General features: G+C 37.5%; 2 protein-coding genes across 2 annotated transcripts; one reads left to right on the forward strand and one right to left on the reverse strand.

The window, feature by feature from the left end:
* The first annotated feature begins 16,320 nt into the window (after positions 1 to 16,320).
* Positions 16,321 to 18,726, forward strand: cldn11a (claudin 11a). Its single transcript, XM_073848233.1, has 3 exons — positions 16,321 to 16,732; positions 17,064 to 17,228; positions 17,963 to 18,726. Exons 1-3 carry the CDS (start codon positions 16,507 to 16,509, stop codon positions 18,217 to 18,219), a joined length of 648 nt encoding a protein of 215 aa, XP_073704334.1. The 5' UTR covers positions 16,321 to 16,506; the 3' UTR covers positions 18,220 to 18,726.
* Positions 18,727 to 18,835: 109 nt separating this feature from the next.
* On the reverse strand, positions 18,836 to 57,389 carry slc7a14a (solute carrier family 7 member 14a). The gene is made up of 8 exons (XM_073848232.1): positions 57,129 to 57,389; positions 42,588 to 43,089; positions 40,739 to 40,975; positions 35,976 to 36,193; positions 35,705 to 35,851; positions 32,803 to 33,011; positions 30,783 to 31,660; positions 18,836 to 27,684 (listed from the first exon to the last, which is right to left on the reverse strand). Exons 2-8 carry the CDS (start codon positions 42,889 to 42,891, stop codon positions 27,305 to 27,307), a joined length of 2,373 nt encoding a protein of 790 aa, XP_073704333.1. The 5' UTR covers positions 42,892 to 43,089; positions 57,129 to 57,389; the 3' UTR covers positions 18,836 to 27,304.
* Between the last annotated feature and the right edge of the window lie 14,700 nt (positions 57,390 to 72,089).

Genomic DNA, 72,089 nt, shown 5'->3' on the forward strand with positions numbered 1-72,089 from the left:
TGCAGATTCTGAAAGGAGGATGTAAACTTTTGACCTCAACTGTATTATTGTATATATTTTTATGTTCAAATGGATACCTGTTTAAAATAATAATACCAATATAATTTATAATATAGTGTAAATGATATTACATAAGACCATATTTAAAATGATACATGAATATAAATATAAACTATGTCATTTCAAATTATATTAATGTGTCTTTAAATTTTTGTGAAACTGAATGGACTGCTCCACAATATTTCCTTTACAAACTATGAATCAAACATTGCCATCTCATCCTTTTAGGTCAGCAAATTTAATAAACTTGGACTGCTACAGCTGATTACATTTCTTATTAATGATGATCAAGCGCCGGATGCATCACAAGGCTGGTATATCTCCCTCTGTAACGCTCTATCTTGACCCCCCCCCCCCCCCCAACCCCCCCACAACACACTAATGCTTTCTGAAATCAAATTAGGAACAACCTGATTAATCTCACCCATTATTTCTGTTTCATAATTTCATGGGGGAAAAAACTGGAGTTGTTCCAAGACAACTGCTTTATTAATGAAAGTACAAAAATATAAAAATAGTTTTGGTAAGAGCCTGAAGAATTAAAAGAGTAAAATGTGGTCACAGAGCCAAGGCGAATGAATGAATGCTTTATTTCAACCTGGACCTCTGCCAAAAATGTTCCAAATGAACAGATTTACCAAATTACCAAAGTAATTTTAATAATGGATTCTGATCCAAAAATAGGAATCAATCGTGCACTTTGCCGCATCTGCTTTTTATAATGCCACTAGACTGGAAGTAGGGCTCATAGATTGTGTTTGATCTGCGTTGAGTCATTTTTTAACACATAAACATCTTGAGAGCCTATCACTCCTCTTTCGCTATGCCCAGACACCAGAGCAAGAACTTTGCAGACAGCGTTTGGCTGTTTTTTTTTCGCCGCTCTGCTCCCCAAAGTCTAAGTTCAAGTAGCACATTAAACAAGTCCTTTGAATTTTCACGAGTCAAAAGTTTCTGGAGATTTCACTTCCCCAAGATGTTCAATTTGTCCCTCACATCCTTAAATATCATCACTAGCTGCACTGGATCACTAAATCATCTGAACTGCCTACTCATCCAAAAGGAAATTCAAATGACTTGAATCAGGCCGGCGAATCACTTCTCCAGAGAGAGCAGTCATGGCCAACTCTGACATCATAGCCAAGCTTAACTGATGGCATGGAATCAGACACAGCATAAACCTGGCAAAAAATGATCTGGCCTCTGTGACCTTGCAGGGTAAAGTCATCCTGACCTTTCAGAAGAAAGATCAACAGAACAGAAATGTGTTCGAAAGAGATGGATTCTGCTTCACCACCGTGTATTAAAAGAACAGCTCACAGATAAATCATTTTGTCATCATTTTTTTTCACTCTCATATGGTTCTAAACCTTTTTGATCTTCAATTACAGTAATTTTCAATTACAGTAAATGGGTATTGGGTTCAAAAAAGATACGAGATACAAAACCACCCCATTAATCGTACATTATTTGCATGGAAAGAGCAACCAGAACGTTCTCCAAAATGATTTAAAGGGGTCCTATTAAGCTCTTTATTTTGTTTTGGGGGTACACTAGAACATGCTCTCATGCTTGGTGCATTTTTCACATAATTTACATTATTACAATAGCTTTCTCCCCAGGCTGGCACAAATAGCTCAATTAGTTCCTGATTTAATGAAGGTCCGCCTTTCGAAAAACGAAATGTGTTGTGATTGGTTAGCAGTCCCACTGTGTTGTGATTGGCGCACAGCTTAGACGGCGTTTCAGTACTGCCACACCCCTTCCCAAAGCAGCAAGTTCTGTGTACAACTGTGCAAGCTAGATTAAAGTGATTCTTATGTTTAAATATGGATATTTTTCTTACAAAAACACATCGCATCGCGATTTTAAATATAACTCCAAATGCATTTGTCTGAAAGAAGAAAAGTCATATACACCTAGGATGCATGGAGGGTGATTAAATAATATGCTACAGTAGTGTTGGTTCTATCGTCAGCCTGCGAGATTGCCGATACAAACATGATATTATCATTATTGTGCTAATTTATTTCATTATTTACATGCCCGAAACCAGCTCCAGCATAAGGCAAGTGAACCTATCTACACTGTATGATGAATAAATCTCTTACCACACACTGCACACGTCTACAGCATGGCTCCGATGCGGCAACCGATGATCGTCACTCTAGCCAATGCTTGTGTTTACATCAGCCGCGTCTCCGCATGTGTCTCGACCCTCTATACCGCACACGTCGCTGCTCCGACACTTAAACCAGAGCAGTTCGCATACACTTTAGTCAATGCTTGTGTTTATACGAGCCGTCCTGCGGCTCTCTGAAGCATCCCAGAAGCGGCTGTCCATGCTGCATCGCTAAAGTTAGGCGAATCCCCCTCGTCCCTCCCCACCCGCCAACGATTCAAATTTCCATAGGCGGGATTTATTTGAATGATATTCTAAAGGAGCCGTTTGTTGTAGCTCTTGAAAAGGGATTTTTAACACCAAATATCTCCCATTGAAGTGGACTTTGAGATTTGTGACTTTGCAGATGTTTTTTATACCCAAACATACACACCACACACTGGCTAAAGTTCAAAAAGTGAAAAAGCATAATAGGACCCCTTTAATTGAAATCAAAAATATTAATACTGTCAAAAATACACTACTGTTCACAAATTCAGGGTGGGTCAGTAGGTTTTTCAAAGTCTGATAACCAAGGCTACATTTACAACTTTAAATATACTCCAGAAATAAATTTCCTGATGTCATCCAAGATGTTCATGTCTTTCTTTCTTCAGTCAAAAAGAAATTGAGGTTTTTAAGACAAATATTTTAGGATTTTTTCCCCACTTCAATGGGGATTAGCAGGTTGAAGGTCCAAATTGCATTTTTAATCACAAATGCTCATCTTGCACTAGCTCAACCTCAACCTCACGCATTACATAATCACGTTGGAAAGGTCACATGATGTAGGCATAAGTACTGACCCAGAGTTTACAAAGCGAACATCCAAAAGGAGTCAATCGCCCTTTACAAAAAACATAAAACAATAATGTCAGACGATTTTGAAGTTGGAGGAGAAAATTTATTGAGTTTTCTACCCTACCCTACCTTTTTAATAAGAAGTACAAAGACAAAGAACTAACTGCATGTGACTTTTCCAACGTGATTATGTAATGCGTCAAGTCACAGATGCGCATTGCAAAGCTAGTGCAAGACGACCATTTGTGGGTAAAAATCTATTCATTTTTATTATTATTTATTATTATTATTATTTTTTTTTTTGAAAATGGAAGACCCTTGTTCCTCAGCTGAGATTGTGCAGAGCCCTTTGAGGCTGCACTGAAACTGCTATTCGGACATTCAACCCATTGACCACCATTTAAGTCCACTATATGGAGAAAAACTCTGGAATGTTTTTCTAAAAAACCTTAATTTCATTGCAGCTGAAAATAGATTCTGTAATCTTATTTCTGTAATCACAGAATTTTTGGTTTTGTAGAAATGACAAGTATTCCTGTAATGAAAGACTCTACTGTAGAGAAAGTAAGACAGTAGAGGAAATTTCATGGAACAGGATTTACATGCAATATGCTAGCTAAACAAGTTCACAGGTTACAAGCATGCACACACTTCCTAAGATAAGCACCTTAAAGTATATGAATAAATTTTCAATGTTCCCTTTGATGTCACTCTATCTTTGGGGTAAAAACGTTGTTTGCATACCTCAGCAGGTTTGTTTCGATAAGGGGTTCTTAACATGCAGCTGATTTTTTTTTTTTTTCCCAAGCAGCGTGTTTGTTATGCTTGGCATTGCCCACACCACGCCACAGTCTCCCAATCCTTTGGTGATTAGCCAGTTGATATCAGCTGCTTAATGACTTCCTGTGATTGTTTGGGACCTGAGAGGTGTAGATTTAAGCTCCTGACAGTGCTGAGGGATGGATGAAGAGATCAAGAAGAGCAATTCCTCAGCAACATGCTGCGTCAGGGGATTGCACTGCCAAGGACGGTCAAATGCTCACTAACAATCCCAAGGCCTTGATTTATAATGTCAAACTTACAATGTAAATCCAGAGGTTTGGTAACCCTTTTAATGGGTTTAGCTCATTAATGTCTTTACAAAGACAATTCACTTTATAGAAAATGAATCTCAAGAGATAAATAAAAATACTTTATGGACCCAGAGGAGAAACGCAATTAAACTTTTTCTAGAGTGATAAACCACTACAACGCACATAGCAATCCTACTCATATAGCCATCCCACTCCAAAAACATTTATAACCCCAAAATTTTTAACAATATAAATATGTGTGTGTGTGTACAGTAGTCAAAAGTTTACATACACGTTGCAAAATGTTAATTATTTGACCAAAATAAGAGGGATCGTACAAAATGCATGTTATTTTTCATTTAGTACTGACCTGAATAAGATATTCCACATAAAAAATACATTTACATTTAGTCCACAAGAGAAAATAATAGTAAATTTATAAAAATGACTGTGTTCAAAAGTTTACATACACTTGATTCTTAATACTGTGTTCTTACCTGAATGATCCACAGCTGTGTGTGTGTGTTTGTTTGTTTGTTTAGTGCACTGCACACTGTTCTTCAGAAAAATTCTTAAGGTACCACAAATTCTGTTTTTTTTTCAGCATTTTTGTGCATTTAAACTCTTTTCAACAATGACTGTATGATTTTGATCCATTTTTTCACACTGAGTACAACTGAGGGACTTTTAGTACTGCCCTTCAGAAGCTACAAAGGATACTTTGTAAAAAATAAGAAAATATAAGATAAATTTACCCTGATCTTTAAATTCTAGAATTATTTTATGACATATGCTTAAAAACTGCCTTTCTGCTCAGGTTAATAATCTATTTAATGCATCTTTACTAAATTAAATAATTAAAGGAGTAGTTCACTTTCAGAAAAAAAATGTACAGATAATGTACTCACCCCCTTGTCATCCAAGATGTTCATGTCTTTCTTTCTTCAGTCGTAAGGAAATTATGCTTTTTCAGGAAAACATTTCAGGATTTCTCTCCATATAATGGACTTCTATAGTGCCCCCGAGTTTGAACTTTGAACTGAAGTATATAAATTGTAAATGTTTTTAGAAAATAACCGATTGAGTACATTATCTGTACATTTTTGTTTTAAAAGTGAACTACTCCTTTAATGTGTATACACAGTATTTTAATACTTTTTAAATAATTTTATTACATTTTTAATACCTGTTCCTTTAGCATTCTGAGTGACCCCAAACAGTAAAAAAGACAGAAAACATATTTCTAATTATTTTATATTTTCTGAAAGTGTGTATTTAAGCATTGTGTTTTTAACAATGTATAGTTATCTCAGTGCATTCCCAATGAACTGTATGCAGTAGAAAATAGACTGTGCCATTTTAATGTGCATTTGGAATTGTTTTTCATTTCAAGAACATATTGTGTCCTTTTGTGTACTTATTACAATATTTACTTGCATTACAAGTGAAACAATTGTTATCAGCAGAGAAAAATGTACACATGTTGGTTGAGTTTTCAGGCAACACGAGTTAATTAATAATACAGAGCAGCAGCGGAAGGAGGCAGGCAGTGTAATTTGAGTTTAATCTCTAATGTGAGGAAGTGACATTCAGAGTTATTCTTACCTCACTGTTTCCATCCGCCTTCGACAGGAAACTCAGAACTTACTGATACTAAGTCTTTTTTAAATGACTTAGAGCCTTGCGTTATATTTATTAAATATTGATGGATCATATATTAAAATAAGAATATAGCTAAAATAATACATTTCTTAACAACCCTTTGGTTACAGGAAGCCAGGAGAGGAACTCCTTAAGAGCAAAACAGACGTCGGAGTGGCATGAAAGATTTTAAAGACGGTTATGCTTGAGGAGAGATGTAACTTTTTTTTTCTTTGATCCGAGAATAACTTTAGTGTTGACAAGCGGGTAATGGTTTTAGGTTTGACTATGACAAAATGAAGTCACATCATGCTTTCATATTGTGCCAGAGGCTTTGGTTTTTCCTTCAGCTTAGTACAAGTTACCAAAGCAAGGATTACTGTCTCAGTTGCTGACAGTAAAATATTTCAACCAGACTTACTGTATTGTCTACTACCGATACAAACCTGATACTATGAAGCTATCGCTGAAAACCTGGTGCAATTGTTTTGCGCCTGTCAGAGTGAACAGACAACCCAACCTGCGCTGTAAATGCCTCGTAGGATCTTCTCAGATTACTATGTCACAGCACAAGATGAAAGAACAATGAATTGCAAATAAAACATTTCCCACAAATAAAAAATGGTGACAATTTGCTTATCCACTCCCTGCTGGCAGAGATGTATAAACAGGCATGTGGATGTTAAGCAGTAGAGGATATAGACCCGGGAATAACTGTTTAGTTATCCATGGCATATCCACAGCGGTTTGTTGTCTCGTGTGCTGAGCGAAACAAATCGCTGCATAATATGCAGCGGAGGCTGGCAGCGGTAAATCTGAGGCTTTGAGAGAATGATGAACACACAGATGAATGAGCACAAACTCAACGGAGGAAGTGCATCCTGCGGTCTGTCTCTAAACGCCCACTGTGCCCCCCATTAGCAATGAATTGTAGTTAGTGTTCATTAGGGCACAGATGCCTCTCTGCGGGTTGGTGGGAGCCACTAGTGTAGCACATTGATCACAATGTGTTTGGGAGCTGCTACCCCCAGTCCTGCCCTCTACCCACTGTGAGCTGTAAATGTGATTCTGGGAAAATCAATCGTCTGAATTATATTTTTGTAATCTTGAGACGGTTTCAAAGTAAAGGAAACAAAAAGGTGATATGTAGATGGTAAAAGGTAACATTTGAATGTGTTTTGTTTGACTGAAGCGAAGCGGAAATATTTGCAAAAGATTGCAGTTGAGAAATTTGCAAATGGACTGTGTAGAATACATAGAGGGTTTGCACTTAAGTCATGATTTGTTCAGTTATATGGAAACGCAGCCACTACTGAACTACTGAACTGAAGTACAACTGAATATGTTGTTCTGCTAATTGATGCTATCTAAACCACAGAAAAAAATATGTGAAAGCTGCTAAATCATAAAGACTTAGTAAGCAGGAAAGGGCGCAATATTTTGACAAACTAATTGGTGGTAAAGGTACATACGAGCAGTATTAATCAAAATATTAGCCTAATATTTCACCTACCTGACCAGAAATGATAAAAGCAAACACAAATGTTGTCAAGATTCTTGCCCTAGAAATCCAGGGGGCTGTTTCATAAAAGACGCTAATAAAAGCAGGGATTAAAGTCCAAAACCTGACTTGAAATAACCTATCAAATCAATCAGGACTAAAACGATTTCATAAATGGCAATTTTAGTTCACGCAATATCACTAATTTGATCCAGGTTTAGTAAATCAAGATAATTTGAGCCCTTAAAGGAACACTCCACTTTTTTTTGGAAATAGGCTCATTCTCCAACTCCCCCCGATTTAATAAGTTGATTTTTACCGTTTTGAAATCCATTTTACCGTTTTGAAATCCTGTTCTGGCGAGATCACTTTTAGCATAGCTTAGCATAGATCATTGAATCCTATGAAACCAATAGCATCACGTTAAAAAATGACCAGCGAGTTTCGATATTTGTCCTATTTAAAAACTTGACTCTTCTGTAGTTATATCGTGTACTAATGGCAACCGTGCCTAGTGTGAGTACACCCTAAATCTTGGGCACAATATTTTTTATTTATTTATTTAAGTTGCATTGTCTGTATACCTTTATTTTTGGACTTATAATGAAGTCAAATAATTGTATGTGAGAGAGTCAGTGGTAATATCAATGCGTTCCTATTGGTCAGTGTTAGAGGAACTATATTTAGCCTGACAGTTAGCCTGCTCCGGACCAGGTTAGTTCCCCAGCATAAGTTGCCAGAGTAACTGAGTTTGAACTTTTGTAAATTTGATTTATGAAACAGAATCCACCAACAATAAGTCTGACTAATGAAACTTATGAAACAGCCCCCTGGTTCAGTTTGACCAACCACAAACACCTTTTGTTCCTCTGACAGTTTTTTGCACTCTTCCCCTTGATTTGTTGTAACTTTTGGCAGTCTAGTATACTCCAAATGTTTTTCCCGGTCTGACCGATTAGTTAAGCCCAAATCATGACACTAATTGACCATTTTCAACAGCAATAATCAGCAAAATATGCGACTTTTGTTTGGTTCAGTGGCATTGTTCACGTTCAGTGGCGCCAATATGGTAACTGATGATGCGTCTTGAAAACACTCTATACAAATTCTACCTCAAAAACCCAACTGTAGGAGTTCAGTTAGCTAGCTAGTGGCAACAAGCTACTTTACATAACTTGCTTACCTATAGCTAGAGATACAAAATATGAACATATTGTGTGCATTTCATACATTGAGCTAAATAGTTCACAGATTTAAGTCACAAATTTGACATGAAACTTTTACTTACAATAAAAAAATTGCAGTAGTAACTTACTTTTCACACCATCAGTTAAATCCTCTCCACGCTTTGAAGATATTCCTGTTTTTGCTCATTTTGAGGTAGACATGACAAATTCATTGACGTTCGCAGTTGTTGAAACACGTACTGCTGCAAACGGAGCTAACTTTGGTACAATAAATGCATCGTTCAGTGCGATTTGTGAACCGATTCAGATTCACTGAAAAAAAATCTAGTCAAACAGAATGATTCGTTCACGAATCGTACACAGCTATCGCGTTTCTCCAGCTCCTGTCTGTTTCTTCAGCAGTGGAGTAAAACTAAAGCCTTTGGTAGCAAGGACAAAAAAAATGTCTTATAGACCTGCTCCTGCGACAAGATTCTGTCGGCGATGACTTGAAAACAGCAGCATTTATCAGGCAATTCGACTGAATCATTGAGAGGGATTTGTGAACTGGTTAAATAAATCTGCTCAAATGTATAATACGTATATATAGTTTGTGCATTTAGAATAAACTAACACTTATGAAAGACCTGCGAAAACATTATCGATTCACTGGGTCGGTGGTGACTCGAAAAGTGCAATTGGATCAGTTCAATTCGCGAATGAATCGCGAACCGATTTAGCCGGTTCGCCGCAATAAATCTGCTCAAAGAATTAATCGTTCACGAATCAAACTTTGCCATTCATTCATGTCTCTTCATAGCTCTTAATTTTTCATCTTCGAAATAAAGTTAAAATATTAGTAGTAGCAGCAGGCATTTAAATATTGTGATTTATATGCTTTGGAATGTAGTGAGGTAAAAGTTTCCAAAATGAAAAAAAAAAAAATCTAACTGAAACATATAAGAACATAAAAAACACAATAAATAAACACATTTATGCCCAGCACTGTTGCTTATAATAACCTATATAATGTGTGTGGCAAACACATTTTGTGTTAGATAACCTTCAGCTAGAAAAGAAGAGGTCAGACACAAAAAGCAAATGCTAGTGTCCCATCACGAGAGAATATATTTGAATATAATGAGAGACAGTGCATGAAATTACACATTTATTTATAGGAGGACTCCCAGTATCTAAATGCCATTTCATTTGAATAGAGCCTAAACTAATGTGTTCTATCCATAACATAAGATAAATTGCCAGCAGCGTAAAATAGATCACCGTTATGTGCAATGCTGATTGTTTAATAAATCTCCTCGATGACTGGTCACGCTGCTTTTGATATTGAGACTTCAGAGTTTACTTTTTCTAGTGCACTCAAAATCACGCTTAGATACTCCTGATGAATACGGTGAACTCTATCAATGAACACCGCATCAGCGGTAAAAACCACATCAGTGTCAAGTCAATAACAGCAGTTTTGATGGTCCCAAAATCAATCACTGCAGTACCACTGAAGACTGGTGTCTGTATCTGCCTGAGGAATATTCACAAGCTGTTACTGATGTCTCTCATCTGCTCGCAGCAGTGCTGGCCATATATAAGGATTGATACGATGGACTTAATTCAGTGATAGAGATAAAAGCCTCAATGATTTGATCACATGTCTCCTCCTCAGGTGATATAAAGATGTTCGGGTCCACCCAGCAAGATGCTTACACAGCACAACTCAGTTATGCAATATATTTGGATCATCTTGCACTGTCAGGCCGATGTCAGGCCCCATTTCATTAGCTTAATTTTCATATTCCAATGCTGCCATGTTCCTGAAGCAAATGATGAATTGCCTGAGATCTTTGTGAGGTGATTTCTATACAGCCCCTCGAGGATCAACAGAATGACTGATATAAAGGAACAAGGGTGTTTCTGACAGCTTATTACATCCACAAGCAGGGGTCTAATAAGGTAAACAAAAGGAGACCTGCATATTCAGTGAACATCCATGAATGCAGGAAATACCAGATGTTATCCACTTAATTCATTCCTGATTAGACAAAGAGTTAAAATTAATTTTAAACTGCTATTGTTATTCAGGTTATGGAACGTCTCCACAACAATGAGGCTGAACGGCAAGGAGTGAAGCATACACTAAAGATTAGATTAGAACAAGCTCCGAATATTTGGAGGAGATTAACATAAACAAACAGAGGTCAAGGTCTGACTGTCATTCAAGCATGTCTATCTTCTATATAGATATATACAACACACACACACACACACACACACACACACATATATATATATATATATACACGCACACACACCAGTCAAAAGTTTTTGAACAGTAAGATTTTAAATGTTTTTTTAAGTCTGTTCTGCTCACCAAGCCTACATTTATTTCCAAAGTACAGCAGAAACAGTAAAATTGTGAAATAATATTACTATTTAAAATAACCATTTTCTATTTGAATATATTTTAAACTGTAATTTATTCCTGTGATTTCAAAGCTGAATTTTTAGCATCATTACTCCAGTCTCATGATCCTCCAGAAATAATTCTAATATTCTGATTTGCTGCTCAAAAAATATTATTATTATGTTGAAAACAGCTGAGTAGCATTTTTTCAGGTTTCTTTGATGAATAGAAAGTTCAGAAGAACAGCATTTATCTGAAATAGAAATCTTTATAACATTAGAAATGTCTGACTCCAATCTTTTGACTGGTATAGTGTATAATGTTACAAAAGCTTTTTTATTTCAGATAAATGCTGATCTTTGGATCCTTCTATTCATCAAAGAATCCTGAAAGAACAATGTACTCAACTGTTTTAAATACTTATAATAACAATAATAATAATAATAATAAATGTTTCTCAAACAGCAAATCAGCATATTAGAATGATGTATAAAGGATCATGTGACACTGAAGACATGGAGTAATGATGCTGAAAATGTAGCTTTGATCTCAGGAATAAATTACATTTTAAAATAAATTCAAACAGAAAGCGGTTATTTTAAATGGTAAAAATATTTCACAATATTACTGCTATATTTTGCTGTATTTTGGATCAAATAAATGCTTGGTGAGCATTAGAGTATTATTAAAAAAAAACAAAAAAAAAACTTTTGACTGGTAGTAATTTCTACATATACTATATTTTCCACAACTCAAAACATTGTTCATATATTTTATTTCAAGATGTTTGTCAGGTTTTTGTCCATAAAAACTCTTATGCATAGAACTTCTTAAGCATCTTATCCCAAACCTTCATTGCTAATTCCAAAATGCAATTTTAGAGCTTGTATGGGAGGCTTGAGACATTGATATGCTTCTGAAAAAATTGAAATAGTTTGTCTTTTTGCCTATTGGGTGTTGTACGGTATATTTGCTTTGTCTGTGTCTGAGCTTTGGTTCTGTTGCTGCAGTAGGCTTTAAGAACCTTTGCAATAATTTGGCGAACTAATATAAACCTATAATGCAGTCGAGACCTTCCTGAAACTTTAGAAAAATAATTAACGCCTTGTAACTTTTCAACCAATCAGAATCAAGCTTTCAGCCCTATAGATGTTTTCTGTTGTACTGTGCTTCTATTTCTTTCTTTTTCTTTTTTTTTTTTTACTTTTAATTTACAATTAACTAGCCAACATATGAAACGTCAATAAGATGAATAGAAATAGCTTCCAGGTATTATAGACATCCTTGCTGTTGGAAGTCAAACGAGTCCCCCTGGTGGATGAACGAAGGACACATAATAATTTCTCACTTAAAGCAGGGCATGGTAAATATTTTTTGACGTTTGATTATTGTTATGTCGACTTTGTAATTGATTACCAAGCCGTGTCACATTCTTTACAAAGAAGGCAACCCAAGAGAATGTACTGCACATCACCAAATGCCACACATGAAAGATTCAAGAAACAATTTGTCCAGCAACCCTAGTGTGGAAACATATTTAGAAACAGATACAGATCAAACAGACACTTCAAAGACCTGCCTCATGTCTCTTTTCTTTAACAAAAGCCCTTAGGCTTCAGAAAAACAAATTAAATCTAGGGTGGCTCTACAAAGGGGAAACAACTCTCTCTGCTGCAACCAAACCACTGAGGTCATACATAACACAGCATCATAACTCTCTTCTGGATTTATCTGCAGCTTTCAACGCTGTCAACATTCACACTGGCAGCGATATCTAAGTCGGCTCTTTGTTTTGTAGTCTTGGAAAACAGGTCCGACCAAGTCAGCTTGATAACTCACCCTTGACCACCTGCATCCTTAAACACAGGTATACAGTACTTCAGGGATCAGTCCTTTGACCCCCGCCCCCCCACACACCACCCCACTTTTTTTTTTTTTTTAAGCTATCTACACTAGACAAAAAACTCATTCATTTTCCAATGGAATGCCGATATCTATATCCAGTGCCCCCTCTGTTTCTTCATCTGCAATCTCAGACAGGATCGCTGCATGCCTCTGATATACCAGCCTAGATGATTAACTCAAGACTGATTCCCTCTAGTCTACAGGATGTCCTTTATATCCTTCAGAGGTCATACAGTTATTGACCACGTTACAACAACTGCCGGGTTCTGTGACTTTATAGATGAGATTTATATCTCAAGTCTACGAGTGTGACATTGCGTTTATACAACAGTTCGACGGCACCAGTGTGTAAATACATAAACAAAATAACAACGGGGTGTCTTTAAAAGCCCTCTTTTGTGCGAACTATTCCTTCCGCCAGAAATTCAAATATGTTTGACGGTTGGTCAGCTGAGCATAAGCTTCTCGTTACTAATTCCAAGACATCACTTTAGAACTAGTAACGAAGGAATGTTGCTTCATTGAAAGCCTATTGTATTACTCTGCATCAAAACCTCACTGTATCATATTTGAGTATTATCACAGAGAGATAGACTGAGCGAGTGATTAACGTACCTGCATCTGATAGAGCATTCATTATTCATATTCACAATGATATGATATTAGTTTGAATGTTTACTGAAGAAAGCGTTAATATCCGTTCATCTGTTATGGGGGATTTTGCTGCTCAGTGCATTTATTCGCTGTGGCAAACTGTTGTTGAAGCTAAAAATAAGGAGCTGAAAACGGAGTCGTCAAGTCGGACACGTTGGGGATCTGGTTGCTTCCTCAAACATGGCAGATCACGTGGCGTTTGCCTACTTTAATGCAGCTGAATACTATAAGTGGTCTGTATGAAAAAAAAAAATACAATAATAAACTTATGCACAAATCCTATATAAAGAATTTAAGGGAAAAAAAAGATCAGTCAAAAGATCGTAAACTATTTACGAAATGGCATGCAAATTGATTTGTTATGCAATTATATGGATTGAAGCACGAAACGCGTGATCATCGTCATGTGGTGAATGTGGCTAATCATGAGAAGCTGTGACGTCATCACAGCCTGGTGCAGTCCACTGATCTATAATAGAGAACATCACAAGTCAATCAGCGCCATAGGTTTAAATACAGCTGACTCACCTCAATTCACTCGATGGTTTATCAGTAAACCTCCACCACTCCATCTTATCACTCCGAGTTCTCGCTACTCCTATTGGGGGGTAACGTACTCTGGGTTCGGGCCACTCCCGAGCTCGGAGCCCTTTACCGGACAGCACGCCAAACATGCACTACTATCCTCCTCCTAATTATATGTAAGCTTGAACTCGTGAACTGATAGATTAAACTCTTGCCGTATCCAGTTGGCAAAACAGCAAAAATGTCCTTCTTGCAAAGGAACGATTTGAGTTTTCAGTTTTCTGTTCCTCTTTTATATGGAAAGCCAAGTCTAACTCGTTCATTGTAGTGGCCAAACCCGTTTCAAACAACTTGTTGTTCATCTGTAGCGACAGCGATCTTTCAAAGTTTACTAATGAGTCCGGACGTCGCAGCACTGTCATCATCAGCTTAGCTCGCCTCTGGCCTGCCTACATCAGATACACCGATTTGATTGGTTCCCACAATTGCTTACGTATTGCAGTAACCTGCATCATTGCTCGATGCCAGAGTGTCTTGCAGAGACAATTCAAATTGTGCTCTCGCAAGACCTCTGGATTTCCAGGGTAACATGAACTATCTTCTTCTCTGGAACAAATAATAGATTAATGAGATCAAAGACTGCCCGTTAGATTACGAATTACATATCATGTGTAACCACTAGAGACATCAGAGCCAGCAGTAAATTCCTGAAGATCTGGCCGTGGTGAGAGCGCTCTCGAGCGGATTGATGAGTGCAGAACGCCCCCTGACGATATGGGGTCTCCCACGTCCGAAAACGACGAAGCAAATTTTCAAACAGACGTTATCTTTATTAACAAACTGCATATTTGAACTATAAACAAGTACATCCTCGACTGAAAACCTCTTAAAACTATATTCCGTGACACAAAAAGAGTAATATTTATAAAATGAAACAGGATTTGGACGTCCGCCATGACACTCAGAAAAATGGTCCCGGCTAGAACACGCGGAGTGATACAAAACTGTGAAAGGGCATTCCTGTAGCGATACCAGTAGAATATCTCACGGTTCTCAACCAATCAGATTTGAGAACCAGAACGAAATGTTGTATAATTTGTAATATATATTAGAGGTGGGCCGTTTTCAGCGTTAACACGTGAGATTCTTATCGGGCAATAAAAAAAAATATCGCCGTTAATCTATTCTCAAAGTTGGGTTGGGAGCTGGGTCTATACTACGCAAGCTATGATGACTATGATGACAAACACAATGCATTAAGAGCCGGGGTGAACATTTTTGAACAGAATGAAGATGTGCACATTTGTCTTATTTTGCCAAAATATCACCTCTTTTTTAATTTATTAATGCCCTTCAGAAGCAACAGAAGATACTTACATGTTTCCCAGAAGACAAATAAGTTACATTTACTCTGACCTTCAAATTCAAAAAGTTTTCACCCCATAATTTTTTGCATATTTTTTCCTTCTGGAGCATCAGTGAGCATTTGAACCTTCTGTAATAGTGGATCATTCAGCGTGTAAACTTTTGAACAGGGTCATTTTTACAAATTCAAGTATAATTTCTCTTGTGGACTATATGCAAACATCTGTTATGTGAAATATGTTATTCAGGGCAGTACTAAATAAAAATGACAAAAACGTTCATTTTGTATTATAACTCCTGTTTTGGTAAATATTTAGCAGATTCTGCAAACTTTTGACCTCAACTGTATAAACGTGGACTCCAAACTACTGTATATCAGTGTATCCACCTTTAGAAGTAGCTACTGTACATTTTATATATACTGTAAAGTGTGCCAGAAAAACAGTAATAATAGAGAAAACAATATCTAATTTCATTGAAATTTTATTGTTGAAATTTTTTATTTATTTTGGATAAAATTAACATATTATGATTTTAAATGCTATTTTTTATCATTTTAAAAACTATAATAGCCTAATATCTGACTGAATATTCTCAAGTGTTATATTTATCCGATTTTTGCACTTTATTATCGTCACTCTGGCTAAAAAAACGTCTGCTAAAATATTTTAGATTTGTTTTCAAATAAATAAATGATCCAAACATCTGAAAACAAATCAGCCACCAGAGGGCAGCATATATCACAAATCCAGCCATGACATGATAAAGTCATGATGCTGTACTGTTATCAAAGTCACTTGAGCAAATATAACTCTTTAGTTACAGTACTTATCTTATTGAGGAGTAATTTGTGAAAAGTAATTCGTCAGTTTCACACAATCTATACCCTGCTTGTCCTTTAGTATTACATTACAGACTATAAACATGACAGGAAAAGAGTAGAGTGAAAAATAAGAGATAAGGTGTAACCTTGGGAAGTGTCTCTACTCATGTGATTGGCTGATGGTTTTTTGTCTCTGTAGTTCCACTATAAAAGCTCTGCTAGCGATACTCCCATGTTGTATTACCTTGGACTACTGCGCACCAGAAGGATCTACAACTCATGATTTTTACGCAATGGATTAACATACCTGGATATTGATACCTATAACCTGTCTGGCTTTAGATTATTTGATTTTCAACTACTTCAAGAGAACTTATTTCAACTTTTGGACACATTTTTGCGCGCACTGAACACCATGGCAAACACCTGCGTACAGTTCACGGGTTTTGTGATGAGTTTTCTCGGTTGGATCGGACTCATCATCGCCACAGCTACAAATGAATGGGTAGTCACTTGTAAATACAACATGAACACCTGTAAGAAGATGGATGAACTGGAGGCCAAAGGTCTGTGGGCAGACTGTGTGATCTCAACTGCGCTGTATCACTGCATCACACTCACGCAGATTCTCGAGCTGCCAGGTACAGTACGTGTAAAGTTATACATGAATAATAAACCTATTTTTTTTTCGGAGTAAAGATAAAAAAAACATTACAATGCATTCTCGTTATTTAATACATGAGCAGAAAAATAAAATGACATAAAATAGCTTATTAAATAAAATACGTAAAATTTGAACATATTATTTTTTTTAAATATATAATTTATATAGTATGTTATACAAAAAGTTTTACTTAATACGAAAACATTGTGTTATATACGCAGATATATCACTTATCTGAATATTTTATAGTTCTGTAGTATTATTATATTATGAAATAGAGAATAAAATAATTCTGTTCTTTTTTAAAGCATACATCCAGACGTCTAGAGCGCTGATGGTCACAGCATCGATTCTCGGATTGCCTGCTGTCGCGCTCGTCCTCATGTCCATGTCCTGTATTAACCTCGGAAGTGAACCGGAAAGCGCCAAGAACAAACGTTCAGTCCTCGGAGGAACCATAGTACTGCTGACTGGTAAGTCTGTATTTGTATTGGTTAAATTAAGCCTATTTTACGCTCAGAAAAATAACACTGAACACACTGAAGATATGCGCCAAACATACAGATATAAGCCTAATGTTCACATTATAGAAAATGTATAATTTAAGTAATAACAAAAGGAGGACTGGACCTATTTTATCAGCATTAAACTCTTAAGTAGCCTTAGATATGTTCATCTAATAGCCAAGATTTCTTTTGGAGGAGTCTGGATAGTTGTTTAATTCTTTGAGTCTTATTGAGAGGTTATGATGCAACATATGTGACCCAGGACCACAAACCAGTCATAAGGGTCAATTTTATTAAATTTAAATTAATAAATCACCCAAAAAGCTGAATAAATAAGCTTTCCATTGGACAGTATTTCGGTGAGATACAACTATTTGAAAATCTGGAATCTGAGGGTGCAAAAAAAAAATAATTGGGATCACCTTTAAAGTTGTCCAAATCAAGTTCTTAGTAATGCATATTGCTAATCGAAAATGAAGTTTTGATATATTTGTGGTAGGAAAATTAACCTATTTCCATGGAACATGATCTTTACTTAATATCTGAATAGGCATACAAGAAAAATGATAATTTTGACCCATACAATGTATTTTTGGCTATTGCTACAAATATACCCATCCTGCTTAAGACTGGTTTTATGGTTCAGGGTCGCATATGACAAAAAGGCTATTTTTTTAAGTTAAGTGTGTCTTTTCCTTCAGCTTTTTGCGGCGTCGTCTCCACCGTGTGGTTTCCCATCGGGGCCCATCATGAGAGGGGCTTGATGTCCTTTGGCTTCTCCCTGTATTCGGGCTGGGTGGGCACTGCACTTTGTTTGCTGGGAGGCTGTATGATCACCTGCTGTTCAGTGGACAGCCCTGCTACATACACTGACAACAACCGATTCTACTACTCCAAACAAGGACCAGCTCATTCAGGCCCTGCCTCCACTAACCACGCCAAAAGTGCTCACGTGTGAGCTTCGGGATTCCTGCTCAGATCTGATTTCTACTCTGTTTTTGCTCTCTCTGTCTCTCCACTGTTTTTGTATCTACAGTGGCAACTCTTTGGATAGTTATAGTACAGCTGAACTCTGACCTTTTGACACGACAGCAGGGTTAGTCACCCAGATGTTACATAACAAGGGACATTCGCTGGTGAAGAACCTGCAATGAAGGATTCAGTGTTTAAAGGGTCTTCTACTGATTCTGCTCAAGTGCCATTTTAAGTCCTATTTTTGTAGTGAGAAATGTTTTTGCATTTTCATATGAATACTAACAGTATTGCCAATGTTGTTTTTATTGTGAATATTTCAATTCAGTCTGTGTACAGCTATATTTTCATTTTGAATAAAATAGCCACTGAATCAAAATTACAGCAAAATTGGACCAAAGCAGTAATTATTTAGCAATATTATTTATTGTAATACTTGTATGCAGTTTTTATTATGTTTGTTGTAATAAACAATGTGAAAATGCCTGTGAAACTGTGGTTTTTGATTATAGGTAATATGTCATTTTTATAAATAAACCCCTCTGTGCTGGGAAACTGAGCTGAATTGCTCTCGGCAGGACTGTGTACTGTTGAGAACGTGGGGTCTGCTGCTGTCAGATGCCCGGGCAGGTGTAGTGCATCATCATTAAACCTCTCATTCATTCTTACTAAAAGCACTCGAGACGCACATACAATTCAGGCACCCAAGACATGTATACCTATCGATTTCTTTTACTCCAATGAGAAACTCGTCCCATTACGACTAATGGCCAACTCAATGACTGGCAGACAGTGCTGATTAAAGGTTAACGGTCACATTCGCCCATAAAGGAAGATTTATAGTCTGGTTGCGAAGAGTCTCCGTCTTTGTTCTCTATTTGGGGTCCTTGCACTGAATGTTTCCTGTTATAAAAGTTTCAATGGGCGTACAGTCAAAAATGGCTGGATACTGAGGATATAAGCAAGTTTTTGTATATTGTGTGAAATACAAAATAGCAAATTTAACCACTACAGTATGATTTATCCTGTGTAGGATGATGTTTAAATGTCAATTATTGCTTTTCTTAGACGTTCAGTCTTTGGTTAGAGGTAGCTTTGGGGTGAAGTAAATTGAGTTCAAGGAAAAATTGTATTGGAATCTTAAGTATTTTTCTTTTCCAAATATGGCTGCAAATAACAACCTTAAAACAGAAGAAGAGACAGACAAAGCAGAGATTGACCTGAACTAGAAGGAATCAGGAAGTTAAAAAGTTATTGGTAATGCAGGTTTCATTCCTGTACATGTTTATAGCTTGGAGAGAAGTTGCACTTTCTTTTGAAAGGGTCATGAAACACAGTAACATTTTTGAGAGGTTAACAAATAAAAAGATAGATCATTTAAGATATTTTTGGTCTATTTAATATTCTGGTGTCATGAACAAATCAGTCTCCTAGCTAATTGCGTTCGCCTTTTAAAGGGTTAGTTCACCCAAAAATGAAAATTAGCCCATGATTAACTCACCCTTTAGGCATCGTAGATGTATATAACTTTCTTCTTTCAGACGAATCAAATCAGAAATAAATTAAAAATTATCCTGCACTTCCCAGCTTTACAGTGGCATAGGTGGGTGTTTCTCTTCGTCAGTCCAAAACAAGTCCAATAAAGTGCATCCATCCTCCTGTAGTAAATCAATGCATTTTGGTAAGTAAAATATCCAGATTTAAAACATAAGAATCACTTTAATCTAGCTTGCGCCAACTGGTTGTACCTAGAAGCAACTCCAGAAGCGGATTACGTCGAATGTCGCGGGTTGCGCATGCACTTGTGAGTCTCGTGAAAACCGTTTGTTTACAGGAGCAAAGGAAGCAAAGTTTACTTACTTTAGCAAAGGAAAACCAGTCTCCTTTTGGTTTTGAAGTCCTCCGACATTTCCTTACAAATCTTCGTTTTGAACTTCTAATTTGTGACCTTTGTTTTGTTTTGATGTCTCCATGTCTAGTTTGAGTTCTTACTTCTGTTCATGCGCAACACCAACGTATTATGTCATCCACCTGAAGCTGCTTCTAGGTATGACCAGTTAGCTGAAGCTAGATTAAAGTGATTATTGCATTTTAAATATGGATATTTTTCTTAGAAAAATGCATCAATTCACTACAGGGGGCCTTTTTGTTATGGATGGATGCACTTTATTGGATTTGTTGTGGACTCGTGAAGTGAAACACCCACCTATGCCATTTTAAAGCTTGGAAGCTTGAATAAAATCATTATTTTTGTTTTCTTTATGCACAAAAAGTATTCTCGTAACGTCATAAAATTATGATTGAACCTCTGATGTCACATGGACTATTTTAACAATGTGCGTTGCTGTTTATGCAGGGTCAGAAAGCTCTCATAAAAAATATCTTAATTTGTGTTCCAAAGATAAATTAAGGCCTTACAGGTTTGGAACGACATGAATATGAGTAATTAATGGCAGAATTTTCATTTTTGGGTGAACTATACCTTTAAATCTATCATCTTGAATCATTTAAGAACATGCAAATAATAAAATTTGACACAATAAAATATTTACTTTAATATAAATGGAAAAAAAGAACCTGTTGTACAATACAGCAGGCTACAAAAGTGCAAATGCACTGTAACACTAATAGAACTAAATACACTATAAAAGACTATTCCCAAAATGTGAACACATTCGTAAAGGGGAACCCAACTGTTCATGACACCAGAACTGAGTCAGAATCAACAGGATGTAAAATGTATGTCAGATGTCTTTTCTACATCCGCTTCTGCACAACTTATAAAATTGATGAAAACTGATTCATGGTGAGTTCCATGACCCTTTAATGTTCTTTGCATAATTTGAGTAAGAGTATATCTGCATTTATACAAACATACAACTTCATTCACTATTCAAAGTGCTGCAGGGGTCAGTTCCTTGCAAAAGAATAATCATATTATGTGGAAATACAGCAACCATGACTCACTAATTTTAGCTGGAATGCGTTTTCCTGGAAAAACTGATAGTACTAAGCTAAAAAAATCACAAAATTGTGTATTGGTACCTAATACTCCAGTAAAAAAAAGTTTTTGATTCAAATCTCACAGTATGAGACTAACCTTGAACTGACCAGAAAAATATGCAGTTTCCAGAATGTTCTGAAAACACCAAAAGGCTTTTTACAGGAAATGGCTGATACTTTGAGCAGCGAGTCAATATCACTTTTTGCATAAGGATTTTTGATAAGAATCTTTAAAGGGTTAGTTAACCCAAAAAAATGAAAATTTGCCCATTATTTACTCACCCTCAATCCATCCTAGGTATATATGACTTCCTTCTTTCAGACGAATCCAATTGGAGTTATATTAAAAAATGTCCTGGCTCTTTCAAGCAGTGGTGTAAAGTATTTGAGTAAATGGACTTCGTTACTGTACTTAAGTATTTTTTTGGCTACTTTGTACTTGTACTGAGTATCAAAAGTATAAGCAACTGTATGTACTCTTTACTCCACTACATTTGAACGGACACTTACCATTACTCATTACAATGTGATTGTGCGCAACAAGTCGGCATCTTTATCTGCCATGGATAATTTCTTGGGTGGAAGATGCGATATCGCCATCTGCAGGGTGCTTAAGATACTGGATGCTATTTACTTATATTTGCTAAATGAGCTACTCCATGTGAACGTGAATTAGCAGAATGCCAGGTCTTTCACTTTAATTAGCGAAATGTCTGATGAAGCCGAAGCCAGCATATCAAGCAGTGCCAGCACTGATGACCATTCATTGCCTTTTTTTTTTTTTGAAAGAAATGTTTTCATTTGGCGGTATACAGAATGACTCTTGCAGGATGTTTACCAGAGGTTTACCACAAAAATAAGTGCTTTTAAGAATTCATCAAATTTGAGGAAACACATTGAGGTGATTTATGCTCTATTTAATGGTAATTTAATGTGAATTTAATCCAATTAAACTATACAGATCATGTCCTTACAAGGGTATTGTAAGCATAATGTTACCAAAAGTTAATACAGTTACTGATATGGCAAAAACCACTGCGACATGACTATATTTTAGTTTAAAATTTTTAGTGCAATGTAAATAAGAGTATCACTGAAATTATAAATTTTGCATCAGGTGTATTTAGCTGTAAGTTTGTGTGATGTATTTTTCATTCAAATTATATAGCTTACTAAGCTGATAAATAACACTGCTCGTCTTTGTTTAATCTTAATACAGAGAAAACATCCTAACCAATTGAAAAACTACTCGGACATGACCTCTATCGCTCAGAAGAGGCAGAATGTGAGCTTTTTTGAACATATGAGTTTGACAGAGACCGACTTGTTTGATCTATTTTGTTCTGCCATTTTGAAATATTGAGGTGTTCAATTTCATTTCTATATTAGGAAATAAATCTGGTTTCTTGTTTTTCACATTTCTTGGTGTCCTTTGAGCCTACATTCAGTATGAGAAAAAAAAAACTTACGTTTTTCTTTTCTCATTGGATACTTTAAGACTTTTAATCAAGTCTTATTTGAATTGGTGACTTGTAACTTGTAATGGAGTCATTTTTACAGTAAGGTATCTGTACTTTTACTCAAGTATGGTTTTCAGGTACTCTTTACACCTCTGTTTTCAAGCTTTTTTTTTATTATGCCAATAGGCAGGTGTTCAACAGGTCAAAACAAGTCTAATAAAGTGCATCCATCCAAAATAAAAAGTGCCTCACATGGCTCCAGGGGTGAATAAAGGCCTCCTGTAGTAAATCAGTGTGTTTTTGTAAGAAAATATCTATATTTAAAATGCAATAATCACTTTAATTTAGCTTGCGCTAACAGTTGCTCATGAAAGCAGCTCCAGGTGGACCAACATTTTTCTTTTTCTTTACAAATCCTCATTTTGTACTTCTAATTCATGACCGTCGTTTTGATTTGATTTCTCCACTGCACGTCCGAGTTCGATACTTCATGCGTCATCCACCCGGAGCTGCTTCCGTGTACAACTGTTAGCGCAAGCTAGAGAAAAGTGATTATTACGGGTTAAATATGGATATTTTTCTTACAAAAACACATCGATTCACTACAGGAGGCCTTTATTTATCCCAGGAGCCATTCAAGGCACTTTTTATTATGGATGGATGCACTTTATTGGACTTGTTTTGGACTGATGAAAAGAAACACCCGCCCATGGTATTATAAAACTTGAAAACCCCATTTTTAAATATAACTCTGAATGGATTAATCTGAAAGAAGGAAGTCATATACACCTAGGAAGGCTTGAGGGTGAGTAAATAATAAGCTAATTTAAATTTTTGGGTAAACTCACCCTTTAAAGCAACTAATATCTTTGCATAAGCATAAAAGTGCATCATATTTACATGTTCTTAAGCATATAGGAAAAAATATAACCATCTACCACACACCAGCAAAGCATTTAGCGTCATCCTCACATCCAGGATTAGCACCAGGATATTTTGCATCAGGAAAAAGGGGAGGCTTCCCCCCTAAACAGATGACGTAGGACATCACATTTAAACCAGATTCAGGCTGATGATAGATGACACAAATGATGTCCTATGAGTGCCTCATAGGAATAACACTTATGAAGACCCTCCCGCAAAAGGAGTGGGCTTCAGGTTGTGTCGATGTCTGCGCCATACAGACAGACAGGTCTGAACTGTATGAATTGAACATAACAACATGCTTTGAGATCTCCAAACCATATTGTACCACATCGACCACCAATGATAATGGAACAGTACGTCTCGATCTGTTCATCTCATTCCTCTGCATAGCCAGCGGCGGCCCTCCCAGTATGACCATGTTTGTTTTGTGCTCAGGTACGACCCTCGGATCGCTGTTATTCTAGGCTTGGCGCTCCACCCCACAGGAAACTGAGCGGGCCTGCACCGCTTACACAAGCCACCCATGTGAGGATATTTATTACCTCTGATTTTGGGTCGTGTGAGAACGCCTTACAGCAAAAGGAAAACCAAGAGTCACGCTTATCTGATCTGCAATAAATGACTTTCATTGTTGCATGGAAGCAATATTAACATCTCATTACACAGTGCAACGGGAGAGCAAAACCACAAGTAGAAGAAACAATAAATAGATTCTTTAAAAAAATCATTGAAACCAGAATACATCCACTTCATACCAAAATATACAGCAGAAACAAAGATCAGATTTGCAAGGGAAGCCAATCTCCACATTTCCTGAACAAATACCGAACAAACTATGATAGCAGGAAAGATAGTTCACAATGTACAAACACTGTACCTTTTCTCAGAGACAAATAACAAATAGTAGCTGACTTTAAAAGCAATAGTGGAATAATTTTTGACTTTTTTAGACAGGTTTTTAATAAAATATTTCTGTACGTAGACTCCAATCATACTTATAAATAATAGCTCACCCACAAATGAAAATTCTGTCATTATTTACTCACCCCGATGACTTCTGCTGAACACAAAATAACTATTGTTGTCCATACAATTAAAGTCAATGGAGTCCAAAATATCTTCCAGATTTGGAATGATGACAGAATATTCATTTTGGAGTGACCTATCTCTTTAAAACCTTGCCCTCTTTAAGCCTCTTATGTGCTAACATTTTTAAAATCACAACTACAAAATCAAAATCTGTCTCCAGTTACGTTTTTTTTTTTAGAAAGAGGTCATTAAAAATATATGCTTTCACCATTTTTCTTTAGAAGTTCTTCTGTGCCCACAAAACACCACCGGCGGTGGCTACGCTACCCCAACGGAGAACCTGAAGGTATGAAATGCCTGTAAAAAAATACTTCTCTTCGATATCTCACAATTCCACACTGTTATATGGTGCTCTACTCTACGGAAGTAAAATGGTGTCTTTTGTTGGATACAGTAAACAAAGGTTGCAGACTTTGGCTTGCTTTGTAAACAGAGGCCACTTGGGAATATAGGACGGTTCGAGTTCGGGCGGGTGTACGGTGGGCAGGCTGCTACCCTCGTCTCTCAGAATGCTACATTTGAGAGTTACATCAAGTCTTTCAACGGTCACCACACATGCAAATACTCACAAACAAAGTTTTACTCTGGGCCCGTTTGTTCTGAACATGCTACACATTCAGCAAAATGCCACGGCGACAATCACATCATAGACCAGATGCAAGGAACGAAAACCAACCCAGGCCCCAAAATGAAGCTCTGTGCTCTTCGAGACTCAAAGGACACAGTCTGCGAATCGGTTATGGCAACTCAGTGTTTTGTTTTTTTAACGTTTTAACATATTTGTCACAAACACAAAATGGGGGAGATGCATTTAATGCATATGGCCTTCAAAATGTATAAATTTGAGGCCTGGCTTGGTTGTTCTTCTTTTTTTTGTTTTTTTGCCTTTTTCGGCAGGCAGAGCTGTAGCACAAATAGAGTTAGACTGGACAGATCAATTGAACGCCACGTGAGTTATGGGGGAAGAGCAGAAGAGCACAGCCAGATAAAAAATTCACAACACGCTCCCCATCACATGCAAATTTCACTCCCTCTGTTTTCCTACACCTCTTTTTTTTTCAACGGACACACTGACCAGCCGAGAGACACAAATCGTACTGTGGTCACACCGTCGGTATTTACACAGAGCTGCCTGCTTGCAAGGATGAAGTGGAGTCACTGGCACATAGGATGAATGGATGGTCGTTGGTGACACGGGCACCTTCACCATGAAAACAAACCCATGGATATGTCGGCATCGACAGAAATGACAAACAAACAAGCATGGACATCTTGATGGTCATATTTAAAGCACACACTGACAGATGAAGGCACTATTGCAAGCAAAGTCCAATTACTATTTGTGACAACCTACAGTCCAAACCTCACTTGGGCTAGATGTTAGAGCAGAAGAGAACGAGGCCTTTGATTCAGTGAGGCCTTTTAACTATCATTCAAAACTTAGCATTTGAAATTACAGTTTATGGCTATCATCTATATTTGCTTCTCAAGATGAACCTTTTTGTATACAATATTAAAGGAATAGTTCATCCAAAAATGAAAATTCTGCCATTAATTACTCACCCTTATGCCATTCCAAACCAGACCTTCGTTCATCTTGGGAACACAAATGAAGATATTTTCGATAAAATTCAAGCTTTCTGACCCTGCATAGACAGCAACACAGTTGCAGTTAAAATCAGTGGTTCAATCGTAATTTTATTAAGCTTTGACAAGCTATGTGGCAATTGTTGAATAAAGTTATTATTTTTGTTTTCTTTGTGCGCAAAAAGTATTCTTGCAGCTTCATAACATTAATGTTGAACCACTGATGTCACATGGACTATTTTAACAATGTCCTGACATTTCTTGGCCTTGAACGTAGTTGCGTTGCTGTCTATGAAGGGTCGGATTTCATCAAAATATCTTAATTTGGCTTACGAAGATGAACGAAGGTCTTACAGGTTTGGAACAACATGAGAGTGAGTAATTTATGACAGAATGTTCATTTTTAAGTGAACTATTCTTTTAAAATTGATTGAGAAAGCAACTGAAATAACAAAAGTGTGCAAATTGCTTTAAGTGTTTTAAGGGCTTCACATGGCAATGTTTCCTGGCTTTATATCAACCCCACATAATGTTGAGGCTATTAGACTACAGGAAGAGACCTGTGAACGGACATCCTCCTGACAGCTGAAAGACGCTCTTATTGGGAAAAGCTGTGGGACAGTGATATAGTCAGGGCTGTTATAAACTACTCATCAGATAATAAATCTCATGCTAGTTAATGTAATTTGGTGGCGGCGGGACTGTTGGTTTCAAGTGAAACAATAGATTATACATATATAAGTGCTGATAAAATGATTACACTTAGAATTAGGGATCAAACTGTTAAAGTTATGTTGAAAAACAAGTAACATTTGGTCTCTTTAGGTTCTGTGTGGTCCTTCTAAAAGTTAAAACCCGTCCTATCCGTTCTCATTATCCTATCGGTAGTTAAAAAGGGCTGCAAATTAAGGAATAGGAAGAAAAGAAAAACTCATTGCAGAGACATAACAACCTAGCCCAAGGGTTCTGCAGTTGTTGGCAGGCGAGTACATTCGGATTACATTCTCATTCCAAAGGATCGTCCAAATCGTCGTCGACTACCAGCGCCTCAAAGCCCGGACTGGGTTTGCCAGCTTTGCTTTTGGCCCTGCTGTGTGAGGAAGAGGAGGTCCTGTGGTTGTCCACCTTGTTCAGGCCGTCAGGCTGAGGCTCGCTCTGCTCCTGGTGTTGCTGTTTCTGTTTCTGTGGCCCACCTTTGCCCTCCTGGGAGCCCCAGCTTTGGTGCGGCCCTCCGTCTCCCGAAGGGTACAGATCGTCATCCACTGCAAAGTTGTCGTCCACACCCATGTCATAGCGCTGGTATGTGCTGGCGTGGGCCTCCTCCTCGCGTGCCGTGATCTCCAGGGTGCTGTTCCACATGCCGTAGCCGAAGTAGATCAAAACACCTGCAGAGATGAACACACAGAGACAACACAAACAATGTACATGTGTAAGCTAATACACAAATACTATTGATTAGTGTTTTTTCTTACTCATCAAAAGTTTAATCTCAGTCAAACATAGCAAATAATTAATAGTGGAGCTATTAGTCTAGGCTATTTGAAAACCAGGAATCTGAGGGTGCAAAAAAATCAAAATATTGAGAAAATCACCTTTAAAGTTGCCCAAATGAAGTTCTGAGCAATACATATTACTAATCAAAAATAAAGTTTTGACACATTTACGGTAGGAAATTTACAAAATATCTTTATGGAACATCAACTCTACTTAATATCCTAATGATTTTTGCCATAAAAGAAAAATTGATCATTTTGACCCATACAATATATTTTTCGCTATTGCTACAAATTTATCCGTGCTACTTAAGACTGGTTTCGTGCTCCAGGGTCACATTTGTGTCCTTTTTCTACCATGGTATGAATTTTAATATTGGATACAATGAATCTTTGTATGTAAACGGAGCTTTTAATTATTGGCTATATGTTCATCTTCATGTCAGTCTGTGCTCTTTATGGCAATGTTTCATGTGATAAAAGTAACACTGAGTGGCCATGCAAAGTTTCGACTGACTGTATCCACACGGTACACCTCTGTTGTTGTTTTTTTCTGTCGCAGATCTGACAATCCCAACAGTATTATTTACCACTACAATGCTGTGACTAATGTTGCTGTCATTGTTTTCTTGTTCCCAATGCCAACAAATGAAGAAATAATAATAAGCGTGACTCAGCTGTGTTATATTGAAACCCATTTCTGCCACATAAAAATGTAATTATGGGTAGATTAGAATTTGCAAAAAAATTAACTTATCATATATCCATCACAATTCAAAATTATTACATGAAGTCAAAATAATGACATACTAAGTTATAATTATGATATACTATAAATGGTCAAATTCATGGCATAAGCTGACTTTTCATATAATAATTTTCACATTATACACTACCAGTTAAAAGTTTTGGACAGTAAGATTTTTAATGTTTTTTTTTTAAAGAAAAATAGAAATTGTTATTTTTATTTAGCAAGGATGCTTTAAATTGATCAAAAGTGATCATAAAAAAGTGATGATTTATAATGTTCATCAAAGACACCTAAATAAATCTATTCAGCTGTTTTCAACATAATAATAATAATAAATGTTTTTAAGGAAGCAAATCAGAATATCAGAAGGATTTCTGAAGGATCATGTGATGAGTAATGATGCTAAATTTCACCTTTGAAATCACAGGAATAAATTTAATTACGAAATATATTCAAATAGAAAACACTTCTTTAAAAAACATTAAAAATCTTACTATCCCAAAACTTTTGACTGGTAGTGCAAAAAACTAAAATATCACAGAATTGAAAGAATATTATGAATGGAAGAAACATGAAAATAGGTTATGTCAAGAACACCAGAAAAATGTACTGCAAATTCAAAAAACTATATTAAAATTAAGAAACACCTGTAACATTTCTTACTAATTTGCTATTTTTTCCATCATATACAATTCAGTCCATTCAAAGGTTCAAAGTTTTTTTACTTATATGGTCAATATTTACTGACACATTTGAAACCACACTACCATTCAAAACTGTTTGGTAAGATTTAATGTTTTTGAAAGAAGTCACTTATGTGCATTAAGGCTGTATTTATTTGATCAGGGCCCGTATTCACAAAACATCTTAAGGCTAAAAGTAGCTCATAACTTGCCGATTTAGGAGAAAATCTTAAAAATAATGGGTCAGTCCTAAATTTAGGACTCCTACATTTTTGCTCTAAGAGTATTTCACAAAGAATTGTATCACTAAAACTACCTCCTAAATCTGTGAAACATTAGAAGTAGTGAAGAGGACTCCTAAGTCACTAAAACTAAATCACAAACTAGGCCTATCCTCTCTGCTAAAGAAAAAAAAACAATCAGAAATTCTAATTGTTTCCACTACAAATACCATTACAAATATTACAAACCATCAACGTTTAACCATTAAAATGGTTAAATGAATAAATTGTTTCCTGTACTGTTTTTTTGACATAATCCATTATGATTATCAGGGAAAACATAAAAAAAAATTGTAATGCTTATTTTTTTTTTTTTTTTTTAGCAGGGCAAAAATGGCTGTTGCCGGCTATCTGCCTTGGAACGTAAACATTTTAGGAACATGTTGCATTTATCGGCATACATATGTTTTCCCACACATCTTTTTTGGTTTTGGAGGTTATCCATACTCCAAATTTTCCTTTGAATATATCCTTGTTTTCATTAACAGGTTGGGTAAAAAGCTGTTCTTGAATCCAGTTCGGTTTGCATGTCTTACTATTAGCCATGATTATTCTAGTCAGTCATTTAAAATGTTGTTTATATGCATATCTGCCAGTTGTTTATGAGAAGCACACATGTAAGAGGCTGACAATTAGCTGAAAATATACTTGTTTAATTACTGACACTAATTGACATTAGTGGCAACATCTTTACTTTTTTAAATCTTTAGTTGAATATGGCAACATAAAATCACCCTCTACAATATTTTATGAATAAATCTCTGACAGAGACTCCTCCCCTATCAGCCAATCACAGTGTGCAGAGTAAATAAGCATGCTGACATCATCCATAGCAACAAGGTCAACCCGTCCTTACTGCTTTTTTAGGAGAACTCTTAGTGCTAAGATAAAATGTTTTGTGAATACGGGCCCAGAAATATTGTAAAAACAATAATATCATAAGCCATTAATCCAGTATTCAGTGTCACATGATCCTTCAGAAATCAGTCTAATATCCTGATTTGATGCTCAAGAAACATTTCTTATTATTATTAATGTTGAAGACAGTTGGGCCGCTTAATTAATTTTTTTTTTTTTTTTTTTTTGATTTGAAGGTTCAAAATTTCAACATTTCAGCTTTTCTTTTAAACATCTTTACTATCACTTTTGATGAAGCTGAATAAAAGGAATATTAATTTTAAAATCTTACTGACCCCAAACTTTGGAACAAGTTGTACACATAGTACAACACATAGTGTATATGTAAAATGTACTCAAAAAAGTACTAAAACTCACCCACAAAGCACCATACGCCAAAACGGATCCATGTGATGGTGGAGAGCTTGAGCATGAGGTAAATATTTACCAACATGGCAGAGGCCGGGACGAAGGGAACGCAGGGAGCCATGTAGGGCAGGCGTTTGGGGTTCTCCGGCTGCTGAATGATGATGAAGATCAAGAGCGTTATGACCAGCATCAGCAGCACTAGCAAAAGCACGGCCCACCACTGGCCATCAGCGATCTGACCCGACCCGAAGATGATGAGAGAGCAGAAGCAGAAGATGAGGATGAAGAGCAGAACGACGCAGCGGGTGACAATGCGACCAGTGGCCAAAGTGGGCCTGTCCATCTTGCCTGGCAGACCAAGCCGAATGCGCATGGTATAATAGCGAGGTCCGAGAAGTTTCTTCAGCTTCAGCAATAACACGCTATCTGTCTCGTCTGACTCGATGCCTGAGGACATGTCCACTGTGCCATAGTTGGGGTGACTGGCAGTGTAGGTGGACTTGTCGGGTTTGCCAATCAGCATCTCGTTGTCTCCTAGAGACGGCAAGTTTTTGGCTCCACAGGTGTTTGTTGGAGCTCCTCCATAATCATCACCCTCGCTGACAGGTGAACAGGCTTCCTTCTCACACTCAGCCAGCACTCCCTCTTTACGTTTTGCATTCTGCTCAGAGAGGAAGTTGACGAATCCGTGGATGTCTCCTTCAGGCTGGTAACGCAGCAGTAGCACACACACGGACACTAGTGTGTAGGCTAGCAGAGTGCCGATGGACATCATCTCAATCAGGTCTCTCAGACTGACAAGCAAAGCCAAGAGAGCAGAGAGGAAGCCTGACACCACACAGGCCACTGCAGGAGTCTCTGTGTATGTGCTCACATTGGCCAGGAACCTACAACATACAGATTGTACACATGAAACCTTCAATTCTCTAATCACAAAAGGGCAGTGCTACAAAAAGTAGTAAAAAGTCCATATTGAATTTAGATGTGGTCAGAAAAGTACAGTCAAAAAAGGTACAGAACTGTCACTGGACTTTTTCAAAAGATACAAATATGTACAACTTGAGTACTAATATATACAGTTAAGAAGTTTAAATTTAGTTTGAACCCTTTCCAATAATGACTGTATGATTCTGAGATCCATCTTTTCACACTGAGGACAACTGAGGGGCTCAAATGCAGCTATTACAGTAGGTTCAGACAGAAACATGATGCATTAAGAGCTGGGGGGGGGTGAAAACTTTTGGAATTTGAAGATCAGGGTATATTTTACTTATTTTGTCTTCTGGGGAACATGTAAGTATATTCTGTAGCTTCTGAAGGGCAGTGCTAAACGAGAAAAATGTGATATTCAGGCAAAATAAAAAAAAAATTGCACATCTTCATTATTTTCGAAAGTTTACACCCGTGGACCTTAATGCATCGTTTTTCCTTCTGGAGCATCAGTGAGCGTTTGAACCTTCTGTAATAGCTGCATTTGAGCCCCTCAGTTGTCCTCAGTGTGAAAAGATGGATCGTAAAATCATGCAGTCATTGTTGGAAAGGGAATACAAAAAAAATGCTAAAAAAAAAACAAAGAATTTTTGGGAGCTGAAAGAATTTTTCTGAAGAACAGCAGGCAGTTTTTTGAGAGTGTACCGACTACTCAACTGTTAACTGGTAAGCGGGATGCATTTGAGATGTTTTGATTGATGGTACTAACAACTGTACATGGCAATGCCTCTTGTCTGACCACTTCTGATCAACAGTGATGGGTGTACTGATGTTAATACCAGATGTAAACAGGATGAATCATCCAAACATTAATTTTATCAAAGAAGTCTTACAACATACCCATTATACAGGCTTTGATTTAAAATGTCAGGGTTCTAAGCAGCATTTATTTTGAGACTGCATGATGGCAGGAGCTTACTTCTCCAGCAGAGAATGATATTTAAATGGCATTTTAATAATTTTCAGCATATAATGGAGACAGACGCATTATAGAGCATCACGGATCTTTGCTTAACCCTGTGATTTCATTTTGTATTACCTGAAGAGCAAACCATCTCCTGCCATGGCGTAGATGACTCTCGGCATTGGGAAGAGAGAGCCCAACAAACTGACCGTCAATCCTGCAATGGAGCCAATGGCCACTATGTATTTGGCAGTTTGGAAGCCGTGTAGAGAAAACATCTCCATCAGAGGAGCATCTGTGTCGATTTCAGTGTAGGGGACCATCAGGGTGAGGATCACACTCACCTGTGAGAGACACCGAGAGGAAGAGAGTGTGATTCATTGACCTTACAAATTAACTTTTTTTTGGCTGCTGTGATTTTAAATGAAACATCAGATGCAAAATTTACTTTTACATGGTGCTTGCATATATATGGGTCCACCCTACAATGATAAAAAATCCATTTACTCCCCAAAAAATCTAAACAGTGTCAATTATCAAGCTGTTCTGATTTTTGGAGCAGTATGATGTTATACTGCCCAGGCCCTGCCCACGACTGCTGACAGACTGTCCACCATTTTCTCCACATATAAAAGTAAGCATAAAGAGTAGGGTTGGGTATCGTTTGAATTTTATCGATTCTGATTCCGGTTCCGATTCTGCTTATCGATTCCGATTTTTATCGATTCCTAATTCCAATATGATAAAAAAAATCCATTAAAAAGTTTTTAGTCAAACATATTTATTCTGTCTTTTGCCAATGGTTTTACCAAATAATACCACAGAAAACAAACAACTAGTCTAATATAAATTTCAAACATTAAATTGTTAAAGACAAGTAATAAAAAAGGAGCAAATCAATTAGCAATAGCATAAATAAATAAAACTGAACAAATGTCAGGTACAGAAATTGAAATCAAAAGTTTAAAAACACTGCATAGTTTGCTTTTCATTAATAAAATATTGGTTAGTCCTCATTAAATTTATAAAAGATATTCAGTCAGTTAATGATTTTCTTTTGTTCTTTGATTAACATTTATGACAGGCCACACGTTTATTAGACGGCTGTCTCTTTAACACCGAACGCAGACCTAAGAATACTGTTACACATGCGTTTTCTTTCTTATCTGTTTACGTTCACTCTAGACAAAAAAAACGCTGTGTTTATGAGGATATGCTGACGTATTTCGTTCATACAGGTCAATAAATGTGAAAGAGAAGTCAGTTCCGGGCCGGAACAACCTTTTCTGCAGTGGAAATGCACGGAACTGTTTCGAGAACGGACACAGGTCGAGAGTGCGCATCAGGACCGCTGTTCTCCGTGCTCGCGTTTCAGATATGTGCGCTGCACGCAAACAATGCGCAAGTTCTTTTCTTTCCTCCACTTAAATCGTTTGAAAATCACATTAAAATGCGAACGCGGGAATCGTTAAGCGGAATCGAAATGCGCGTGTCTTATCGAATACCCGGTTAATGGAAATTTGGAACCGGTTCTAAAATGGAACCGGTTCTCGATACACAACCCTAATAAAGAGTCTTCATTATAGTAGCTCATTATAGTAGCTCATTATCATTTAAAGAGCCATGCACTGAAACAGATCGCTGTGAACAGAGCTGTTTTTGACAATGTAAAATGGGTGTTGTTTTATAAAACCACTGAGAAATTTTAGTCAAAGTATGTAGCATTTCATAAAGACTTGGAACTTGTGGAAAATGGGCATCGGATGTACCCTTCAAGAGATATGACCCATTTAATAAATCTCAGAAAAATGCTATCTTTATCTGTAACACATACACATCCACAAACAAACATACACACATACAGACAGAGAAATGAAATGCCTGGGCTAAAATTAGCCTCTACGACAACAAAACAAGTTCTGGAAAGGTGAACGCTGCTAATTAACAAGTTTGCTCCTCATCAGACAGTCCTGTAGGTGTGAAAATGAACAGCCATTTTAGTAAAGGCAATTTTTTGCGGCTAAACCCAAATCAGACGTGAGAAAAATTGGAGAGAGATAAAAGAATAAAAAGATTCATTACAAGAAAACAGAAAAAAATAGAAATGAAATATATAGAATATATTGTTCGGAGATGCAGAGGTCTGTTGGTGATTTAACACCATTGCGTTACTATGACAACCTCCTACAGACAGACAGCATTGCACGGTGATAACGCCGGAGAGCTTTAATAAATTCAGACATGCTGCATGAAGAGAATAATCAATGACTGTCCGTGAACACAAAGAAAAGGAACAAAGAAAAGTTGTGCCACAGGCTTGCATCATTTATATTCTTATTCAGAAAAGTTTAAAGGGATGGTTCACCCAAAAATCTAAATTCTGTCATTAATTACTCACTCTCATGTCATTCTAAACCCGCAAGATCTTCATTCATCTTCAGAACACAAATTAAGATATTTTGGATGAGCTTTCTGGCCCTGCATAGACAGTTAAAATAGTGCAAGTAATATCAGTGGTTCAACCATAAACTGACATGGAAGAGAAGAAATTGTTGAATAAATGTGTTATTTTTACTTCCTTTGAGCACAAACAGTATTCTCGTAGCTTGATAACATTAAGGTTGAACCACTGATGTCACATGGACTATTTCAACAATGTCCTTACTACCTTTCTGGGCCTTGAACATGGTAGTTGCTGTTTATGGAGGGTCAGAAAGCTCTTGGATTTCATCAAAAATATCTTAATTTGTGTTTTGAAGATGAACAAAAGTCTTACTGGTTCAAAACGGCATGAGGGTGAGTAATTAATGATAGAATTTATTTTTTCATTTCCCTTTAAGTATCAACAGACTGTGAATGACATAACCTAATCTGAACTTTATCACCCGACTCAAGTCACAATTCTCATCAATAGTTTAAACTGGAAAATTTAAAACGATAGCAGCTGTGACAAAATCCCAGAATTTCAATGTGGTCTCATACTTTGTATATGGAGAAAATGACTCAATAATAGTGATGGTTAAGGCTATATACTCACAGAGACATAGGCAGTGAGGCAGGTGACCAGAGAGGCAGTGATAGCATAGGGGATGGATGTGTTGGGACTCTTGGCTTCCTCTCCGGTGGTGGCTATGATGTCAAACCCAATAAAAGCGTAGAAGCAAGTGGCTGCTCCCTGCATGACCTGTAGGGCAGAGAGGTCTATTATAGTTACAAGACAATGCAATTTCCTCCTTAGTGTTTATGCTGAGAGGCACTAACTGCACTAAGGGATTGAACTTCAATAATTGATCTGAAATGTACTTTACCCCAGACCAGCCATAAGGCAGGAATCGTCCCTCATCCCAGTTGCTGCCACTGACGAAGAACAGGCCTGCGATCATTATGAACACCCACACCACCAGATTGATGACGTTCAGCACGTTGTTAAACCCAACAGAGTTCTTCACGCCTAGAGCAACTATAACTGTGACCAGGATGACTATGACCAGGGCCAGGATGTCCGGATATGCCTGCTCTCCTTTACCTGAGAGGTGATGAAAGTGGAATTTACAGTACATTACATGGTTAAGCCAGCTTTGATGCTGGCGTTATAAAATGTTGTCTGAAAGTTAAAACAAACTTAAAAAGCAATTTTCAAATTTTAAGGTTATTTAGGCCTCGTGTTTTTTGGAATGTTTTATAACCTATACAGTGGATAAACTGGCAGATTGATAAATAGATATAAAGATAGATAGAATGATAGATGGAACAATAGAATGAACGATAGAAGGATAGAAGGATAGAAGGATAGATAGATAGATAGATATATAGATAGATAGATAGATAGATAGATAGATAGATAGATAGATAGATAGATAGATAGATAGATAGATAGATAGATAGATAGATAGATAGATAGATAGATAGATAGATAGATAGATAGATAGATAGATAGATAGATAGAACGATCAATAGAACGCTAGAATGCGATCAAAAATAGAACAACAGAACAGAACTGATGGACTGATGGAATGAACAACAGAATGATTGATAGAACAACAGAAGAGGAATTTACACTTGATTAAAAAATAAAGCATTCAAAAACAGTAAGGACTTCAGCGAGGACTCTTCATGTCAGAACAGCACTACACACTACTGATGAACAGAAAGACAGATAAACAGATAGATAGACAGATGTCTCTCAGATGACAGAAGTGAGTTTAGACAGCTGTTTTCACAACTTGACAACAGACACTCCTCATCTGACCCCTCAACGCCGTCATGAATAAACCATGCATTTCTAAAAATACTCAGCATACTAACAAGGCCTTAAAGTCCATGTTGCAAGTTAAAAAAAATTTTGAGATAAACATATATTCGTGTATGAAAATACAATACAAACCGTTAATGCAGGATTTGAAAATATTTTACAAGACATAAGGGCACAAATTTAGAAGACAAAGTGACGATTTCCTTGACCGCTCTCAAAAACAGCTTTTTTTCCACACCGCGTCATATGACGTCACGACAGGTAGTCGTTCGCCTAGCTCTGTTGCTATTCAGTAGGAGCAGTCATGAGTTAGTGCGTTTTCAGTCGTTATTTTTAATTTCAATTTATCATCGTCATGGTAAATTATTGTATTTATGGAGGGTGTGCAAACTCCAGCCTGTCAGGACATCATGTCCACTGGTTTACTTACAATAAAAAGAATGGCGCTGTCTTCCGGATCTGGGTGCGTTTGTGCGGGCGAAGAGACGAGCCTATAGTAATGCATCTGCTTCGAAAAACGCGTTCACTTTACACCGGATGATTATCATCCCGGCGATATGATACAGTTCAATATGGGATGCCGAAGCAAGAACCAAGTGAGGCTCAAAACTAGTGCAGTTCCTTCAGTGCACACAGCACCTTCATCGGCTCCGCGGTCAGCCTGGTTCGTCTGAAGCCGTCAGAGATGCAGCTCGACGAAAACCTGAACTGTGCACCGTAAGTCTTGTTTTTTCTTCTCATAACTTCGCAAAACGACCAAATCCGTGAACATATTTATTTAAATAATGAGATGCAACGAGATGTGTATAAGTCGTGGTAAAGCACTGTACCTAGCTTGTAGGCATTAGCAATGTAAGTTTAAGAACCATGTAAAAATGGTACCATATGAGAAGGCATTACTGGTCAGTTATCCTCCGTTTGTTAATATTATAATCATCAAGTCTACAGCTTAGTCACATTGTTTGCACAGCTAATTTGTGATTTTTTTTGTCATGTGTGTTTTTAGGGTTTTGGGAGACATTGCAAGACATGAGGCTGTGTGAAGATCTGAAGCAGTGGAGGCCAGCTGTTATTAACCACCTCTAAAATAACACATTAGTGTGATACCCACACTGAAAATATTTTTCTTTCAGTTGTATATGTTTGGTACATCTACATATATATATATATATATATATATATATATATATATATATATATATATATATATATATATATTAACAGTTGCAATGTGTTTTAAGTTGGGTATTAACAGTACTATGAAATAATATTTACGATTTATTGCTGTATAAATTAAACTGAATTGAATGAGCCATAAATGCAGATCTGCTTGATATGTGTTGTTAACCTCATAAAAACATTTATACATTAAGACAATTTGTGATTGTGATTATTTTTTTATTGTGTCACCAAAATGGGGCCATTCAAAACCTTTATAAAGTAATCCTTCCTCTGTAACCTGTTTAATAGCTGACACAACACATGCAGGTAAGGGCTTCCTGATGAATACCAGCAGACAACTTGACTGTATGCTGTCAATATTAATTGTCTTATACCAATGGCATTAAAAAGTTTTACTTTATAGGTATTTGTGACCTAAATATAGTCAACCTGTAATTGAGATTACATTTTACTGTTTATTTGTACGTACAAGTATTTTGATCAGAGTAAATTATCTCTACCATAAACTTACTCATGCCCCTGCCTGAAATGCATATAAGCTATCTATTTTGATTTCAGACAGCAAGCCTCAAAGTGCAGAGTCAGAGACAGCACATCAAGTTTGGGGGCATTTCCCATAGAAGCATATAATAAAACAAAAAGGTGTTTATCTCTCGCGTGCGCGGTAATAAGAACCCGCTATATCACGTAACGTTGGATATTAACGAGTATGACACGCTTGATCAACGATTATTCGTTTGTGTTACAGGTAAGTAGAATCAATACTTCTAGATGACCAATGCTATGATTTTGCCCGATTAGATATCGTCAGCTAACACTGATCTCTCTCAGAAACCTGCCCTGTTCTCCTCACATTACAACTTAATTTGTCTCTGACCGCTGTTCTGTTTAATCCTGGCATGTCCCTGCTCTCTTGGCCACATAACCGGCTCATATTTGTGTCTGTGGTTCGTCATACGAGTGTAAATAAACATTTTAAATGTTCTCCGCGTCCGAACAGTCATTGCGATCCATTGTTTTCCTATGGTTTACATTGACCGCTCTACCGGCCGTGACGTCACTACCGCTTTCGCCAGTTTTTTAGATGCGGAAGTAAAATTCTCTCTCAAAAACGACTCCAGAAGCCTAAATAGCGTATTTTGAATTATATTTTCAAGAAAAACTGGTTCCTACACTATTTATCTACACGTTCATTCACAGTGATCTTCAAATTGAAAGATGGACTTTAAGCGGAAATCACTGTGAACCATAACGTGGCTGCTACATGTGTCCAGAGAGACACCCAGATGGAGGGATATTAGATTCTCAGAAGAAAGGGATCGCCAAAAGAAAAAGAAGAGACATTACAACTGCTGCTGGCAGACTAAGACTGTGTATTTTGGCACAATTTGCCATATTTTGTCAGACAAAATAGTCTATATGTAATATCTGTATGCAAACCAAACATGCCATGCAGGAAGCAAATACTGTCCTTTCTAGAGTAGCCAAAATCAATATTAATTTCTCCATCTGCAGTCTGAGGATCTACAGTAGATGGTATGGTGTGTCTTTTTGAGAACTTGTGGAAGGTCAAAAGTTTTTAAGGCCAATGACCCTAAAATATGATAATCCCTTTGTATTATATGTGTAATATTAAAATATGTTTAAACAGTATTATTAATGTGCTTTAAAAATATTTATCTCCTATTTTAATAGCAAATGCCCAACCTAAAAAAAGTGCTTATTTTTCCTCTTCCGAAATGCAAGTGGAGCAGCAGTTTCACCGTGCAACTGTTAGGAAGGTTGCTCTGTTTTTTTTTAAACAAGCTTTCCTCACATTGTCATTGTCCCCAGACTATTGACCGCCAAAGTTAAATGAACCTTTTCTTTTCTGCAGCACTATTAACTCCAATTTACTGGTAAATTAGCTTTACTGTAACTTGTGTTGTAAAATTGCTGTCTGTGTGTATGTGCCAAGGTTATTAGTGTGTCAAATACTTTCTTTAAAAGCTGCATCACTCAGTGACATGAACTAGTGACTCAATCGTTTAACTGAATTGGAAAATAGGCTGGATTGAATAATAACAGGCTGTCAATTATATTCTTGTGAAATAAAAATTTTCTTTTGCAGTATTAAAAGAATAGTTAACCCAAAAATTAAAACGTACTTACCCTCAGGCCATCTGAGATGTAGATTTCATCAGAGCAGAAAATTTATTAGAGATTTTTTAGATATGGAGAATTTTAGCTGTAGATGTAGATCTTCTGCAGTGAATGGGTGCCATCATAGTTCAAACAGATAAAGACACCACACTAATCCACAAATAATCCTAACAAACCATTGCTTCCTGGCTAAAATATGAGTCCTCTATCCATAATAACATATGGCCAAATGGATTACTTGTTGATTATTGTGATGTTTTTATCAGCTGTTTGGATTCTCATTCTGACGGCACCCATTCACTGCAGAGGATTCATTGGTAAGCAAGTGATGTAATGCAAAATTTCTCCAAATCCATTCCAATAAAGAAACTCATCTACATCTTGGATGGTCTGAGGGTGAATACATTTGCAACAAATTTTATTTTATTCTATTAAAGATTACTCTGGGTCTCAGACTTCTAAAAACACATTTATAACAATGTTAATGTGACTCACCCAAGCCATTGAGCGTTCCTATGTGGTTGATCATGAAGCTGCTGATGCTGTGATTGGCCAGCGAGTCGAACATACTGCTGAGCGCACTGGCTCCTGCGGCTGTACCAATCAGATACTCCAAAATCAGATTCCAGCCAATAAAAAAAGCCACAAATTCTCCCACTGTCACATAACTGTAAGTATAGGCCGATCCTGTGGTTTTAGGCACACGCACACCAAATTCAGCATAGCACACCCCTATGGAGAGATAGCAATGATTACTGTAACACCTGTACTCCTTAAGGTTATCATTATAAGCATGCAAGTCTCTAACTGATTGCTGAGATTAAATCATTGATTTTTTTTTTTTTTGCAGGAGTGTCACATCAATTCTCAAATGTCAAACTCATAGAATCCCAGTGGGCCAGATAACAGGAGGGAAATCCCTCTTTATGGCCTGAATCCCTGTGGAAAATATAAGGATTATCTGTTTCTGCATTCATTCCAATATGTACACTCTGACATCTGTGCTATAAAGCAGTACATATCCCTTCAAGCTGATGTAATGCGATGCATTCTGTAGTAAAACATGTAAAATATATGACAGCACTTTAATTTATTCACTTGAGAAATGGCTGAATGGTGAAAAGTGGCAGTTGGAAGAAACCAGAATGGAAAAAAATGCAAAATAGCTGTTTGGGTATTAATTAACATTATCTAATGAACGTCATCAGAAAAAATAAATATATATATATACATTTTTATTACATTTTAGTTAAAGATTATGAAGACAAAGGTCATTGCAATTTTAAATAGTTGTTTTCTATTTTAATATACTTTAAAATATAATTTATTTCTGCGATGCAAAGCTGAAAATTTCAGCATCATTACTTTTATTCTTCATTACTATATAGTCTTCAGTGTCACATGATTCTTCAAGTTCATTCTAATATACTGAATTTATTATCAATGTTGGAAACAGTTGTCCTGCTTAATATTTCTTTTGGAACCTGTGATACTTTTTCAGTATTATTTGATGAATATAACGTTAAAAAGAGCAGCATTTATTTAAAAATGTTTTTTTTTTTTTGTAACAATATAGACTACCATTCAAAGTTCGGGGTCAATCAATTCTTTTTTCTTTCTTTCTTTAAAAGAAATTAATACTTTTAGTCAGCAAGGATGTATTAAGTTGATAAAACTTTCTATTTCGAACAAATGCTGTTCTTCCTGAAAGAATCCTGAAAAAGTATTACATTATTAAAAAAAATGTTTAATTAAGCAGCACAAATGTTTCCAACATTGATATCAAAATGAAGACTGGAGTAATGATGCTGAAAATAAATATTACTTGGCCTGTTTTGCTAATATTTTCCAAGGGTGCCAATATTAATGGAGGACGCTGTAAATCTAATGGCTACATGGAATGATAAAGACAAATGCTATCTAACCTCTGTTTCTGTTTCCACGAGTGGAAAGGTCAGCTGCATACAGGAAAAAATATCCCTTTCATTTTTCCCTCCCTTTTTTGGAATCCACAGGGAAAACCAAATGGATTTTCTCTCCAACTCCAACTATTTTGGGTGCAGCATGCTGTGCACAGCTTCAACCTGTAAACCTAATGAGCCAGTTCAGCGTGTGTCATCGCTACACGTCAGGAGGCATAAACTTCTACATGTGTTCACTCAGCTAAAGCCTGACTCAGGATCAGTGAATAAAAAATGATGCTATTCACAGTACAATAACACTACCTAGGCTTCACCCGCGCTTCACTGGGGGCAGGTTTACAGGAAGATGACAGACCGCTTTTCTCTGTGTTTTTCTCTTTTGTGTCTGACTGACTGGAACAGGAAGTGGGGGCTGCACTCACCTGACAGGATGGAGGCCACAGCAGCAATGATGAAAGATACAATGACCCCGGGACCTGCCATTTCCTTAGCCACTAGTCCAGATACCACATACATGCCAGTGCCTACACAACTTCCCACTCCCAGAGACACAAGGTCCACAGTTGAAAGAACGCGGGCGAGTTTAGTGCCGTGAGCCCCAGTGCCTCCTGTGCTCTCCAGCATGGACTCCACCGGCTTCGTCCGCAGGATGCGGGACTGGAAGGTAAACCAGGTGGCCCCCCATTGAATCCGCCGCGGGTCAAGTTTGGCAAAGAGCCCGCTCATCTTGGAGCCTGGTTATAGATCAAACGGCTTCAAGAAATGAGGATGATACTCTGAGGAGGATGGAGGCTCTGAAGAAGCTTTGGGATTTGGTCTTGTACTATTGGGGGTATCCCACAGAAAGCAGCTGAGATGTTCACTGGCCTTCAGAGGAACATCATTACCACATGTTTCCACATGACCAGTGAGGGTGAAGCAACGCTGTGAACAGAATAAGATGACAATAGTGTGATCAATCATTATTCATGACAGTCATGCTTACCTATGCATTTATTTTACTGTATATACAGTATACAGTTGAGGTCAAAAGTTTACACCCCCCTTTCAGAATCTGCAAAATAAGAGGGATCATATAAAAAGCATGTGATTGTTGTTCATGAGTCCCTTGTTTGTCCAGAAAAATCCTTCAGGTCCCACAAATTCTTTGGTTTTCCAGCATTTTTGTGTATTTGAACCCTTTCCAACAATGACTGTATGATTTTGAGATCCATCTTTTCACATTAAGGACAACTGAGGGACTCATATGCAACTATTGCAGAAGGTGTAAACATTCACTGATGCTCCAGAAGGAAAAAATGTGTTAAGAGCTGGGGGTGAAAACTTTTTGAATTTGAAGATCAGGGTAAATCTAATTTATTTTGTCTTCTGTAGCTTCTGAAGGGCAGTACTAAATGAAAAAAAAAAATGATATTTTGGCAAAATAAGAAAAATGTACACATCTCAATTCTGTTCAAAAATTTTCACCCCCGACTCTTAATGCATTGTTTTTCCTTCTGGAGCATCAGTGAGCGTTCAAACCTTCTGCAATAGTTGCATATGAGTCCCTCAGTTGTCCTCAGTGTGAAAAAATAGATCTTGAAATCATACAGTCATTGTTGGAAAGGGTTCAAATACACAAAAAAGTTGAAAACCAAAGAATTTGTTGGACCTGAAGGACTTTTCAGAAGAACAGTGGCTAATTTAACTGTTCTGGACAAACAAGGGACTCATGAACAACTATCACTGAAAAACACACACACACACACACACACACACACACACACACACACACACACATGTTGGGTTTACATGTTTTATGGGGACATTCCATAGGCGTAATGGTTTTTATACTGTACAAACCGTACTTTCTATCGCCCTACACCTACCCTACACATAAACCTAGCCCTCACAGGAGATTGTGCATACTTTTACTTCATCAAAAAAGCTCATTGTGCATGATTTATAAGCCTGTTTCCTCATGGGGACCTGAGAAAGGTCCCCACAAGGTCAAAATCTACTGGTATTCCTATCCTTGTGGGGACATTTGGTCCCCACAACGTGATGAATACCAGGTACACACACACACACACACACACACACACACACACACACACACACACACACACACACACACACACACACAGCTGTGGATAATTCAGGTAACAACAGTATTAAGAATCAAGAGTATGTAAACTTTTGAACGTGGTCATTTTTATAAATTCAGCTATTATTTTTCTCTTGTGGACTATATGTAAACATCTTTAATGTGAAGTATCATATTCTGGTCAGTACTAAATAAACAATAACATGCATTTTGTATGATCCCTCTTATTTTGGTCAAATAATTAACATTTAGCAGATTCTGAAAGGGGGATGTAAACTTTTGACCTCAAGTGTATTCTGCTAAAAGCCAAAAAAATAAAGCAAAATAATTTAATGGGGACTTTAATGAAGAATCCAGAAAAAATCCCAGTAACATTAAAAATAACATTTTAGTAAAAAACAAAACAAAAAAAAAACAATTAAATGTAAACTGACTGTAAAATTTTTAAGTACATTAATAATACAAATAAATTCATGCTTAATAATAAAACATATGAATATATATATATATTATATATCATATCTATATCTATTATAAAATAATAAAATTACTATACTATTTTATAATAATATAGATATATATTTTTTTTTCCCAGTGAAATATTGTGCTACATTTTACATTTCTTATATGCAAAAGTCATATATTAAAACTATCTACAAAATTATGCTTTTTTCACCTGCTAATTTCTATAATATATTCTGTGACTTTTTGTTTCCAATGAAACCATTCATACTCATTCTGTGAATTCTCACAAAAAGATGCATTTTTACTTTTCGAAGCAAATCAAAGACTGTTGACTACTAAAACATTTGCTGTAGTAAAAGCCTCTTCATGCTAGCCTAAAGGAAATGTGCTGCTGTATTCACCAGATTTACATTTACCCGCCTGATTAAATACTAATGCAAGAGACAAGATACCCTTTTTATCCATCACTGATCTTTGTGGAAGAAAGACCCATTAGCTTAGTCAAAAAAAAAAAAAAAAAAAAAAGGAATGAATGCTTTCTACATTGTAAAACATGTAAACATAATATTTTGCTGCCATTGCGGGTCACAAAACAACAGATAAGAACTCAGTCATGGCCTGGAAAAATAAGACTTCCTCAGAGAAATCATCAAATAATTCATCTATATGCTAATAATATGTCTCATTCGATTCAAGACAACTCTAAGACTTAGAAAAATTAGCATATTACCATCAGATTTTTACACAGCCAGACTATTTCTGTCATCTGTTTCCATCATTCAAATAACAGAGCTTCTTTATGAATGCACTTTCATGAGTGTCTTGTTATAGAGATGTTTCATTAGTTATTCATTTCCAGTCCACCCTGACAAATCATTTCTGAATGATTATTAAATAAATATGAAAAATAAGCTACAGTAGGTAGTACTAAAAGCAATGGCTTTTTGTAAGAGTTTGTTGATTTGATATCTTGAGGGCCTCTTGATAGGAAAGAGCTGAAGATAGCATCAAGACCCATGTTGAACATCAATAAAATGTGCTGATGAGCCCTGGTGTGCAGCCAAATAGGAACAGACGAAGAACAAAACCCAGCCTGTTCATTCCTGCTCTCATCGGCTTCATTTCCTATGTGACATTCTTTCTCCTCTGATCTTTTCTCCCTCAAACCTCTTTCATTCTACCAACACAATTTCACACGTCATTTTATAGTCCTTTCCTCCCCTCTTTCACCACTAGCCCAGTTCCTTCCCTTTTAACTCATCAATCCTGTCACTGTGACGGATTTCAATGGTTTCTCCTAGCTGTAATCATACTCGCTCTCCTTCATCCCATGTCTAACTGTCTGGAGAATGACAGTAACAGATCGCAGTGAGGCCTGTCCATCACAGTGACTAAAACACATGGCTGCTGACCAAGATAATGATTCGTCTAGGTTTACAACAAGCCACATGGACTGGCACTGTCTGCTGCTCGATATCTTATAAATTATTTAAATGTATGATAATTTGTACTGCGGTTTCTAGAAAAACAATAAACTAAGGTAATGTCCTTTCTGTTGGTCTGCAAACATGAAAGTAAAGGTTATTTAAAGATAACATGCCATTTCACAGCAGTGTGCACTACTATAAAGATAAAATCCAACCTCACATAAAGCATATGTGACCCTGTCACAGTCACATTACACTGATGTTGTTTGTCTTTTTAGGCTGCTAGAAGAGTATATATTCAAACCTTGCCACTGACCTTATGACACACACATATAAACAGTGGCCTGAGGTGCAACACAGAGCTTTGGTATAATTCAAAATGACAAGATGAAGCCATAAAGAACCTACTTACACAGCTCTGCCTATATTTAATACTTTCCACATGTAGTTTATGTAATGGACACACAACGTTTAAAGGGATAGTTCTCCCAAAAAAAAAAAAAAAAAAAAAAGATTACTCACCCTCACCTTATTCCACACCTGTAAGACCTTTGTTCATCTTCAGAATCAGAAATTAAGATATTTTTGATGAAATCAAAAAGACAGACAGTAATGCTATTGCTGTCTATTGAGGGTCAGAAAGCTCTTGAATTTCATCAAAAATAATTTGTGTTCCGAAGATGAACAAAGGTCTTACAGGTTTGCAACAACATGTGGGTGAGAAAATAATAACTGAATTTTTATTTTTGGGTGAACTAACCCTTTTAGAACATTATATGAGCTTCTAACATTCTCCCTAATACTTTCATGTTATTTAGATGGTACTTACTTAATGTGTTTACATTTTGTCCACCTAAAATGAGTTATATGCTTGGGAGTAACAACAATATGTATAGTGTTTTCCATATGTGCCTGGGCACTACCGTGAACCTGTGATGGTTGACATAGTGATAACCATAGCAACATTTTGACGTATTGCAGCTGTGAACATAATATGTAAACATAAAGGAACATATGGATGCCACTTTAACCCATTTGGTGTTAGCCATTGTTGACCAAACTGTTAGTGACAGGACTCATATTTATTAGAATCAGGGTGGTTTTCATCTTTAAAATGTATGTGTATGCAAATACATTTGTATGTTATAGGTTATATACACACATACACTACTTTATTTGATAAAAAACAGTAAAAACAGTAATACTGTTGAATATGATTACAATTTAAAATAACAGTTTTCTACTTTAATAGATTTTAAAATTACATTTACTTCTGTGATAGTAAAGCTGAATTTTCAGCATCATTATTCCAGTTTTCAGTGGCACACGATCCTTTAGAAATCATTTTAATATGCTTGATGCTCATGAAACATGAGAAAATAAGCTTTCAATTGATGTATAATGTGTTAGGATAGAACAATATTTGAACGAGATACAACTATTTGAAAATCTGGAATCTGAGGAGCAAAAAAAATCTAAATAAAGAGAAAATCGCCTTTACAGTTCCTAGCAATGCATATTACTGATCAAAAATTACATTTTGATATATTTACAGCAGGAAATTTACAAAATATCTTCATGGAACATGATCTTTACTCAATATCCTAATGATTTTTGGCATAAAAATCGATAATTTTGACCCATACAATGTATTTTTGGCTATATGCAAATATACCCGTGCTACTTAAGACTGGTTTTGTGGTTCAGGCTCACATATGCATGTGAAACAAGTATATTAATTTAGTACCGAGCCAGAAAAAGCAAACCAAACATGTGGAGCCCCAGGTGGATGTCAAGTTCGCCTAAATCAGTCACGGCTATCATTTAGGAATCAGGATAACAGGGTAATTGCAGTGTGATCGGTAAGGGAGGAGGTGATGGAAAGTGTTTGACCATCTGCAGGCAATGTGAGAAGAATTGATTTCCATTGTGAGATCATTGTGTGGGAAAAGAGAGGGGGCGTTTCTACAGCTATTGTCAAGGAGGTCTGATTGATTGAACTGTTGCCAATGTGCATCTGAACAGCACTATTCAATACAAACCAGATATTGCTCATCTGAGAAATAAAAAAACACCATAGATCAAGCTGTACAACTCAACATATAATAAACGTTTCCTCTTTTTTGTTCAATTTCTAGGTACTGTTGATTCATCTGAGAGTATTTACAGCTAGATCTTATTTAAAACACATACGCCATCACTATTTCCAAAATAAAACTTTGAGACCTAGTCTATTCACATCCTGATTAAAAATTCAAGACATTTTTTATTTAGCTCTAACACACTGTCACATGGTCCAGTTATAACAAAAACAACATATGGTCTGTCATATGGTTAAACATATTTTATATCCACCTTTTTCTTACTGTAAGAGTGGGAGCAGCCATTTGTACATTTTATGGGTCTCATCCACATCCAGCTATTTTTAGCTGTACAAAACAGCTCATTTTGCTGCTTGATATTGCAAATGGGTGTGCCTTGCTATATTATTTTAATGTATTATCTTAATTATGAGCACACTGGTTTATAACGCAAACAGTTTTATCATTTACTGCCCGTTGTTATTCTTCTCGTTATTTCCCTATAGGAGCTAATGAACCGGAGGTCTCACCCAATTCCAAGTTAAAGAAAAAGTGGATAAACCTGCTTTCTTCGCTAATACTTACATTCCATTTAGACAGACTTTCATGATATCTATAAAATCTTTAATTCAATCAACATAACACCAACAACCTTCAAACTTTAAAACTTGTTATACGTCTTCAGAACATCCTGCCAAGTTTTCCCCCCTTTAGTTTAATTTTAAATCACTGCTGTGACACAAAGCGACAGTGAGAGCTGAACCCACAGTTCCAGATGAGAACCTTCCATTCACACTACATAATTCTGCACTTTAATTACTCCCGCTAATAACAGGGTGAATTTACAAGTCAATCAAAGTCTTCTCGCCTGCATCATTTCACCTCGTGTGACACTGCTGCTCTGTGCATTCAGAATGAGAAATAAAGATCTTCCACTTTAATTCTACAGCTTTATACTTTAACCTGACAGTGCAAGATACAGCCAAACACAGCAGAGCTACAGTTGCAGCAGATGGTGTGTAGAAGAACTGCACTGATCAAATTATGTAGAGGGATTCAGACTGTATTTTTAATTGCACAGCTCTGTCAATGTACACCTTGGCAGAGCGACGGAGAAACTGTTAAACAGGCTGTCCTCGAGACAGAGTTTATTTATTGTTTTGAAATACCAGGATTAGGATACCAGTCCTTGTTTGGAATTACAGACATATCTTAAATGTAACTGAACTATGCATACACCGTGTTGGTGCTCAAGAAACATTTCTTATTAAATGGGGGCTTCACTTCCACAATAAAGATTTCCTCATCTAAAATGTTTGTCTTTCTTTCTTCAGTCAAAAAAACAATAATTTTGAGGTAAACATTCCAGGATTTTTCTCCATATAATGAACTGGCTAGGCCACTCCAGGATCTTAATCAAAGTCAAAGACAAAAGTCAAAGTCAACTTTATTGTCAATTCTGCTATATGTACCGGACATACAGAGAGTTGAAATTGCGTTACTCTCAGACCCTAGGTGCATACACGTAACATTAAATACAAAAGGTAGGAATATAAAATTACAAATAAATACAATTATACATATAATAGATAAAAAACAAAAACAATATACAAGTAAGGGCACATGGCACAGTGCAAACAGGACAGAGTAGTGCAAATGCAAAAAGAATAAAGTGCAAAAGGAGCTTATAAGTTTAATAAAGTGACAGTTATAGCAGACAAGTCTTTAGAGGTAGTCTGAGTGTAGTAAGAGGTAGTTAGCATTACGCTTCTTCTTGAGCCAGTCCTTTGTTGCCTTGGCCATGTTTTTTGGGCCATGACCGATTTTTAATGTCCTGGCTGGCTTCAATGCCCAGGCCTTGACGGTACAAGGCCCTGTCCATGTCCCTTTGATGTGGTGCAGTTGTCCTGTCCCCTTAGCAGAAAAACACCCCCAAAGCATAATGTTTCCACCTCCATGTTTGACGGTGAGGATGGTGTTCTTGGGTCATAGGCAGCATTCCTCCTCCTCCAAACACGGCGAGTTGAGTTGATGCCAAAGTGCTCGATTTCTCCTCTAAATCATTCATATGTTCATTGGCAAACTTCAGACAGGCCTGTACATGTGCTTTCTTAAGCAAGGGGACCTTACAGGTGCTGCAGGATTTCAGTCCTTCACGGTGTAGTGTGTTATCAATTGTTTTCTTGGTGGCTATGGTCCAGCTGTCTTGAGATCATTGACAAGATCCTCTAGTGTAGTTCCGGGCTGATTCCTCACCGTTCTCATGATCATTTAAACTCCACGAGGTGAGATCTTACATGGAGCCCCAGACCGAGGGAGATTGACGGTTATTTGTGTTTCTTCCATTTGCGAATAATCGCACCAACTGTTGTCACCTTCTCATCAAGCTGCTTGGTGATGGTCTTGTAGTCCATTCCAGCCTTACGTAGGTCTACAATCTTGTCCCTGACATTCTTGGACAGCTCTTTGGTCTCAGCTCTTTCAGAATCTGATTGATTGCTTCTGTGGACAGGTGTCTTTTATACAGGTAACAAACTGAGATTAGGAACACTCACTTTAGGAGAGTTCTCCTAATCTCAGCTCAAGACCTGTATAAAAGACACCTGGGAGCCAGAAATCTTGCCGACTCATAGGGGATCAAATACTTATTTCACACATTAAAATGCAAATTCATTTGAAACTTTTTTTAAATGCATTTTTCGGATTTCTTTGTTGTTGTTCTGAATCTCGCTGTTAAAATAAACTTGCTATTAAAATTATAGACTGATCATTTCTTTGTCAGTGGGCAAACGTACAAAATCCAGTCAAACCACAAAACCAGTCATAAGGGTCTAAACTGAGATTTGCACATCATATAATAAATAGGCTTTCCATTGAGGTATGGTTTGTTGTCATAGGACAATATTTGGCCGATATACAACTATTTGAGTGTGCAAAAAAAAAAAATCTAAATATAGAAAAACGCCTTTAAAGTTGTCCAAATGAAATTTTTAGCAATGCATATACTAATCAAAAATTAAGTTTTGATATATTTATGGTAGAAAATTTACAAAAGATCTTAATGGAGCATGATCATTACGTATCATCCTAATGATTTTTGGCATAAAAGAAAAATTGATAATTTTCAACCATACAATGTTTTCACTGCAAAAAATGCTTTTCTAGCTTAGATTTTTTTGTCTTGTTTCCAATTCTGAATAATCTCAAAACTCTGAATACAAGACAACAATATTTACTCATCTAGAAAATCCTTCTTGATTTAAATTTTTTTTAGATATTTTGGCTGGAAACAGGACAAAAAATGTAAGCTAGAAAAGCATTTTATTTTCAGTGTTGTTGGCTATTGCTACAAATATACTTGTGCTACTTACACCTGGTTCTATCAGGGTCACATATATTGCATCCTTGTTATAAAAAAAGTATAAATTTGCATTTAACAAAAATCCTACTGGCCTCACAGTGAGCATAAAAAATCCTGAGCATCTACATAAATGAGAAAGAAAGAAAGAAAGAAAGAAAGAAAGAAAGAAAAAAGAAAGAAAGAAAGAAAGAAAGAAAGAAAGAAAGAAAGAAAGAAAACAGTAAAAAAAAAAAAACTAACCCAATTATGTAAAGTAACACTTTCTTGAATTCCTTTCTTTTTGCCATGAATAAACATCTAATGCAAATAAGCTGAAAAGCCTTAAAGCATTATCTAAAAATTCACCTCACACCTCAGCCAAAAACCAAATGTGTGCAAACAGAAGACCTGTTTAAATGCAGGATCTTCAAACTTTGATCAAACTTGTCTTCACCCACACAGTCAGATCTTTCCTCAGGGCAGTATAGTGCAACTCCTCCCTTCTTCTTGCCATCCCTGCTCTTCTCTCTCCACTCCCCTCCTCCTCCTCCTCCTCGAGGCCGCTGCACTGTTACATAAACTGGCTGCTGAGTGGAGTGAATCTGCCTGGCACGAACACTAACACCATTTCAGGCCATCAGATTTATTGCTCCCTCTCTCTCTGTACAACTCACATCTCTAAGTATCAGGGCACAGACAGAGCCAAACTCAACCAAATATTTGACTACAACACTCTAATATCTCTGTTTTTGCCGCATGATGTTGCTAACTGTTTGACATAGTGACAATATGGTTCTGAAGAAAGTCATCCAAGATATGGATGAGTTTGTTTCTTCATCAGAACAGATTAGGAGAAATTTAGCATTGCATCAGTTGGTCATGAAGTGAAAAGCTGCATGTTTGTAAGAAACAAATCCATCATAAATAAAGCAATTTCAATTGCACTGCAGTGCATAGGACTTAAATTAAGATGTTTTAACTTTAAACCTTCGCTTCTGGACAAAATGTGAGTCCAAATCCATAACACTTCAGTGAAAAAGTCCATCCTCTGGTGTCCTTTCACATCAAAATCTACCAACATATTTGTTTAGAACTTTGTTTTTTGCTTGTAAAGGGAGCTTGATCTGTGCATATTTCTCTACTGATTCAGATTCAGACAATACAACTTTTTCACTGGAGAAAGCAACAGAGGGGTTGTATTTTAGCCAGAAGCAACAGTTTAAAAATAAAAACACCTTGATGATAGATTTATTTCTTACAAACACATCTTCATAAGACTCATTCTGATGGCACCCATTCACTGCAGAAGATCCATTAGTCAGCAAGGGAGTAATGCTAAATTTCTTCAAATCTGTTCCGAGTTCATTCATAGTTCATTTTTGGTTTAACAATTTCTTTAACTGATCAGAGGTTGTTTTTTTAACATCAATCACTGCTATAGGACAATGTGTGATGTCTATAATAACAAAATCAATCAAATGAAAACTAATTACCAATATACTTTCATACAATACAAAATCGGTCCTTAACTGTTGTCAGACACTTTACACTAAATACTCCACTTTAAAGATTACATTTTGGTCTTTTTAATGAAATTATGGGTATTTGTTTTTGTATAGTGTCTCCACAGCTGTCCGCACTGCATTATGTCTCATGCTCACTATCATTAGCCATGCAGTGCTGCAGGTGGTCCTAATTGACGGAAAGCCTTTAATTGTATTACAGCGTGTGCGCAAATAGTACGAGTGACATCACAATGGTGGCCAAAGCTTAATGGGAGCATGCACTAGTGTGGCTTATTTAGGAAAAAGCAAGTCATACCCATGAGTCAGAGTTGAAAAAGCAAATTGCAAATGTGTGGCTTTTCAGGAGCCAAAACACAAAAACTCATTCGCAAATGGAACGACAAATAGCTCTTAGTTAATTAACCCTCTGGGGACTGAGGGTGTTTTTGGGAACTGAAGAAGTTTTGACATGCCCTGACATTTGTGCTTTTTTCAGTATCTTAAAAACATATGAATGGCCCAAATCTGATTATATTGTAATCAGCACAATTTGGGCTACAATAATATGTAAGCAACATGAATGTACATGTTTGTGTTTTTGAGAAAACAACGTTTATGCGTGCTTAGTGAAAAACAAAATTTTTGAAGTCACTGAAATAAAGTCATGAAACACATACAGAATATTTGTTAACAAGACTTTGAGAACAGGATGTGTTAGGCTAGAGTTTTTTCTATCAAATGATGTGAAAATCATCTCGTTCACTTGTTTACACAAAACAGTATATTGATTTAAATTTTTGAAGACACTTTTTGTTTAGAATGGCTGTATTCGAGAAGGCGTGAATGATCATGAATAATGCTGTGATTCACACCTGAGAAGACAAAGACCTGCATAATGAGCCGCATAATTAGTTATTCAGTCAGATGACTGAGAGGAACAAAGGAATGAATGAAGGAGGAATATAAGGACAAAATATGTTTGTAGCTTATTTTGAATAGATTTATTTATCAAGAAAAATAACTTGAGATTCACTTGTGAACTTCTTTAACATCTGAAGATGGTACAGTGCTCTCAGGAAAACAGTTTGAGGAGACTCAAGTAAATGTCAGCAGGATTCATGTGTTGAGCAGGTTTCCAATCACTAAAAACAACAAAACAAAACATATTTGAGCATGTTAATTTCAGCAGCATCATACTATTTATTTATATATATATTATGATTTTGTAGTCATAGACCCACGCATTTTGTACAAACGTAAAAAGGACATTTTATATCTGAGAAACTAATAAAAATTGTTTATTGTGTTAAACATCCATTCGAGAACACAGTATTAATACATATTGTCAAAACATACACTAAGTGTAAACCCTCATATTACATCCTACTGTTGTAAGATACATTAATAACTAAATAAATAATTATGATCTTATAGTCAAACATAAGCATGCTTTGTGTGTATTATAGAATACAAAGAAACTAGGCTATATTATAACTGTTAAGCTTAAATGTGAACACTATAACCTTTATATTGCATCATTCTTTATTGAACAGACTATTAAAAACATACTGGCATCGTGAGTCATTTAGATGCAGTGAAATGACACGTACTTTATAATGTTTCACTTGCTGTAGTCAGGAATTATAGTTGGCAAAAAGTCTTAACTGGTAAAATGTTTGCACATTCTGTCACAGTAATAACTAACAAGTAGGCTAATAAGAGAGAAAAAAACTTACTCATGTCTTCTGAAGTACGTTTTATTCCTGACAGAGTCTTCTTCCAGAAATGACTAACGAAGTTTCTCCTTTGTTTACCGTGATGTGGGCATCTACTTTTGGCGCGGCGCCCTCACGTGGACGATTTGAATATGAATAGCGAACAGCTCGTGGGCGTGATCTAATTATAAAATAATGAAGCAGACCGGAGAGACTGGACATCGTGTTGGTTTCATATTGATTATTTTATCACAGGATATTTGTTTTCGGTAAAACTTACTTCGTTTAAAAGTATACATATCAAGCTTTGTCTAGACATATTGCTCATGTCTCTGTGTTGTGTATTGGCTGAGTTATAGTATATTTTACTGACGCGTTTCTGAATGAAGATCACGGAGGTCAACGCGGCAGACAGCACACCCTTTTTGTTTTCTTTATTTTGCAAAATCACAATGTTTTTTGATTTTGTGAGTATATACAAATAAAAGTAGACCCTTTACAGATTCGATTGATGTACTGCTTTTATCTGTGCAATCAGAAATGACAAAGTAATTAAAGTTCCTTTTGGGAAACTGCCTCAAAACGCCCCAGGGCGTTTTTCGTCCCCAGGGGGTTAAGAGCGGAATCTTTATTGTCCACTCATTTGGAAATTATGCCAAAATGTTCATAAGTAATAATAAACTCAACTGCAAGTTGACGTATTATATACTGAATAGTGATAAATTACATTACAACCAAAAATGTATTAAAAAGGACAATACATGTATTTTCGCTGTAAACAAAGAAGTAGCTTTTAGAATACCTTATTATAAGCTGCTTGTACTTTTACAATAGGTAAGTTACATTTTATGTAATAAAAAAGATACCTAGAAGTCTATAACATTTGATTATCTGGTAACACTTTACAATAAGGTGTCATTTGTTAACTAGTTAATGTATTAACTAACATGAATGAACAATGAACAATACATTTATTACACTATTTCTTAATGTTAGTTAATAAAAATAGTCAATCATTGTTTGTTCATGTTAGTCCACAGTGCTTTAACTAATGTTAACAAACAAAACTTGTGATTTTAATGCATTAGTAAATGCTGAAATTAACAATAAGAAAAAATAAATTCTGTAGATGTATTGTTCATTATTCCTTATTGTAAAGTATTACTGATTCTTTAATCATTTTTAATAATCTTTAATTAAAATAAGAAATTATTCTTATTATTTCTGTAATCATTTAAGCATGTTACTGTTTAAAGTTATATTTTTTATGCTCATTACAGTTTATTATATTAGTACTTGTAGATGCTAAAATCAACATTCTCTTCTGCCTTGTGCACAAGAATAAATATGATCCAGTATAATACAGTGCATAAAAAATACAGTGGGGTGCAATGTAATAAAAAACATGCGCACACAGCGCAAGTCAATAAATCAGAATAAACAAGCTCAATAAAAAACAATCAATAAGACCAACAAATACATAAAGATTGATCATTCAATAAACCAGCAGAGACCTAATAATTTCCAATTCTATTTAACAGTTTAAAGACCATTCACAAAGAAAAATAACCAATGATCAAACCACTTCTAAGGAGGTGACAAAAATCTACCAGAATAGAAAAAGATTAATCCCTTTCGACAAAGAAAGGTGAAAGTCTCCATACCAACTATTCTTTTGTTAGTAGTAGTCTAATATTATACTAAAAACAACTTAATGTTGTATAAAAAACCAGAACGTGTGTGTTTCAGCACCATGGTCAGCGCCGCTGTATTTTACACGCCCGATTATAAACAAAGCAGCATCCATGAGTAACTGCCATCATGTCATTGGAGATTAACCTCGTTTCACTGCCTAGAGCTCCGCTACAGACACATTCACAGGCGGTGTAATCAAAAGAAACCATTGCTTATCTAAAAACCCCAGTCCTATTAATAATGTAGATACGCTTTTCGCCTTTCTATTGCATATAAAGCATGTTATTGAAATGTAGACATTCACTTGATAGCGATCTCGCAACGCCCCTCCCGTGAAACACAACCAGCTGATACTAAAACAAAATGTTTCTTTTTTTGGCCTTAATTTCTTTTTTAAACATACTGATTAAGTGCTTGGTTTAAAAACAATAATAATAAAGTTAACTGCGATAACATATCGTTGTTATCCCAAGAGACTTTGCTTTAAAAGATTAATTGAATCGTCACTAAACCAAAAATATTTTCTGTCACTGATTCTTTGTGTCTGCAAACTGTAATTAGTTCATACGTGATTCTGATTTGGCTTGAAATAGTCTAATGAGGTCTAAGGTACATCCTGACCTACTGTCCGGGTTCGGTCAACACTTACCTTCCAGGCTGCCGCTGTCCAGCTGTGCCGATGCTGATGTGGGGTGCTGCGGCTCACAGCAGCGCGATACGGTGGCGTAGTCCAAAGGCAGGTGGATCCCAAGCAGGAGGCATTTCCGTTTGCGTATCATATAATTCTCATCATAAACATTAGCGATGATTTGTTCTAACTCAACGCAGCACCGAAGGCGAAAAAATCATCATTGTAGGGATTAAGGTCGTCGTAGGGAGGGATACTTGACTGATGCTGCAAAAAAGGGACGTACGCTCGTGTAGTAACGTAGGGGTTAAATTATTCAGACGCTGCCTCCACGTGATAAGCGAGCAAATTCATTATTTATTATCGGCGGCTACGTCAATGACGTTATGATATCATTGCGTGAGAACATCGAGCCCCTTTTGCGACAGGCCAAATTAATGATCCGTCATCATTCCGCCTTCAAAAGCATCATGGGAAGGAAACAGGAAGCACGCTCTCTGCATCAAATGAAAGGATGCAAAATCCGGGAGATGAAAAGCGACGTAGTTGTTGTATGAGTGCTTGTCAGATCTAGCATGAACAATGCTTTTGTTTCTGTTATTGCCTGGAGGAAAGTTTGGCTGATTCCGAATAAATACTTAATTACTAATAACATTAGAGAACTTTTTAATTATCCATTGTGTATATCCTGTTAATAGTTTCTTAAAGAAAAAAAAGATATTGATACAAACTGTTTTATATCAAATAAATAGTGCATTTATTTTGACACTGTCATTACTTTAATTGTTATGGAAGGATTTTTTCTTATTTGTTATTGAGAATATTGATAAAGTTTTTCTTCGCTTTGGGAAAGTGTTTTCTTTGGATTTGTTAATTAGAGAAAAAAATAAATATTTCTTATTTTGTTAAATTTTTGTATTCATAAATGTAAACTTTCAAATCAGAAGCCTCTTTTTATGTTTTGCTTGCTGAAATACAGCATTACTTTGGGACTATTTCTAACTCATGCAACAAGAAGACTTTAAAAACAATTGAAATTCATAAGCAGTTTAATCTGTTCTTTTGATATGTGATGAATTTTGATTAATTATATACCCCGTCTTGTACTTGTATTTATTTCTTTTTATTATTTTATTTTTTTTGTATTGGGACTGCTTCCTTCTTTGTTGACATAATGTTTAAAAATAATAATAAAAATCTACTCAAGAATATAATTGTGTTCAAAACATTTGAACTCCTGTCACAGTATTTTTTATTTACTTATCTTATTTCATTTTATTTTATTTTGAGGTATGCATTTCAAACTTTGATATAATATTTCCATATATTTCTACAAATTAAAGATTTGAATGATGTTTTTTAGAAACTTTCGCTGTAAAAAATGATTCTTCAATATTAAATTTAAAGATTATTTTAGTATTTTATTGCACAAGAAACACTATGTTTAATATAGAGTGAGCTTGCCATTTCTTTGTAGTTGTTTATGAAATTTTTCAGCAATTTCTAAGTAAAAATTGTTTCTACTAGTGCTGTCAAATCGATTAATTGCGACTAATTGTGACTGATCACATCCAAAATAAAAGCATTACATACTATTTATCAAGCCTGTAAAAACCTAAATCAATGTCAAAAAAAGATTTTTTTTATTTTTTATTTTTTAGCAAAACCAAGTCAATTACCATATGTAAATGAAATAGTATATTTTTTTAACGTTGATGACCGTTATAGCATCGCATATGCTCACCAGGTTTGGTGAAGTTTTGAGTTTTTATTTAGGCTTTATAGGCTTTTGGGTATACTTGGACAGGCCTCTTTTCTAAACGACCCAGCTCCTTTTAAACGTCTTGGCGTCCCTTTGTGACAGAGAGTTGAAAGTTCTACTTTTTTTCGAAAATTGTTGATATTCACTTTTCAGAGAATCTTCCTGCACTGGTTTGATTCCGTCCGGGTGAAAAACCTAGGACTAGTTTGCAAAAGTGGACAGCATTTAGTCTGGTGTATACCAAGTATTTCGATTGACATAAGACACAGTCTGCGACAAACGGTTAAGGAGTTATAAGCGATTTCTTAGTTTTGATGAGTCTTGATGACATTGTAGACGGCATGAGTACTACCATCCCTCCAAGTTTCGAGTGTGCTTGAACCCCTAATTAAATATATTTCTTAAATATATGCATGTATTTGTGTATTTTTTTATATACATATAAATATACAAAGTACACATGCATGTATTATGTAAAAAACTTTTACTTTGGATTCGATTAATTGCAATTAATCGACTTGCCAGTACTAGTTTCATGTACCCTCTACAGTGAAAAAAAAGTTTTAGTTGTAAATCCTGTATTTAATTAAATTTATTTTTAAACAATTTATTTGAAAATGGTAACAGAATAAATAAAATAGGAAAGAAACACAGAAATGCATAAAACACAGCCTAATAACTCAAAAAAATATTGCAGATTGTGACTGTGTGTCACGGATTGGCCAGGTTCTACTCCCTCACTCACTCAACGATCACAGTCACCTGATTACTAATCATACGCACCTGAATCCAATCACCAGCACCACATATAAGCACACCACACACCTCACTCAGTGTCCGGGCTCGTTTGCACGAAGCGGACTCATTGTGTTTCTCTGTCGAGTTCACAAACCTCAAAGACATACTTACCTCGCTATTTACCTGTTGAAACTTACCTCTTGTCTCGTCTATTCCAGTACGAAGTCTGTTCTCTGTTCCAGTCAGCTGTGGTCAGCCATAAGCCTGTTCGTCGATCACCAACGGTGTGTGTGTGTGTGTGTGGGTCGGAGTCCTCCTCCCGTCGTTCCAGGAAAGGAAAAGGATCTGTATTCAGTATTCATCTCTAGTCAACGAATATCATACTTGGACTGTTATACTTACCCGGTTCTGCACGTCATCTTATCCACAACGCTCTGCTGATAATAAACATTGTTATATTGATCACTTACCTCTCTTGTTTGGTCTGCTTCCGTAACAGTTAGCCCGGACCAACACAGTATCAGCATGAGCAATCGGGACCCGTTTCAAGAGCTGGTGGACTCGCTCAGGAAGGTTTTGTTGGCTAGTCATGCCACCACACCAACTTCAGCTCATCCCACCGCACCACCGGCACCCAGCACTTCTTCGGCTCCCGTAAACGTCCCTTCCAGTCCCATGGCCCGACCAGCGCCCTACTCTGGCGGGGCGGAGGAGTGCAGCGGATTCCTGTTACAATGTTCATTGATATTCACAATGCAACCTGCTCTCTATCCCACAGATTCTTCGAAAATAGCCTTCATCACGTCTCTGCTTACCGGACCAGCTCTCAAATGGGCGGACACGTTATATCAGCAGGCCGGGCCGGCAACCCATTCGATCCAGGCTTTCGTCGCTCATTTTAAAGAGGTTTTCGGACGTTCTGATGCAGAAGTATCCGCAGGAGAGCAATTGTATCATCTTAAGCAGGGAAGTATGACGACACAAGATTACTCCCTGCGTTTCCGAACTTTGGCCGCTGCCAGCGGATGGAATGAGCGATCGTTACTGACCACGTACCGGCTCGGCCTAGAACCCAATCTCCGGATGCAGTTAGCTGCTTTGGACGACTCCATGGGATTGGAGAAGTTCATTCAGCAGTCACTTCGTTGTTCAGATCGTCTAAGATCCTACCAAGACCAGTCCGTCACTACTGCACTCCTCCGACCAGTTACATCCGCCAGCCCTCCAGAACCAGAACCAATGATCCTGGAATCAGGGAAAATCTCTGCAGCTGAGCGACAGAGAAGACTGACCCGGGGTCTTTGCATGTACTGTGGGGCTGCGGGACACGTACGACTCAACTGTCCTATGCGTCCTATACGATCTTTGGTGAGTGTAATACGTTCTGAATTGGATAACATGCATCCTCTGACTACCAATGTTCAGTTAACCACCCACACTTCCTGTGTTACAGTCGCAGCCCTCATCGACTCCGGGTCAGCGGGAAACTTCATCTCCAACACCCTCTGTCGCCAGCTCCAGCTACGCACCCAAGCATCAACCACCATCTACCAGATTCAACCGATAACTAACCGGATAAACTCACGGACCCGTATTCACCGGAAAAGTGAACCCATCATCCTACAGATTGGAGTTTTGCACCGTGAGGAGATTCAGTTTCTGGTTCTGGAGGGAGCTACTATGGACATCATCTTGGGGCGCCCGTGGCTGGTGAAGCATGATCCCATCCTCTCTTGGGGCACAGGAGAGGTGATAAAATGGGGAAAAGAATGTACCAACCAATGTTTTCCAGATCTTCCACGTCCTAGACACAAGATACTACCTGTCAACGTCACCTCCGTCGAAAGTCCTGTTGAGAAGCAGTCAGTCCAGATTCCTGCCATTTACTCGTCGTTTCAAGACGTCTTCTGCCCCAAGAGAGCTTCCCAGCTACCTCCACATCGGCCATGGGACTGTGCCATTGACCTAGTTCCGGATGCTCCAATGCCCAGAGGTAAGATCTACCCGCTGTCGCTTCCGGAGACCAAGGCAATGGAGGAGTACATACAGGAGGCTCTCGATCAGGGTTACATCCGACCATCAACATCACCCGCAGCATCCAGTTTTTTCTTCGTGGCAAAGAAGGATGGAGGGCTGCGGCCATGCATCGATTACCGTATACTCAATCAAGGCACCATCAAGTTCCGGTATCCCCTTCCTCTCGTCCCTGCGGCCCTCGAACAACTACGCACTGCCAGGGTGTTTACGAAGTTGGACCTCCGCAGCGCGTACAACCTCGTGAGGATACGTGAGGGGGACGAGTGGAAGACTGCCTTCGTGACCCCTACTGGCCACTACGAGTATTTGGTCATGCCCTATGGTTTGGTCAACGCCCCCTCCGTATTTCAGAACTTCATTCACGAGGTACTCCGGGAGTTTCTGCACCACTTTGTCGTTGTCTACATAGACGATATCCTGATTTACTCCCGGAGTGAGGCCGAACATCGCCTCCACGTTGCGGAGGTCCTTCAAAGATTACGGGATCATCACCTATATCTCAAGGCGGAGAAATGTTCATTTCACCTACCAGCAGTGCACTTCCTTGGATACGTCATCGACCAGAAGGGGGTCCGTATGGACGAGAGGAAGGTATCTGCAGTTGTGTCCTGGCCAGAACCCACCACTATCAAAGAGCTTCAACGATTCTTAGGTTTCGCCAATTTCTACCGCCGGTTTATCAAGAACTACAGCATCATCACCGCTCCGCTTACCAGTCTACTCAAAGGAAAACCACGAACCCTACTCTGGAACCCTGACTCGGCCGCAGCCTTCCATAACCTCAAGGAAGCATTTACACAGGCACCTCTTCTAACCCATCCTGACCCTGATCTCCCTTTCGTGGTAGAGGTAGACGCTTCTACTACCGGCGTGGGAGGGATTCTGTCACAGTATCACGGTACTCCTCCATTGCTTCATCCCTGTGCCTACTATTCCCGGAAGCTCAGCCCTGCGGAGAGGAACTATGACATCGGCAACCGCGAGCTTCTTGCCATCAAGCTCGCTCTGGAGGAGTGGCGACATTGGTTAGAGGGATCCAACCACACGTTCCAGGTGATAACAGATCACAAGAACCTACAGTACCTCCGAGACGCCAAACGGCTCTGTCCCCGTCAGGCAAGATGGTCCCTGTTCTTTTCACGATTCAACTTCACCATAACCTACCGGCCAGGATCCAAGAATACCCGAGCTGATGCTCTGTCTCGCATCCATGATTCTCACGACTTGCCTGACACACCCACGACCATAATCCCCGAAAACATCATCGTTCAACCCATTGAATGGACCAACCCGCCAGCTGTCGCCACTCCGGAACCCAGATCTCCGCCGGGCTGTCCACCTGGTCGCAGATTCATCCCTAGGACCCAGCGGGTAGATCTAATCCATTCAACACATACCTCTCTGGGCACTGGGCATCCAGGGGCCAACAACACTCTCTCGCTGCTGACGGACCGCTTCTGGTGGCCGCACATGGCAAGGGATGTGAGGAGGTATGTCCAAGGATGTAAGGAGTGCGCAATGTCCAAGAGTCCACGTCATCTGCCTGCTGGGAAACTCCATCCCTTGCCTGTGCCGAACCGCCCCTGGTCACACCTAGGAGTTGACTTCATGACAGATCTCCCCTCATCTGACGGTAACACCTGCATCTTTGTTATAGTTGATCGATTTTCAAAATTCTGCCGACTGATACCTCTGAAAGGTCTTCCCACAGCCTTAGAGTCTGCCGAACTGCTCTTCAACAAAGTCTTTAGGTACTATGGCATTCCGGAAGACATCGTCTCAGACAGGGGTCCACAGTTTATTTCACGGGTGTGGAAGTCTTTTCTCAAACTCCTAGGTGTGACCGTTAGCCTCTCCTCTGGATACCACCCTGAGACCAACGGGCAGACGGAGAGGAAAATCCAGGAGGTGGGGCGGTTCCTCCGGACATTCTGTCATGGTCACCAGGACTCCTGGAACCAGTTCCTGGGTTGGGCAGAATACGCCCAAAATTCACTGCGGCAACCCACCACAGGACTCACGCCATTCCAGTGTGTGCTCGGCTTCCAACCACCTCTCTTCCCCTGGAATGGCGAACCATCACAGGTGCCCGCAGTGGATTACTGGTTCCGGGAGAGCGAGAGAGTCTGGGACGAGGCTCACCATCATCTTCAAAGGGCAGTGCGCAGAACCAAGTCCACTGCCGATAAGAAGAGGATTCCTGGTCCCACATACACTCCTGGGCAAAAAGTCTGGCTCTCCACAAGAGACATCCGTCTGCGCCTGCCCTCGAAGAAATTGAGTCCCAGGTTTGTTGGCCCCTTCACCATCGTGGAACAGGTCAACCCCGTCACCTACAGACTCCAATTACCACCACAGTACCGTATCCACCCCACATTTCACGTCTCATTACTCAAACCCTTTCACCCACCTGTGATTCCCTCCACAGAACCTGGTCAGGAAGAGGAACCCCCTCCCCCCTTGGTCCTGGAAGAGGGATCCATCTACTCGGTCCGAGAAATCCTTCTGTCCCGACGTCGTGGTGGTAATCTGGAATATCTCGTCGACTGGGAAGGCTACGGGCCAGAGGAGAGGTCATGGGTACCCAGAGTTGACATTCTAGATCCAGCCCTCATGGAGGAATTCCATCGTAACCATCCTGAATGTCCAGCCCCTCGAGGACGAGGTAGACCACCACGACGTCGGAGGCCTCGGCCCTCAGGAGCGGGCCCTGGGGAGGGGGGTAATGTCACGGATTGGCCAGGTTCTACTCCCTCACTCACTCAACGATCACAGTCACCTGATTACTAATCATACGCACCTGAATCCAATCACCAGCACCACATATAAGCACACCACACACCTCACTCAGTGTCCGGGCTCGTTTGCACGAAGCGGACTCATTGTGTTTCTCTGTCGAGTTCACAAACCTCAAAGACATACTTACCTCGCTATTTACCTGTTGAAACTTACCTCTTGTCTCGTCTATTCCAGTACGAAGTCTGTTCTCTGTTCCAGTCAGCTGTGGTCAGCCATAAGCCTGTTCGTCGATCACCAACGGTGTGTGTGTGTGTGTGTGGGTCGGAGTCCTCCTCCCGTCGTTCCAGGAAAGGAAAAGGATCTGTATTCAGTATTCATCTCTAGTCAACGAATATCATACTTGGACTGTTATACTTACCCGGTTCTGCACGTCATCTTATCCACAACGCTCTGCTGATAATAAACATTGTTATATTGATCACTTACCTCTCTTGTTTGGTCTGCTTCCGTAACACTGTGAGTGTCATTCTCACAATTATGATAAATGTAGGCCTGTTCTCTGCTACAAATTCTAAACCTGCTACCACCAGGGGAAAAAAATGTGATTGCTTATGATGGTGAAATATGAGTGTGTCTACTGTCCACATTACCTGTGTCAATTGTTTATTAAGTTAAATCTCTATTAAAAACAATGAGTTCAATTTGCATGCATGAGTCATGCAGTAATGTTCAGTGGCTGGCGAACGTTGTTCAGTAACAGACATGAGTTCCCATGGTGTATGATTTTAAACACATGGCTTTAGTTGAATGTGATGGGTCACAGTTTCAGATCTTACTTCTGCTGTTGCTCTTTTTTTCCTGGTGAAAATGTCAAATCCCCCGTGGTTCTCAAGCCATGTGTGTGTGATGACTCTTTCTCTACAGAGAATATTCAGTGGAGGAAAGCACTGTCTCTATTAAACCTGTGCTCTCAAACAGACATGAGGACCCTGACCTGGTTTCAGTGTCTCTTCCCAGCTCTAAGCCCCTGGCCCAATCTCTCTGTCTTGGTTGTCACGTGTAATAAAGGCTGAGGGCATCTCAGAATTGATTTGGGTGAAGCATTCCTCATTATAAAACACGCCAGTTTGATTCAGCCTCAGATGCTTAGTGTTGTACACCAGTGACAATCAATATAGAATCAAGTTTCCTAATGTGTAAAGAGATTATGAAAATGTCAGATGTCAATCAGATCAGCAGATCTGCACTGACAGCCTCTTCTCACACAAGTGTCAGTTTCACAAATTCCATCATGTCTGAATTATCTGTCAGCACTGCCAAACAATATTCCTGTCTGGTGTAATTTTAGCATCATACTATTTTTCATTAATATTTTGAATACTTAAAGTTCCAAGCTCAAAATGCTGGCACTTCTGTCAGAACATTAATGTTTCAGAGCCTGTCTACTTTCATTCTGAGAGAGCTGAAGTGAGCATTTGGGTCTTGCAGCTAATTGGCAGCGCTCAGATGTCACCCGTGTTCCTGCTTCTCTTTGAGGCCCAGACTCGCCTCAGGAGCGAGACCCTGTCGCCTTCTCATTATCATTAGCGGTTAGCCCTGATTGCTCAGATGGTGGTAGGCACGCCTGCACCCAGGGATTTTAATGCCAAGCCTCCTGTGATGAAGAACAAGAAGAACCCTGGCTATGCGTGCAAGCGGGGGATAGGCCAATCTAGAGAAATGACCGACCTTTCAAAAGGGTGATGGAGTCATAAGAATAGTACATATCATTTACTAGCTGAATGTAGGATGGTCATTACTGAGAGAAACCACAATGGAAACTTTGCATACCTAAAGACGTTTTGTTGCTATTGAGTTGTACATTTCTGATGCAGACACAGCTGAAGTCAAAAGTTTACATACACCTTGCAGAATCTGCAAAATGTTAATTATTTTAATAATAATTTTCTGAAGAACAGCGGGCAGTTTTATTGTTCAAGGGACAAAAAAAAATTGTATTAACATAGTATTAAGAATCAAGTGTATGTAAACTTTTGAAAGGGGTCATTTTTATAAATTCAGCTATGTCTTTTATGTAATATATCTTATTCTGGTCAGTACTAAATAAAAAAAAAACATGAATTTTTTTACGATCCTTCTTATTTTGGCAAAATAATTAACATTTTGCAGATTCTGCAAGGTGTATGTAAACTTTTGACATCAACTGTAGATGATAAAGATGATAAAAAAGGTGAGTGCACTGCTTTTATCTTGCAATTCTGACTGCATCTCGCAATTTTATAAAAAAAATTTCTTCAAATTATGACTTTATATCTTGCAATTTCAAGCATATTTCTCACAATTTTAAGAAAAAAGTTAGAATTGCAAAATATAATCTTAGAATTGCAAGAATTGCGAGAATTCCTATCAACTCGCAATTATGAGAAAAAAGTTGTTAGATGTAATCTCAGAATTGTGAGTAATAAAAAAAAAAATCTGAATTTTGAGATTAAAAAGTCACAATAATCTTTCCAAATTGTTTCCTTAGCTAACTATTTTTCTTTTTTGATGAAAAAAAAAAACTATATTATTTTGTCTAAAAAAAAAAAAAAGATACTTCTAATGTACAGTGAAAAAATAGATATTTATTTTAAAAAAGAAAATTACATCAATTAATTAAATTAAGATGTAATGATATTACGCAGCGCCTGAAAATAGTTCCCAGCTAGGTAACTTCCAACATGACCGGCACTAAGTTTGTGTTAACTAAGTTAAGCAATTTTCAGGCGCTGCATAAGGTAATAATGGTAGTGTATATTATTAGAAAAGACTCCTATTTTAAATAAATGCTGTTCTTTTTAATATATATTAAAGGGGTCATCGGATGCTAGCCTTACTTTTACATGAGCTCATTTGCATTTAAAGGGCCCATGCGATAAAATGAGCTGATATTTTGCAGAGCTGATTTTGACAAGGTAAAATTGTGTTTTTTTTACACTACTATTAAGATTTTTTAACCAAAGTATATTAGAGACTTTACATTAAGACCCTAAAAAATCATATGAACTTGTGGAAAATGGGCATCCGATGACCCCTTTAAGCAGCACAACTGTTTCCAGCACTGATAATAAATCAGCATATCAGAATGCTTTCTAAAGAGTCATGTTACACTTAATACCGGAGTAATGATGCTAACAATTCAGCTTTGATCTCAGGAATAAATTCGATTTTAATGTACATTACAATAGAAAACGTTTAATAATTAATCATTTTTCTGTACTTTTAATGAATAAACACGACCTTGATGAGCATAAGTAACCTCTTTAAAAAAAACAATAAAATCTTACTGATGGCAAACTTTTTAACGACAGTGTATATATAACACCAAAAATGACCAATAAAAAAAAAATGTGCATCTCAAATTGATAATATTGGCTAACCTTTTCTCTATTTTTTATTTTTATTTTTTTTACCACACAGAGCAGAATCAGTTGCCACTCCACTGCACTACTAAAGAATCTGTGTGCATTATTGATTGCACACTGCCTGCAGCACATGATACTTCTGAAAAAACGTAATGGCTGGCCATAATACTCAGGAATGGAATATTATGAGGTTTTTAGTATGGTTCATTCTACAAAGTGTAACTGCACTCTTTTAGTCTCATCATGATCTCATTTAGTGGCTGGGTATAGAGAATTGCAATTCAGTGCAATTCATGCTACATTCCCACTTGTACATTCTTCTGCACTCTGTGAATAGCAGCAGACTTAAGTAGTTCTGACTGGTTACTGCCAGACCACAGATATATCCACCTCTGCTTCTAGACACCAACTCTACCGGTGCATTACAACTTCTGTCATGAGGAGCTTCAAGACCACAGAAGATGACTCAGAGAGGCTAGGATTGAACCACAAAACTAATTCATTTTGTGCCAGTGATACAGTCAGCCATGAAAAAAGGGAATATAAAGTAAGTCAACAACAGTTGCAAACACTATAAAGGACTGTTGCTTGAACAGTTTTCCTTCTACTTTTATCGGTCTTCTTGAAGCCTGTGTCACTGGGGATCTCTCTATGGAGAAGAGCCTTGTGCTGTTTCTCTCTTGGTGCCAAGAGGGAGTTTGACAAGTCTGCTGTGATTGGATCTTTTTTTTTTTTCATCAGTTATCCAGTGGGAGGGCCAAGCGCAGTAAAGCAGGGCACCATCTGGTGCTAGAGTTATCCTGACTGAAGTGGGATGGGGGGCTCATAAGGAGGGCTAATTAATGGAAACACTGTAACAGGCAGGATGTCAGAAAGGCAATGATACCTCCCATGCTTTGATCAATACAAATTAGTCATACATTCACTTACAGTGCATTATGAAAATGGAGAAATAAATGTCATTTAGACAGTAGATATAACTAGGCAACAGAGGTTTTAGATGACACAACATAAAAGTCACGAATGGTGTATTTTAAAACTAAATGCATTTACTCAAGTCTGATGTTTCAGGTCTATTTTCTTTAATGCCTAAAGTGCAGTTTGTAAGAAAAATGCTCTGAGCTGGATGAGCAGAAAATTGGTTCAAAGCAGCTTTTATGAGGGAAGTGGCTTTCCAAAGAGGAAATGTTTTGATGAAGGCGTTTAATTGTGCGTGGCTGATTACTGTTGACACACTGAAGGCCTTCTAGGTATACTTATAAAGCAGAATCATTACCAAAATGTAAACTTGCGCAAAGAGGCACGTCTGCTAGAAAATGAACGTAAACAATTGGAATTACAGAGGAAATTGTTCTCTCAAGCAAATCATCAGAAATGCCAATAAACAAACCCAAACCACATCCACACTAACATAACACATTTTTATGGCCAAAAATACCATAAAAGCCACAGAATATACACTTTTATATATCTCTAAAGCAGATTATACCATAATTGTAGTGGGAAAAACTATCACAATAGATGGTACCCAAAATATAATACATATAATCTGATCTCATGAAGAAAACGTACCTGTGGTAACTTTTCCTCAAGATGCAAAATACGTACCAATAAGTACATATCACGGCAGTTTCCAACAGAACTGAACACTAGAGGCGGTAAAACAGTGAGCACTTGTAATCTTTTTCGTGCACAGTTATGATTACAGATCCATACGTTTCACTTTTCAGGCGTAACAAGTTTGCTCGGTAGCTCAGCCGGCACCGAATTGGACTTAGGATGCGGAATCTTTGGGTACAAATCCTGTAAAAAACATGACTCACGATGAAAGAGCACAAAGATGAGAAATTGAAAAACAAGCTAAAACGACATGCTTGTGATTGTACTGTACTTTTACATCACTTTCACTTTTGTTCATACTATCTGGTAGGTTTAGATGTAGCACAGATGGTATGTTGTTTTAAACGTCACGGAGCATTACCGGTTCATTTTAAGCATTAGTCAACTATTAGTCACACCTTTATTAATAAACCATATAAATCATAATGAGCCTTTAATTGCCTAGATAGCCTAATAAGCTCTGAGGCACATACAAAAAAAAACTTGCCACAGCGCACCGGCAGATATAATAATTATGAATGTGTCAGAAAAACAGCAAGGAGACTGCTTTACTGTTTTAATAATTTGTTGATAATTTGATTTATTGATTATTTGTTTGTTAATAAAGTTGTTAATTTGTTTTCAGCTTAAAGGAGAACTCCGGTGTGATTTTGACCTGAAGTGTATTGAATCATGATACCGAGTGTGAACGTACCTTGCATATCTCCTCTCGGTTTGTGTCCAGCTGTCCGAAATCTGGGGTCAGTTAGCCGATGCTCACAACAGGTTGTCAGTGAGAGTCAACAGGGCATCGGAATAGCCATGTAAATAAATCACTGTTTTACGCCATTTACGAGGCACAAAGTAGTTCCACACTTCATTGGTAGACTTCCAAGGGCCCTGACATTTAAAACGAGACATTGAGAACTCAGAAAAAGCACCGGTAATTTATTTACAAGAAGATTTATACAGACAGTACCTGGAAAAGAAAATCCGGTCGCCGCCATCCTGAACTTAGTCACGATAAGTCGAGTGTCGAGCACCAAGGAATTTATCAGGTTATCAACGTATCAGGTTGTAGTTTCCTTCGTGCTCGACACTCGACTTATCGTGACTAAGTTCAGGATGGCGGCGACCGGATTTTCTTTTCCAGGTACTGTCTGTATAAATCTACTTGTAAATAAATTACCGGTGCTTTTTCTGAGTTTTCAATGTCTCGTTTTAAATGTCAGGGCCCTTGGAAGTCTACCAATGAAGTGTGGAGCTACTTTGTGCCTCGTAAATGGCGTAAAACAGTGATTTATTTACATGGCTATTCCGATGCCCTGTTGACTCTCACTGACAACCTGTTGTGAGCATCGGCTAACTGACCCCAGATTTCGGACAGCTGGACACAAACCGAGATGAGATATGCAAGGTACGTTCACACTCGGTATCATGATTCAATACACTTCAGGTCAAAATCACACCGGAGTTCTCCTTTAAGAGATGGCGGCACTGACTCATCATCTCTGTAGTAGTGATGCGCCTGTGTGCTTGTTTCATACGGATTACATAATCTGAGAATATTTGTTTTTTATTTGAATTGGTTTATTTAAAAATAGCCATTTCACTCGCCATAGATATATTTTTCATGTCTGTATACACAGAGTTTCGAAGTTTCACGCTCAAGTTCACAGAGACCAAGGCAGCAAAAAAGTGCATCCTGTTTGCTTTCATTATTTTACAAAAGCACAATGTTTCATTGTTATTCTGATTGCACATAAATAAACGTTTAGCTTTTTGAGCAAAAATGGCGGTATTTTAAAATACAAGTGACTGCACCGGCACCTCCATCTGTCATGCAGTGAACGCGCTACTGTTCAGCTTCCACACTCTGCACAAACACTTCAATAACGCACATTTTTTGAGGTTAACATTAGATTGAGTGGCCATGTAAAGTTGCTGCTACTTACACATTTAAGATGAAAAGCCATATTTGAGGTCGATGAATGATAGGTGAGCATTTGGATGTCCTGCCTGAGGTACTATTTTACCACACAGACCAGCCGTTAACGATCTGTCCATCACAGACTGCGTGACTGCCACTTCCTGTGTCATTTTTTTTTCTGCAACTAAGCAACTTTGATCGACCAAGCCTCTTCTCGTCGTAATATGTACGTTTATCTGTTGCGGGAAAAAAACAAACACTCTTTTAGCACCTCTCAGTGGACAAGTCAAAACTGCAATGACATGTATACCAATGTTACATAAATGTACCATATGTATGATCATGCGTTCCAGGGAAAAAAGAAAACAGCCTTTTAACGCTCATGGACATTTCACATTGAATATGTCACGAAACGTACATGGCGGTTTGCACATGTGTCTTAGCAGCGATAAAAATCCATACAGCGATAAAAATCTATTTAATCATTTTTTTAATCCCCAAAAACCTATACAGTTCCAATTATTAAGCCGTTTTGATTTTCTGAGCAGTATGAGTACTACTCACTGATCTATAATAGAGAACTGGATTGCTCATGACGTCATAAAAGTGAAGCCACCGCGCCGCCATATTAGTATTCCCTAGTATTCGCAGACATTCCATTGAATGAATAGGAAACTATACGATTTTATTGAGAAAACATCACATAACAAGTCAGTGTTTTTATACCTGAAGTCTCACTGTACATTTTCACAATACAAACGTCCTAAGCATGT

The sequence above is a fragment of the Garra rufa genome, chromosome 10 (genome assembly GCF_049309525.1).
Source record: "Garra rufa chromosome 10, GarRuf1.0, whole genome shotgun sequence".
Classification (NCBI taxonomy): domain Eukaryota; kingdom Metazoa; phylum Chordata; class Actinopteri; order Cypriniformes; family Cyprinidae; genus Garra; species Garra rufa.

Coding starts and splice junctions, on each gene's coding strand:
- cldn11a (XM_073848233.1), top strand. CDS start 16,507: ATGGCAAACACCTGCGTACAGTTCACGGGTTTTGTGATGAGTTTTCTC. Junction 16,733..17,063: donor GCAGATTCTCGAGCTGCCAG/GTACAGTACGTG, acceptor TCTTTTTTAAAG/CATACATCCAGACGTCTAGA. Junction 17,229..17,962: donor AACCATAGTACTGCTGACTG/GTAAGTCTGTAT, acceptor CTTTTCCTTCAG/CTTTTTGCGGCGTCGTCTCC.
- slc7a14a (XM_073848232.1), bottom strand. CDS start 42,891: ATGAGCGGGCTCTTTGCCAAACTTGACCCGCGGCGGATTCAATGGGGG. Junction 36,194..40,738: donor AGGAACGCTCAATGGCTTGG/GTGAGTCACATT, acceptor ATCACCTCTCAG/GTAAAGGAGAGCAGGCATAT. Junction 27,685..30,782: donor TGGCGTATGGTGCTTTGTGG/GTGAGTTTTAGT, acceptor TCATCTCTGCAG/GTGTTTTGATCTACTTCGGC.